At 37.1% G+C, this 72,089-nt stretch overlaps 2 protein-coding genes, 1 long non-coding RNA gene and 1 pseudogene across 3 annotated transcripts; all 4 read right to left on the bottom strand.

Annotated features, from left to right (window-relative positions):
* Positions 1 to 26,693: 26,693 nt before the first annotated feature.
* On the bottom strand, positions 26,694 to 33,413 carry LOC132058510 (aladin-like; annotated as a pseudogene).
* Positions 33,414 to 48,817: 15,404 nt separating this feature from the next.
* LOC132058522 (uncharacterized) lies at positions 48,818 to 50,559 on the bottom strand. The gene is made up of 3 exons (XR_009415328.1): positions 50,224 to 50,559; positions 49,872 to 49,958; positions 48,818 to 48,931 (listed from the first exon to the last, which is right to left on the bottom strand). It is a non-coding gene; the product is annotated as an uncharacterized LOC132058522 (long non-coding RNA).
* A 15,453-nt stretch (positions 50,560 to 66,012) lies between these two features.
* On the bottom strand, positions 66,013 to 67,652 carry LOC132067023 (uncharacterized). Its single transcript, XM_059460189.1, has 4 exons — positions 67,228 to 67,652; positions 66,585 to 67,148; positions 66,354 to 66,506; positions 66,013 to 66,249 (listed from the first exon to the last, which is right to left on the bottom strand). Exons 1-4 carry the CDS (start codon positions 67,378 to 67,380, stop codon positions 66,013 to 66,015), a joined length of 1,107 nt encoding a protein of 368 aa, XP_059316172.1. The 5' UTR covers positions 67,381 to 67,652.
* On the bottom strand, positions 67,563 to 68,519 carry LOC132067012 (protein MAIN-LIKE 2-like). Its single transcript, XM_059460184.1, has 3 exons — positions 67,995 to 68,519; positions 67,734 to 67,885; positions 67,563 to 67,656 (listed from the first exon to the last, which is right to left on the bottom strand). Exons 1-3 carry the CDS (start codon positions 68,517 to 68,519, stop codon positions 67,563 to 67,565), a joined length of 771 nt encoding a protein of 256 aa, XP_059316167.1.
* Positions 68,520 to 72,089: the final 3,570 nt, after the last annotated feature.

Below are 72,089 nucleotides of genomic sequence, written 5' to 3'. Positions count from 1 at the left end.
GTAAAAGGATGAACTTTTAAGGTTCGTTGAAAGTGTAGGCACTACCAACTTGTGAGTCCTATTTAGAAGGAAAAATTACTGAGAGACCTTTTCTCTTAAAAGGAATTAAAGTCAATGATAAGTTAAGCTAATCCATTCTGATTATGTAGTATAATGAACTTCAAGGTCAAAGGTAATTTTGAGTATTTTGTGACATTCATAGAAGACTACTCATGTATTTAGAGCCGTCAAAATGGGCTTAGCCCTTGAGGGCAGCCTAGCCCAGCCCTCTATAAGGGTATGATTGGGCTAAGATTATTTAAGCCCATTTAAACTGAGGCTTATAAGCCCAGCCCAAGTTAGCTCGCGGCCCCTGAGGCCTGACCGAGGCTAGGCCTTGGCCGGCCCGTGGCCAAATATCTTTTTAGATTAAATTAAAAATTTAACAGAATATTGTGAAAAAAGAAGCAAAAAAAAGGAAAAGTAATTACCAAATAAGTTTTAATATTTACACCATACTTTACTCAATTGCGTTAAATCCTAATCACCACGCATAGAATTTGTATTCATGATTGCAAATTTAATTTTAACTTAAAAATTTAAAAGAAAATCGAAAAAGAAGTAAAAAGTAGGAATAGTGATTATCGAACTAGTCTTAGTATCGTGCAATACTTTTCTCAGATAGCGTTAAATCCCTATTACTAAATTCTTAATCACCAAATGTACTCTAATACTAAAATTTCTAATCACCGCGTATAAAAATTGCATCCATCATGAACTTGTCAAATTTGTTACTCAAATTAGTAGCTGAGCTTTACCAAATTCAAAGTGGTAATATTATTAAGCAAATTTGAAATACTACTTGTTGACACCTAATTTTACCTCCCATAATTTATTTTAAGTGCCCGGAATCCTTGGACAATAAATAAAATCAGCTGCGCACCCTAAAGGGTGTAGGTAGTTTTTCATGAAATTATTCAGGATAATATACTTCACATTTTTCAAAAAAAAAAAAAAAAATCACCAGGATATTTTTTAAATTTTGTGGAAATTAATTAGGATTTTCATGACATTCAAAGAATATTTTTATTGAGATTAATCAAAGCCAAAACACCTTTTGGATAATTATTTGCTTAATTAATTAAATCAAGCAAAATTAGATTAATGAGTAATTTTATTCCATTTTATTGTCCAAGTCACTTTGAGTAATTAAAAGAATTGACCATTTTATCCCTTAAACCTTGATTCTCTATGTGTTTGTGTAGTTGCGTAATTTTTTTCTTATCCGGTTAATTAATTTAGAACCAATGTCTGCAAAATGATATTTTTATGAGTCATGTTTTAAATTAATTAGGTCCTAATAGCTTGATAATTTTTTTTTATTTGGGATATTTATCCCCGACCCTCCACACACACATTATATATATATATATATATATATATATATATATATATATATATATATATATATGAAAGGGCCCAATCATTTAAATTAAAAAAAAAAAAAAAAGGACCAGGCCCAGTCCAACTCGGACCAGACCCGGTACATTAGCAATTAAAGGGAAGGGGTGGGAGATAATAATACTCCTCCCCTTCGTTCAATTAACAGACCCTAGGGTGTAGCAAAAAGAAAATAGGGGGAGGCAGCTAGGGGTAAAACCCTAGCGCCGCCCCACAGTTCCTCCAACGACCCGCCTGTTTTTATGGTTGTGTCCCATCATAGTGGGTGTATAGCGTGAGGGGACAGGACGAAGCATTAATGACTTCATCCTTCTCTCCACAAAACCCAGCCAAACAGGCCCTTGAAGGTACAACCCTCCCCTTTTTATATTTTTTTTCGTCATTATTGTTAGTATTGAAGCTTTTGAGCCATTGATTTTGTTTTTACCTTGAATCTGAACTGTGTGTTGGATTTGTGAGTGATACTTGTATAAATCTATAAGTCCCACATCGGTAGTGTGAGATCTAAGATGTATTCTGGGGTTCCTGTAAATAGTAACCCCCATTTGTTTGAGAAAAGGGGTTGGAAACCAAAAAGAGGCTGAAAAATTACGATTTTTAAGTCTAAAGAGTTCCATCAGTCAAAATTTTAGATTTAACCTAAGGGTTTCAGTTTTCTAGTTCTAAATATTTTTGTTTTTGTTTAATTGTGGTGTTGGTGGCTTTGAGTTTGGCATTGGAACCATAAGACCCTTCAAGTCCATCGTTTGCCCTAATTGCACTCACAAAAGATAAAGACCTTTTAGTTTACTGCTTTATTTATATTCTCTTTATATTATGCTTAGTTAATGTGATTGTGTGTGATTTAGGATAAAGTTTAAGTTAATATGCTAGTTTATTGCCTTCTCTTTTAGATTCTGTCTATATTATGCTTAGTTAATGGGATTATGTGTGGTTTAGGAAAAAGTTTAACCTGATGTTCTTGCTATGATTTTTTAGATTATGTCTGTATTATGCTTATTTAAGACGCTTCATGTGTGCCTAGAATGTAGTTTCAAGCTGGTAGTTTGGTTTGATTCAGTCTTTTCATTTAGAATTTCTGTTCATATCTTGTTTGCTTAATATGACTAGGTGTTTTTACATATAGTTTAGACTATAGCTTAAGCTGATGAGTTTGCTTGACTTGGATTTCCATTTAGTTTTCATGTTTGTACCATTGCTTGTTTAATTATGATTAAGGGTATTAAGTGCGGCCTAGACTACAATTTAGGCTAATGATGTTTGTTAGGTTTGGATTTTAATTTAGGTTGTTATCTTACCATGCTTGTTCAAATATATTCAAGTTTCTTTATGTGGGGTCCAGAATGAGTTTAAGTTAACATGTTTGCCTGGTGTGTGGTACAATTCTTATTTTTTGAATTGGAGTCAAAGGGTTTGTCAAGTGTCATGATGTCACGACCCAATTCACGAGTCGTGGTGGCACCTACACTATCCCTTCGAGTAGGCGAACCACATTACTAATAACAAGTTAAATAAGCGGAAAATTTATTTAAGAATAAGTTATCAAGTTTTAAATACTTATTATAACAAGAAATGTCACGACAATCCCAAAAATCGGTCAAAGGGTACAAGAGCGCTAACATAGGACGGAATAGAAGTACGAAAATACCCGAAGGCTACATATTGTCCGTCGAATACAAAAAAAAGAAATAGATAGAGGAGGTTCTTCGGGGGCCACGGATGACAGGTAGCTCACCCTGAATAACTAAAGATGTCACCCTCACGTATCAGCCACGGGGTTTAGAACTGGAGCCTGGATCGTACTCTGCACTCAACAAAAGTGCAGCAAGAGTAGTATCAGTACAACACTTGTACCGGTAGGCATCATAGGCCGACAATGATTAGATAACGCATGAAGAAGTCAAAACCAACAAGTAGCACATAGAGCAAACGGTATGGTCACATATCAATACAAGTAAGGTGTAAAGGAATCATGAAATCCACCAAGACAGATATAATTCACCAAATGATCAGTCAAATATATAAGTGGATGAATGCAATGCAATGCAATGCAATGCAATAGTCACCTCTCACACTCCACTCCCGTACACACATGCTATGGCAATGCCTCATAGTCATGACCCATGGGGGACCCGCGAAGTCCATGTACCACTCGCTCCGAATATAACCTCGGATCACGAGCACACTCTCACGATCCGGCAAAGACCTCGGGCATCGGACACTCCATTGTTCCGGCAAGAAACCTCGGGCAACAAACACTCACAATCTCGGCTAAGAAACCTCGGAGTCTCTCTGTCACTCTCAATCTCCGGCAGAAACCTCGGAGTCTCTCTGTCACTCTCAATCTCCGGCAAAGACCTCGGAGTCTCTCGATCACTCACCTCACCAATCATCATAACAATAATAATAAAGACATGTCATGCATGATATCAGTCTCAACAATATCATCAATATATAGTCAACCAATACAAGTCATATTATTGTTACCATTTCTTTACACACGGTGAGTGAGCTAGTATGTGTAGAGGTACGAACGAGTGATATCATAGAAAATAACACATATGGCGACAAGCCCACATAGCAACTAACAAGCCAATCTAGCGGAAATCACCTCTACTTCATGCCCGAAGGCCTATATGTTGTCCCCGTCACTTTCGACAACTACATACGATTCTCTAATCAGAGTCTAACTAAAGTAGACCGTAACCTACCTCAATGCCGAGCGGATGCCACGAACAATCAAGCTAATGTCTTCCCTTTGCGTAGAGCCTCGAACGATCAAAATCTATAAAATATGCGATCTACGTTAGAATACAACTCTAAGGACACCCATATCGCTATATTTATATTCTAAATGCCCACATTCATGACATGCAATCATGATTCACATACGGCTACGACATTCTCAAGTTACTTCTAATAGTTTGTAGCTTTAACGTTTGTGTGTCACAACTTATAACATTCCATCCAACATACAATATGGTGTATACTCTTAACTTATAATTATTCTTTCCAACTTAATGAAAGTATAAGTCCAAAACAGTCCACTACCACAACATGTCCAAACAGTCCCTAACCGACAACATAACGATGTTCGGAATTCTTGCAAATGTTTACGAACATACTAAGCCAACCACATGTGATTTTTATACATCATTTCATGTCTTCTTTTCATATAATTTCAGTAAGTTACGACCAGCTATCCACACGATAAGTATAACATCAATTCATACGCAACTACACTATATCGTCATTTTTATAATCCTTATAACAACTCACAAATGACTTTAGTTTCAACTCCAACCATTAAACACCTTCATTTCCATCATAAATTTCATGATAATGACAATCAAAATATCAAGTAAAAACAGTTCACTAACTTCTTCCCAAAACAGTCCACACACGGCTACACCATGCTTCAACATCACTCACATAAAATCATAGATTCAACCATTTTCATACTAACATAACTTCACCTTTAACCTTCTAATTCTTTTCATTCTTTTTACCATGAGATCTATGATAGTAACAACTATATTTATTAAAGAAAATCAGTCCATTAAATTCACCAAAAACAGTCCCTACGACTAACTACCATTCCAACACCGACTTTCATGATTTGATGCATGCGATTCATGTTCGTCAAGTTACAATCATACTTCAACATCAACCCATATAACTCCATAACTATTACCATGTTCCAACATCAACACACCTTATTTCATGCATACAACTTATATTCACACATCTACATCACCCTTAATACATGAAAAGAAAGTTAGATCTTACCTTGACCACTTGAATTCTTTACTTGGCTAGAGTTGGTGACTTGAGATGAAAATGGTTCTTGTTGCTCCAAAGACTATCTTCACGTTTTAGGGACCTTCTAAAGGGTTGAAACACCTTGGAAAATAATTTTTGGATCAAGACTCAAAGAGCTCAAAATCAGCCAATGTGGCCGAGAGCTTTCTCTCTCTAGAATTAGGTTTCTTTCTTTGTGTTGTGTAGTTGAAATGAATTGTGATGGCTGATATCTTAGTCATTATTTTGTTAAATTATGATGCCTACAAGTTGGATACAACACATGCTCCACTCATGACATTGAGCACTCAATTAACTTTACACAAACTTTCAATATTTGCCTCACCACTTTCGGCTATAAGCCTCATTTGGCTGACCCCTTGTTCCTCTTTTCTTCTTTCTTTTCAATTGTTTACAAGACAATCTTATGTGTGTTGAATGATTCATGCACCACCCTTTGTCTATTGTAATCATGCCAAGATGGATGAGCAATATTAAATGTGAAATGATCCCTCCACCATGTTATGTCCTCCTAAAACAATGTATACTTTCATAAAGTAGTGGATGCTCAAATATTCAATTGTATGCTTCAACTTTTTCTCCTCCAAAATTTTCAGCCCTAGCCGAATGTATCATGTAAGTTTTCTTCCAAATTTAATTGTCCACAATATGTTGAAAATGTAGTGGATGAATCAACATTTAATTTCACACTTGTATGTCTTCCATTTGCCTTATTTTAGATGACTTGAGTCATCCTTTTTACCTTGGATGTTGAGGCTCTTGTTGGCTTATTATTGTCACCAATTTTTACTTAACACCACACTTAAGTAATTCCTAATCTCCAATAATATTTTTATATTAAGTAAATCGAGGTTTCTATCTCACGTTGATTCTTTCGCGAATCACTCGACGTATAAAATACGGGGTCTAAAATTCTTGTCAATTAAATAACCGAATCACCGGTTATCGCAAGCTATAGATACCAAAATTAGACCACAAAAAGGGTGTTTTAGAGATGTTAGGCATAAAAGTGCTAAATGACCAAACGGGTCGTTACAGTCAAGAGGTATGTTTGAACTAAGTTGTCTGATCTGGTGCCGAATAATCTATCTTAATCATGTGTTAGTTGGAAGTTTTGAAGTCTTGTTATGAAGGAACCTAGTCTGGTTATTGTTTTGTCACGACCCGCTTAGTGGGCCATGACGGGCACCCGGAGCTAACTACCCAGCACCACGCATCATACTACTATCGTCTTAACTTGCACGCATATAAACTCTATAAAACATGTACACACACACATATATATATACATAAGCCCTCGCGGCGGCAAAAGAATAATATACAGAATGTACAATGAGGGTTACACAACATCCACTACCCACACATGAGTATCTACGAGCCTCTAGCTAAGACACTGAAGTCATGAGGACGGGACAGGACCCCGCCATATCCAAGTATGTATACAAAAGAATATATTAGAACTGCACCTCCGGAATATAGAAGTGCTCCTGCGCAAGCTGGTATGTCTCCTAGAAAGCTGGGTCATCTCCCTGTCTACCTGTGGGCATGAACACATCGTCCAGAGAAAAAGGGACGTAAGTACGAGCAATGTACTGAGTATGTAAGGCATGCATCATAAAATAGCAAAGAAACAGAAAGATAAAATAAAGGTAAGAAAATAACCGGTAACTGCTTGCCTCTTAAGGCGAAGTCATGCATGCATGCTCGTAAAAATATCACCATATCATATATTGCTGCGGAACGTTCAGCCCGATCCATAAATAATCTGTTATAGCCCGTATTTTGTACGTTTGGAAATTTCAAAGTCGACGTGGAAAGTTAAGGGCGAGACCATTTTCAAAAATTATTTTGATGTACGAGTTGTTAGGAATATTATTTATGAACATTGGTAGTATAGAAATACCGGGAAAAGTGGGTAAAAAGAGAAATTTGCAAAATGGTTCATGGAAATATTTAAAAGGCTAGGGGCAAAATGGTCATTTCATGAGAATTCAAGAAAGTTTCAAAAAGGGGCCATATTGCCCATGTGAAGAAAAAGGATGAAAAAGGATGACTAAAATAAGTCATCTTTAAAAAGGGTGAAAATTCTAGAAAAAAAGAAAAAGGAAAGAAAATTCTAGAAAATAAAAAAAAAAGGGGGGGGGGGGGGGGGGGTGGGGGGAAGAAAGAAAATCTAGAGAGGGGGCATGTGCCCCTCACATGCATGCAATATGAATATATATATATATATATATATATATATATATATATATGAGAGGGGTGTTCATATTTTAAGAAGGAGAGAAAGAAAGCAAGAAAGAAACAAAGAAAAAAAAAAGGAAGAAGAAGAAGAAGGCCTAGTTTCAGCCAAGGGAGGAGGAAGAGAAGACCAAGAAATCTTGTTCAAAAAAATTGGTTCTTCATGTATTTCTACTAATTCAAGGATGCTCTTTAACATGGCATAGTTGTTGAAGCAAGAACCTCCCTCTTTGATGCAAGTTGACAACTTTAGTTAAGTGAAGAAGTTGAAGAGAAGAGGTAAGATTTAATCCCTTTTTATGATGTTATGAAGGCTTGTTTATATTGTAGTGTGAAGGAATGGATAGAATTCATGAAAATATGGGAGGTTTGCATGGTATAGCCGTGTGTGTGCATGTGTTGTGGGGGTGAGATTAATTAATTTTTATGTAGCATTCTAGTTGTTGTTGTTATGGATTTCATATTGGAAATGGAAGTTTGATGATTTGGTTGATGTTGTGAATGTTTGGTGTTGGCCGTGTGTATGGCATACTTGGCCGTGTAGGTGTGTTGTGTTGTGTGGAGATAATGAATTAAATATATGTAGTAAGTTAGTTGTTGTCGAAATGTATAGAAATGGATGATAATGCATGAAAATTCATGGAAATGTGTGTGTTGTGTTATGGCCGAGAATGATGATGTTGCGGCAAGTTATGGTGAGTTGGTTTCATTTAATATTTTAGCTGATGTCGTTGCGGAATCCATGATGAAAAATGAAAGTTTAATGGTTAAAAATGAAATGAAAGTTGGTTGTGGGTTATTGGTGAAGTTGATGCAATGTTGGAATGTTTTCTTATTATTGCATAAATGATGTTGTTAATGCATGGTTGTTGATAATGTGGCCGAGTTCTATTCTCGGGTTTGTTGTTGTTGATATTTGGAGCCGAGTTAAATCTCGGGGATGGCGCATTTATAGGGGAAACGCTGCCGAAATTTCGGTAGGCAAATGATTACTTCAAATTTCAATTTCTAGATGCTCAAATTGACAATTGGTAAATGTGACCAAATTGTAGATTTTGGCGAATTTGGAACTGGAATGTGGAGTAGCGTAAGAGGCGGAAGAGGTATGTAAGGCTTTACCTTTCCTTTTTGGCATGCCCTAGACATAATAGGTTTGGACACGAGCCTCGGGGACTACTCTATCTCTAGAAACCTAAGTTTGAATTTGACCACTATTCATTCAATAGAATTGAATTGGATTTTTCCATGTTTCATTGGAAAGGTAGCTTAAATATATGCAACTTTCTTAAATGGGTCCGGAATGTCCCAAAATTTTTGTAGGTAACCCTATCAAGTCTAGAATTCAAAAGTATAATTTTCTTTCCTAATAATTCGCGAATGTTTTTCCATAAAGTTCTTACCCTCAAAAGTTAAAGTCTCACGATTTCAAAAGTTTTCCTACGACGTGAAAATGAGAATATTTTTAAAGAACAGAACGAATGAAATGTTTTCCACTATGTCCCTTGTCCTCAAAAGTTATAGTTTGATGATAATACACCGTGCCTATTAGGCCGGGCAGTCACCGCAGAGGCGGGCAGTGTAGAAGTATGAAAAAGATGAAGTGTTTTCTAAGAAGCGCACGATAAGATGATTTTGATCTCAGAAGTTCTAAGACTTATGATTTTAATGTCACGACGAGATTATCGAGTCTATTTTTATAATTTCATTGAATGGCTCGTTGTTGTTAGTCTCATCTCATGAATTGTTCCTTCGAGGTGAGATCTACCGATGATGATTATTTCATAATACGAATCGGAGGTTTCCAACCTTACGTCACTCCGATAGAGTTATAGCCTTTCTTTGGGCTCTCATGCATGCTTTATAATTATTTATATTTTTAGATATGACACCGTGCCTACATGGCCGGGTAGCATCACACCGTGCCGTCCAATGGGCGGCCGGGCAGACACACCACTGCAGTGGGCAGATTATACCCCGGACGCGGGAGGCCTGGACGCGGGTTTACACACCGTTCCTATATGGACGGGCAGTTACACATCGATCCTACGTGGTCGGGCAGCATTACACCGTACCTATATAGTCGGGCAGTTTACTTATATGTTTTTCAAAAGAAATGTTTTTAAAGAAATATTTTTTTAAAAAAAAGAAAGCTAAGCATGCATGGCATCCGCCTATGAGGCACTCAGACGTACAGGTTACTCTCTTATCCCGTGATATGCTCTATATTATTATTCTGTTATTATTCATATTTACATTCTTGATTATGTTATCATTCACCTTACATACTCGGTACATTGCTCGTATCGACCCCTCTCCTTCGGGGGGGCGTTTCATGCCGCGCGGTACATCCGGACGGATAGAAGCCGGGATAGAGAATGTTCCGGCGAAGTTGGCAAACTCCATTTGTTCCGGAGTATCGCCGAGTCGCCGTGCTATGCCATGATGTCTTGTTCGAAGTTAGAGACTTTGCGAACAGTCGTGGGTTCGGGAGTCGGTTTGTATTATGACAAAATTTTTATACAGTTACGTATCTTATTTGACTTAAAAGCAACAGAGGAATATTTCAGTGATCCTATTATGTATGTTTGCTTTAAAGGCTCGAAAAAAAAAATTAGGTACGTATTAAGGGTCAGCGGGTTCGCTCGGCTCCGGTTACGGGATCGAGTGCCCATCACACCCTAGTAAGATCGGGGTGTGATAAAGTGGTATCAGAGCCAGGTCGGTCTAAGGGATATCTGCAAAGTCGTGTCCAGTAGAGTCCTGTTTATGATGTGAAGCCGGCCACATTTATAAACAGGAGGTTGCGGGGCATCTAGGAATTGTTGACCTTTTTTCTGTCCTAGATCGTGCGATAGAGCCAAGCTATAGGAAATGAAATTTCTTATGTAGGCCTTACATACGACGGAAAAGGTAAGTGGCGACGTGTGAAGTCGCAGGGGTAAGTACTGACGTAATTGTTCTGTTATCTGAAGTCGGAAGTTCCGGGTAGCCGGGATATGTTACATATATGCTCTGCAAGGCATTAGTGATATCTGTTGTGTACCAGGGGGGTGGTATGAAAGGAACGAGGTCTGATGGAGAATCACAAATTTGACAATTAATTTTGCTGCAAGTTATTAGGTGAAAGTGGTGAGTAGGACTTCGAACGAACCGATATCCAGACAATTATAAGGTGATGGCGACGAAGGTATATCTGTTACCATCAAGAATCTGGGAACCTAAGATGAAAGGTAGTTACACACGAAAGTGAAAAGTGAACATTGAGGGATGAAAAGGGTAAAATGGTAATTGTAGAAGAAAAGACATGTTACGAGGGTGTCCCGGAATCTGTAAGGCCTCGACTAACCCCAACTCATGCAGTAAAGGTCATACGAAAAAGTGGACGCGATTATAGAAGCATTAAGGCCCTAAATTCCACCAAAGTTTCGGGGTTAAGCGTGCTCAGGTGGGAGCAATTTCAGGATGGGTGACCCCTTGGGAAGTAAGCAAGAAATTCCAAAGATTTAGCTGTAAAAGACAAATGAAAAACCAGAATAGCCTAGGTGAAATTAGAATATACGAGATGGTTGGACACCATAAAAGGCCACATAGCATGCGGCAGGCCAGACTAGACAAGAGACAGAAAGTACGTCACGGCTCTGGAATTTGGATAGGCTTGAATAGTGTATGGAAGCATTTTATGGGCTAGTTGATACTAATTATATGTGTATATGTATATGAACATGTCTGGTATCTCATATGTGAGGGTATCAGTGGACACGTGTGTCCCAACAACTTATGCTACAGTGAAGAAGGTCCCAATCGGGTAAAGGATACTGAAACCTGAACGGTAGTAAGAAAACAAATGGTGCAAGTGCTATAAGATAAGCCGCTATCTTCACTACAGGTTAAGGATAGAAAATTTTTAATACTATAATATTAGAAGAGAAAGGGAGTGAGTAGGTGAGAAATAAAAAGATCAAATATCCGAAAGAAGTGAAAGATAAGGAGCACGAGTGAGCAAGACTTCCAGAGAAGGAAACGATTAGTAAAACACAAGATTAGTTGGGATAAAATTTCAAGCGTGGGTGCATGGAAGGAATAAAGTATGGCAATATGAAACAAAGGAAAGGTGTGTAAGGATTGAAAACCGACTTAGATAAGTGGAGCCAAAAGAATAGCGGCCACGACAAGGAACGTGAAGTAAGGGAAAAGAACGATCAGGTCTTGTGACGATCTTTGGAAGATCCTGACTTTTGGAAGGCATATAAGGGAATAAACGGGAAGTTACACTAGTATGGTTGCCATAGGCATGAAAGAGCTGTTCTAGGAGGATGATCTAAGAATAAGACGAGGTCTATGTGTTAGAAAGGAACAGTATACAATCTTTAGAAACCATATGGAGAAATAATAAAAGAAAGAAGGTACTCGAAGGCGGTTACCATATAAGGATCCCCTTAAAGGGGGGGGAGACCTTATTATATTAGACCTAAAAAGGAGCTGCAACATTCTCGAGTGTTAGAGAAGGAAATCTATTAGCTTGGAATCAGAGCACGAAAATATATCGGTGTGTCGCAAGAATACTTGGGAGAAAAGTAGAAACGAAATAACAAGGGGTATACTAGGAGATAGACCTGAGGATAAAGGAATAGCCTACGACCGCATTGGATTGTGAAGTAAAGATTACGTACCCAAACATGGGTTCCGTTAAGATGTGGTGATGAACAGTAACAGAAAAGAAATGATCTGAGAAAGACAAGGGCAATACGTTGGTCCAATAAATTAGGAAACCCATGACACTGAACACGGACTCATGAAAAGGTTAAGGAGTTTGATTATAAGGAAAAACGAGGTAAAGGATAAGAAACGGGGATAAAGGAAAGAGCAGTTATAAAAGGAATCCTCCCGGAGTACTATGACGCCCATAAGGTCAGTTGAACATTCGAGGACGAATGTTCTAAAGGGGGGGGAGGATGTTATAGCCCGTATTTTGTACGTTTGGAAATTTCAAAGTCGACGTGAAAAGTTAAGGGCGAGACCATTTTCAAAAATTATTTTGATGTACGAGTTGTTAGGAATATTATTTATGAACATTGGTAGTATAGAAATACTGGGAAAGGCCGTGGGTAAAAAGAGAAATTTGCAAAATGGTTCATGGAAATATTTAAAAGGCTAGGGGCAAAATGGTCATTTCATGAGAATTCAAGAAAGTTTCAAAAAGGGGCCATATTGGCCATGTGAAGAAAAAGGATGAAAAAGGATGACTAAAATAAGTCATCTTTAAAAAGGGTGAAAATTCTAGAAAAAAATAAAAAGGAAAGAAAATTCTAGAAAAAAAAAAAGGGGGGGGGGGGGGGGAAGAAAGAAAAATCTAGAGAGGGGGCATGTGCCCCTCACATGCATGCAATATGAATATATATATATATGAGAGGGGTGTTCATATTTTAAGAAGGAGAGAAAGAAAGCAAGAAAGAAACAAAGAAAAAAAAAAGGAAGAAGAAGAAGAAGGCCTAGTTTCGGCCAAGGAGGAGGAAGAGAAGACCAAGAAATCTTGTTCAAAAAAATTGGTTCTTCATGTATTTCTACTAATTCAAGGATGCTCTTTAACATGGCATAGTTGTTGAAGCAAGAACCTCCTCTTTGATGCAAGTTGATAACTTTAGTTAAGTGAAGAAGTTGAAGAGAAGAGGTAAGATTTAATCCTTTTTATGATGTTATGAAGGCTTGTTTATATTGTAGTGTGAAGGAATGGATAGAATTCATGAAAATATGGGAGGTTTGCATGGTATAGCCGTGTGTGTGCATGTGTTGTGGGGTGAGATTAGTTAATTTTTATGTAGCATTCTAGTTGTTGTTGTTATGGATTTCATATTGGAAATGGAAGTTTGATGATTTGGTTGATGTTGTGAATGTTTGGTGTTGGCCGTGTGTATGGCATACTTGGCCGTGTAGGTGTGTTGTGTTGTGTGGAGATAATGAATTAAATATATGTAGTAAGTTAGTTGTTGTCAAAATGTATAGAAATGGATGATAATGCATGAAAATTCATGGAAATGTGTGTGTTGTGTTATGGCCGAGAATGATGATGTTGCGGCAAGTTATGGTGAGTTGGTTTCATTTAATATTTTAGTTGATGTCGTTGCGGAATCCATGATGAAAAATGAAAGTTTAATGGTTAAAAATGAAATGAAAGTTGGTTGTGGGTTATTGGTGAAGTTGATGCAATGTTGGAATGTTTTCTTATTATTGCATAAATGATGTTGTTAATGCACGGTTGTTGATAATGTGGCCGAGTTCTATTCTCAGGTTTGTTGTTGTTGATATTTGGAGCCGAGTTAAATCTCGGGGATGGCGCATTTATAGGGGAAACGCTGCCGAAATTTCGGTAGGCAAATGATTACTTCAAATTTCAACTTCTAGATGCTCAAATTGACAATTGGTAAATGTGACCAAATTGTAGATTTTGGCGAATTTGAAACTGGAATGTGGAGTAGCGTAAGAGGCGGAAGAGGTATGTAAGGCTTTACCTTTCCTTTTTGGCATGCCCTAGACATAATAGGTTTGGACACGAGCCTCGGGGACTACTCTATCTCTAGAAACCTAAGTTTGAATTTGACCACTATTCATTCAATAGAATTGAATTGGATTTTTCCATGTTTCATTGGAAAGGTAGCTTAAATATATGCAACTTTCTTAAATGGGTCCGGAATGTCCCAAAATTTTTGTAGGTAGCCCTATCAAGTCTAGAATTCAAAAGTATAATTTTCTTTCCTAATAATTCGCGAATGTTTTTCCATAAAGTTCTTACCCTCAAAAGTTAAAGTCTCACGATTTCAAAAGTTTTCCTACGACGTGAAAATGAGAATATTTTTAAAGAAACGAACGAATGAAATGTTTTCCACTATGTCCCTTGTCCTCAAAAGTTATAGTTTGATGATAATACACCGTGCCTATTAGGCCGGGCAAATCCGCAGGCGGGCAGTGTAGAAGTATGAAAAAGATGAAGTGTTTTCTAAGAAGCGCATGATAAGATGATTTTGATCTCAGAAGTTCTAAGACTTATGATTTTAATGTCACGACGAGATTATCGAGTCTATTTTTATAATTTCATTGAATGGCTCGTTGTTGTTAGTCTCATCTCATGAATTGTTCCTTCGAGGTGAGATCTACCGATGATGATTATTTCATAATACGAATCGGAGGTTTCCGACCTTACGTCACTCCGATAGAGTTATAGCCTTTCTTTGGGCTCTCATGCATGCTTTATAATTATTTATATTTTTAGATATGACACCGTGCCTACATGGCCGGGCAGCATCACACCGTGCCGTCCAATGGGCGGCCGGGCAGACACCTTGTTGCGGTGGGCGATTATACCCCGGACGCGGGAGGCCTGGACGCGGGCTTACACACCGTTCCAATATGGACGGGCAGTTACACACCGATCCTACGTGGTCGGGCAGCAGTACACCGTACCTATATGGTCGGGCAGTTTACTTATATGTTTTTCGAAAGAAATGTTTTTAAAGAAATGTTTTTTTTTTTAAAAAGAAAGCTAAGCATGCATGGCATCCGCCTATGAGGCACTCAGACGTACAGGTTACTCTCTTATCCCGTGATATGCTCTATATTATTATTCTGTTATTATTCATATTTACATTCTTGATTATGTTATCATTCCTGCCTTACATATTTAGTACATTGCTCGTACTGACCCCTCTCCTTCGGGGGCTGCGTTTCATGCCGCGCAGGTACATCCAGACGGATAGAAGCCAGGATAGAGAATGTTCCAGCGAAGTTGGCAAACTCCATTTATTCTGGAGTATCGCCGAGTCAGCGTGCTATGCCATGATGTCTTGTTCGAAGTTAGAGACTTTGCAAACAGAGTCGTGGGTTCGGGAGTCAGTTTGTATTATGACAAAATTTTTATACAGTTACGTATCTTATTTGACTTAAAAGCAACAGAGGAATATTTCAGTGATCCTATTATGTATGTTTGCTTTAAAGGCTCGAAAAAAAAAATTTAGGTACGTATTAAGGGTCAGCGGGTTCGCTCGGCTCCGGTTACGGGGTCGAGTGCCCATCACACCCTAGTAAGATCGGGGTGTGACATAATCATATATCAATATATTGCCGCGGAACGTACGGCCCTATCCATTACCCATATATCCGGCGTCCGAGATGATATCATAAGATACCAGCTGATCAGGTGGCTATGCGTCTATAGCGCCTCACCTTTCCCCATGTCCCCTATATACATATACATATCATATACACATATAATATGCGTAGCATGCATGAGAGCCTAAACAAAAGTGCACTTTATCGGAGTGACGTAAGGTCGTGAGCCTCCGATTACATTATGGTGTCGTCCTTACCGTAAGTCTCACCTTGAAAGAACTAATATTTTGAGGCGAGGCAACAAGGACAAATAGTATCAATGAAATCATAAGCATAGAAACATCTGCATCATGAAGTCATCATTGTCGTCTTTATCGTTATGGAACATAACTCGTAAAAAGTTCTCAAAGTTCCTCAAACTTCATCTTTAGGGATGTAAGAAGGTCATGGAAGTATAGGGAGGAAATTATGAAACAAGAGTCATGCCTTTGAAGGAAAGGGAATAGCCTTACATACCTTTTTCGTTTAGCTAATCTATCGCGTGCTTGTTTTCCTTTGATGCTCACGTTTCTACCTTCAAGAGAAGTCGTATGAACATTAGCCACTCGATTATTTAAACGTGCTTGCTAAAGCTAAAGAAAATTGGGCAGCATTTCCTTTGTTTATACCACTTTTCCCATGTTCTATATCAGCTCCCAAACGTTCATATCAACATTCACAATATTGCAACCAACAATCATCATTTATCTACATTTGCCACAATTCACCATTTCCTTTTAATTTCTCCACAATTATGTTATAGATCATTATCGCATTTTCTCATATACAATACTCATTCCATGTTCTATAGGTCATTCATAACATGCTTACAATCTCAACATACCAATATTCGTAATTCAATTCAACTATTGTTCAACAATGACACTATTCACTCCTTTATGACCCATTTTCTATACTCTTCTACAATCCAAGTGTTTCAACTTATCAATACTTCAAACATCATGAAAATACCATGAAACTTACCTTATATAGCGTAGAAACAAGCCTTGAATGGAAATTCTCTTCTAGCACCAAAACCTTACTTCACTTCCTTTGGGTTTTCTTGAGATAGATGAATTTTTACTAAGTTTCACACACTTGTTTTCATGGATTTGAAGTGGTTGATCTTGGATCTCCTTTTATTTTTCTTGTGGATGAAGGGTGGAGAGAATATTCTAGAAGTTTCTTGACCAAAAATAGTGAAAATATGAGTTTTGGGTCGAGTTTGGTCTATTTAAAGTGGTCCAGAAAATTCTGGACCGACACAACATGCGGCACATTTTGCTAGACGCAAAGCATGCATTGCTAAACGCATGTTGTGTCGCAAACCTTGCAGAATCACAAAATTTCACTAGCATACTTTGCTATGTAACTGCGTGGCCGCAGGTATTGTTTGCTGGTAGCATGTTGTGCCGCAAAGTGCGCCAGAATGTGATATTTTGCCAAACTCTCTCCGAAACTTAACTCCAATTATCAGACGAGTCTTAAACCTTCCCGAAGCTTACTAAACATGGTTTTTCTCCATTATATAACCAAGATGAACATATCTATTCCCATGACCTCAAAAAATTTATCCTACTTCCCAAGGCTAGGACAATTAGCATTCGGCGAAACTCAACGTATGAAAATGAGAGGTGTAACATGTTGGTTCCTTAATTATGTGTTAGTTGGAAGGTTTTTGAAGTCTTGTCATGAAAGGACCTAGTCTGGTTATTGTTTGTCCTACTTGATCACATGTTTGTTTGAGAAGTTGGAAGTCCTAGACCTAGTCTGACCATTACTTGTTCTACTTAATCATGTTGCTTGTTTGGGAAGTTGGAGTTTGGATAGACATTAGACCTAGTCTGATCATATCTGTCCTATCTAGTGATGTTTTGATTCTCAAAGATGTGAAGGTTTACTGTGTGTTTTTGTGGGATTTCTGTTGTTCTACTTGGTAACATGCTTGGTCCTAAGGGTGCTGTTGGTTTGAAGGGAATTAAATGCCTATGTTTGGTCTGATCTATGTTTACTTCCTCTAAGTCATACTTACTTGATTGAACAGTTGGCACTTTGGGTCACATTAATGTATGTTGAAATAAAGGTCTTAAAAGAAAATTCTGGGAGAGGGGGTGGGATTTAAACTTAATCAAAGTATTCCATTTGTCTTGCCTTTGTCTGATTGCCCTGCTTATGGTAAGTGTGGGAATTTGCTGAGCCTATCTCTGAGTAGGACCTGTGGAGTGTGTAGTTGGGATGTGTTGAGTCTCAAAGGTCTCTAAGGTTGCTATAATAAGCTGGGTTCAGGGCAGTTCTAAGATGGTCTATGTTTTAGTAAAAAAAAAAAAGCGGGGGGGGGGGGGGGAGGGAGGGGGGACGGGGACAATCACTTAGTTTTAATAGGCTTGTCAAGTAGTAATTGTCATGTTTTGCCTTAACCTAACAATGAGATTTATCTATTCTGATAAAATGGCATAAAAAGAAGGGTTTAAATATTGGTAGTTTGACAAGGAGTGTGTGTACATATGTGAGTCTTTTCGGTCCATCATGTGTAAAAACTGTCCATAAATCATGTTTGTGTGAAGAAAAGCTTTATTTTGAGGACTGATCACCTAGTTATGCTAATTGTAAAGATAAAGGATAAAAGGAGGAAGGGTAATGGGAACCTTGGCATAAGTTTTTGCTCATCCTGTCTTTGTGTGGCTTCCCTGGATTCTTCCTGTATTTTCCTCTTGATGTTATGAACTAAGTTTCTTTTAAGAGTAATGATAAGGCCAGAATAAGGGATTGAAGTCTGTTGTTGTTTCTTTCTGTGTGATTTGATCCTGATGGGAAAGGAAATATTTGTTTCTTTGAAATACAGTGTGGTCAAGAGCAAAGATCTTTTTCATGATTATAATTTTGGCTTAAAGCTGCTCAGAAACACCAGCTTGTTGTTGGTTGCTATATGTTTAGGGTGGGCCTGTCCTTAGTACATCACATTTGGACTTGGTAATAAAGGTTTTTTTTTTTTTGTGAGAATCTGGACATAGTTTTAATGAGTCAACTAGTTTGCTATTGTTTGCTACATGTTTATGGTGGGTCTCTTCCTAGTGTGCCATGTTTGGAACTTAACAGTAAAAGTCTTAAAAGTTGGCATAGTTTCATGAGTCCATTGTGGACGTTGTGACAGAGTTAGGCTATTTGCACCTGCCTAGGACCTCTAGTGTTGTCACTAGAAAATGAAAATGAGGCCATCGAATGTGACGAGGAGTTTTAGGAGAGGAAAGGGCGAACCTGGGCATGAGCTGGAAGTAGTGACCAGTGGAGCCCAGGATCCGCTTTTGCTGAAAGGAGACTCAGGAAAAGGAGATGGAGAGGTGATGACCCCACCCTATCCTGTTTCCCTTTCAGGGGCCTGAGACTTTTCTTTCATCTCTTTGACCTTCTCCTCGTGATCTTAGGACTCACGAAGGTCTCAGGTAGGGAAGAGCAGTCTAGCCATGCCTATAAAGAGGGGAAGATATATCTAGAATCAAATGAATTGCTGTTAAATGTTGAAAAGTCTAAGTATGTGGGATTTTCTACAATTTCTCTTGAAAGTGTGTCTCTCTTTATCCCGGGGGTTTGCTTGTTTCTTTTTGAGTTCTACTACTTAAACTGTTTTTGTACGAAAGAGTGTGACTGATGAGTATATTATATTGGCATAAGTCCACCCCATGAGATATTAAGTGTCAATTGTGCTATTTTCCATTTGCTTTTGTTGTTGGCCATGTGTCTTTGTCCACCTTTGCCTAGCTTGTTTATCCATGAGTGATGTCTGAGACTTGCCATTTTGTTCTATTGACTGAAACTTGCTCCTTATGTGATGGTTGAATCCTTTGTTTATCAAGCTATAATCGCGCCATGAACCTGTCTCTTGCTTCTTTTTTCCTTTCTTTTTGTTCTTTGAAAAGAGCTTCTGATTAGTCCAAATATGTTCAAGGACCATCTCTAGGAATCAAAAGTGTTCTTTTTGGACTATTATGAATAAGTGCCCGTATGACTTATCCATTAGGATCTATCTTTCTTTAACAAAGGTTTTCAAAGCTCATTTTTTTAATTAACTGGTAGCCTTGATTAGTGCATCAGTTTGTTGTGTGCTTGAGTTAATAAAGAGGGGTGAGTTTTAGAAGCTGCCAGTTTTAAATGTGTGCTTAAAAATCCTAAATCTTTGTCAAACTTCTTTTTACCTAGGACAAGTGACATTGCCATGTGCCTTGATTGTCTGTGAGGCCTACCCTAGGTCCCTTTCTGTGGGAATGCTATGCTTGTTTTGATATTGGCCTGGTTATGTGTATTTTGGTGTTAGCTGGGATGGGACTTATGCCATGACTTGAAACTATGGAGAATGCGGACCTACCTAGAATAAGGCTAGGAAGCCAAGGGACCCTGAGTAGTCTGTATTGATCAAATTTGATCTTGCCATCATGTGAATTAGTTTAACCATGCATTGTCCTCCTCTGGGAAATGGCTTGTACCTTAATAAGTGCATGAGTTTTGTCTTTTGAATATGTGCATTTTTCACCCTTTTGTAACAAGTCCTAGGCTAGGCAAGTCTCGATAGAAACAAATCTGCATATGACCACAGAGAAACCTAGAAATAGACCAAGGCCACATGACTTGGGAAAGACCTTTTCAAAGGACCCTTAGGGAAAGAAGAAGGGTAAAGCCAGGCTCAGCCTGGTTTACAGTAGTTTTCTTCAAATAAGGGGTCCCATGGAATTTCTTGGGTTTGTGAAGGCTGAGGTTTATTGCCAAGAATCCTAGAAAAACCACCTAGATTCTGCCCTCTAAGCCTAGTAAAACTCCCCTCTCCAGTTTAGAGTAGGCACTTGAACTAGTATGGCTAATTTTGATTTTGACCTGAACAAAAAATTATTGTGCATATGAGTTCAAAAAAATAAGGAGTAAAGGTGGGAGATTAGGCAGAGTGCATATTTGCCTACTCATTTTCCCTTTGTTTCTGGTTTTGTTTACCTATCCTCGAGAGTACCATGGTTGTCCCCCTCCCCCTTGCCATGGCCATGTCCTTATGTGGTTTTGTTGCTCTTTTCATTTGTAAGGGGGCAAAAATGCTCTAGTTACTACATGGTGGTGTGCTTGGTACTATCATGTGTCTTCCATTCATCTGTCCGAGTTCATTCCACATTTGATATGTTGGCTATGTCATCTTTCTCTCTATGACTGTGTTTTGTCCCATTTATAAGTTTATGGGCTGTAGTGTGTCACCTCATGACTATGGGCTTGGCCTTGTATTTCTTTGACTTCATTTAGCTTGTTTTGGGACCTTCCTCATAAGCGTGTGTATAGTTGTGTTTGGCTATTGCAAGTCTATGAATCTATTTGTTTTTGTGAAAGTATATTGTGGGTGAAGCTGGGCAGTTGTGCAGTGGTTCATTCTGGGTTCTGATTATGTTTGGTATGGCTTAATTGGCATGGGATAAGGCAATTTGGGGTGAGGCCTAGTCTTAGCCTTCACCGGTGACCAGCCATCCTTGGGGTTCGTGAAACCTCTTGGAACTTGTGCAGCATCGGGAATAGGGGGCGGCAACTTACCTTTCCTCCTTATTGTCAAAGACCAGCCAATAGGTCTGGTGGTGTTCACATATAATCTTGGCACAGCTGCCCATCTCGCCCTATAAAATCTATTGTGATATACCTATATATTCTTGATGTATATGGCCCTCCTTCTTAGTATAATTGTGATAGTTTAGGTCTGCCTTGACATACGTGGGTACGTTTGATGTATATTTTTTTTAGTGCAATAATGATAAGTTCAAAAATTATAACTAATCGGTTTCTCTCCCCCCCCCCCCCCCCCCCCCCAACCAACTCTCATGGCCTATCGGGTCCAGTCAAAGCCTACCTATTAGGCCAAAGGCCCAATAGGAAATTAATTCAAAATCGAGTCCGCGAAGGCGAAGTAAATAGCGAGGGGTGCAGAAGGCCCAGCCATGGTGAAAATGGCTAACTAGGGGCTTGGTACGCCCCTAGTCTAACTCTACTCATTATCATTCCATTTTATGTTACTTGTTTAAAGCTGTGATGTATTTGTAGTTTGAATCAAACTCATATTATAGTGGAAAATGTTATGGTTGGAATTAGCCGTCTTAGGAGTACGGTGCTTATACTGTTTAGATGACTTTAGGTCCCCAATGAATTTTCAAAATCCCGATCGAATTCAATGTCTTTTAAGGGTAAGTATAAAAAATGAGATTTTCTAAACTGTTTTTCGCAAATGTAACCGATATTTTAAGCTCCAAATGGTTTAAAGAAACTATTGATGACAAAAGCATATTTAGAAGCTTAAGGATTCCTGTTACAAACTCTTTTTAAACAAACTCGCTCGTTTTCCTTTAAGTTTTATAGAAAGAAATTTTTACAACGGTTTAAAACAATTTTAGGCCTCAGCCCGCGGATAATTTCCAGTCAACGAGAAAACTTTGTATCATTATAAATTTCAGAAAAGATGGACCAATTCCACACTTAAGCTTTAAAACTGGAAAGGATCAGATTTTGGTAAAAAATACAACTCACTTTCCTGAAAACAAAATCAAGCTTTTTTTTACCCATGCTTACAAATTTTGAGCCAAGGAAAAGGCCAAAAAGATGAGTATATATAGCCAAGATATACTCCTTTGGACATATAAAAAATGCCCTTTTTATAACATAAAAACCAAATAGTAATAAGACTGAATGTACCAAAATAGATCGGCCTCAGCCGACATATGAGTATGACATGAACTTAATTCTATAAAAACCAAAACCTCTCTTTGCCGTTCATTGATGAAATAAAATATACCCTTTTGTATATAATAGGAGACTATTCATACACGGATATTGTAAATCCAAAAACTACGATACCCTGTATATAAATTGAACATATTCAAATTCTTTCGAAAAATGATATGCAATTTACAAAATGACAGTTTCTTTTAAAAATGAGAATAAACACTAAATAGATAGTTCATGAAAATACTCATACTTTGGAATTCGAAGGTCAACCGTATAGTACGGATCCTTAATACTGGGTGTCTAACACCTTTCCTAGGGGATCATCAGAACCCTTACCTAGAACTCTGGATTACGAAGGGTTTTTCACGGTATTTGAATAAACCCTTCACCTCGATTTTTCTAATTTCCTAAAAATTAGGGGGCAACTCTTTTCAAAAGTAAGTTTGAAAGAGAACCAACGAGTTCGTAGTAGCTTGAAAGAGAACCAACGAGTTCGTAGTAGCCTTTTATGCCTTAACACAGCGTAAAAAGTGAACCATTACACTACTGATTAGTCTCTGAAATGTAGTTATTTGATCATGTTTAACTAATTAAATTTGCATATGGCTGTAGACGAAGAAGGAGATGTTAATTAAGGCGATTTTATCACAAACGGATTCAAATGTGCTTGACAATGTATAGGTGTTGAGTATGTTGTAAGTTGTCGTAGAATTATGTACTTCCATATAATCATTTATTAGAAATATTAACAAATTGGTATACTTAAATGTAAGAATTTAAATTGAAAAAAAAAAAACCTCTTATAAGAAATGTTCAAAAAAAATGAAGGGCTGGCCCGCCCCAACCGGCAGCCCTTATAGGGCTGGGTTGGGCTAGCCATTTTAAGGCCCACTCAAATGAAGGGCCGGTCCGCCCCAGCCCATCAAATTCCTTGGCCCGCGAGGCTTGGGCTGGGTTGGGCTGGGCTGGCCCATTCTGACAGCTTTCATGATATGAATATTATTTGATGCTCTATAGGTTCGAATGTTTTGAAAATTTCAAGGTATTTAAGGCGAAAATGAAAAGCGTATTAAGTCACTGCAATTTGATCGCAGTGGCAAGTACCTCTTTGCAGAGTTCATTAATTACTTATCAGATAAAGGAATTGCATTTCATTTTGGTGTGGAGCAAAGAAATATGACTTTTATGAAGATGGTAAGATTAATGATTGAATTATTCATATTTGCTTTTTCGTTTTGGGATATGTCTTAGAAACTGCAAGTTACATTCTCAACTAATTCCTTCTAAGTTAGTACCTTTGATACTCATAGAACAGTGGGTTGGATGTAAGCCAAATCTGCTAGCACATGTGTTCAAAGCGAAAACAGATAAGTGGGAATCAAGAACGGATGTACGCATGTTTATTATCTATCCAGATGGAATGAAAGGAGGTTTATTTACTATCCTAAAAGAAAATAAGGTAATTGTTAATACAAATGCCAGATTTTTAGAAAAAAGACTTTATAATAAACCAAATTTCTAGAAGTAAACTAGTTTATAGGAATTGGGCAAATAAATAGAAAATGAGTCATCTAAAAATTCAGAAGTTCAAGAACATCTAACCGACAAGTCAGGGTTGACGTTCCATTGCATTTAAGTAGTGGGAGAAACATTAATAGGCGTAAGAAAATTCACTACCTTTAAGTAGTGGGAGTGATGTTGAGCAAATAATACTATATGAAGTCATTAATAATTCAATACCAAAAGGCAAAGAAGATAATATTAAGACTCGGGAATATGATAGTGTGACTATAATAGTAGTAGTACTTAGTCGTAGTGGGAGAACAATAATCAATATCTGTTTAGTGTATACTCTTTGGATAGTTTCATGATAGGATCCTAAAAAGAAATATGCTTTTGGAAAAGTTTCATGATAGTATTCCTGAAGATCTTAGTACTGAACCGGTCAGTTACGACGAAACACTACTAGAGGAAGTTGCATCACAAAACAACTTTGATTTTTTTTATTTTTTTTTTTTGTGGCAAAGAACTTATTGACTAAGACTTTTGGTAGTTGTGCAAAAGGAAATACATGTCAAAGTTGTAAATTCGTGGTTAAAAGTCTAAATGGGAGATTATTGGGGTATATACCATTAACCATGGGTTTAGATATGGTATATTCTAACAATCTTCAAGGTTAAAAGTAAGTGAGAGATTGTTGGGATATATAATATTAACCATGTGTTTGGATATAGTATTTTTTATAGAACAATTATTTATTCAATTTTTTAATAAAGAGTTAAATAGATAATGTACTCATATGTTCGTCCTTTACTTATATAGTAGATGATTTAGTGTATAGAATTTAGCTTATACATGGAAGATTAAATCATCGGTTCTTATAAGTATAAAGTTTATATTCACAATCTAAGACGGAAATTGGACAAAGTCATCGATATGAATGTACCATAAGATTAAATATAATATATCTTCATTATTGGAATGGTATAGTTTATGGTCTAGTTTTATCTTCTTGTGCTAGTACATTTTGTATGTATTGAACGGACCAAGTAGAGATAAGTGTTTTTGTACTGAATATATAAAACAACCTCTCTAGCTCATTAATTGTACTTATACTCTTAGTCTTGATATGATTATTATGATCAATGTGATTTGTTCATTATTTTAATTTATTAAAAGCTACGACTCAATTGCGAGTCTATGTATTCCTGGCAAATTGAATAATAAAAAAATACGTCTGTGAAATAATATTTAGTTGGTAGAATTCATGTTTCGACCTTGAGATTGATGATACCCCTTTATGGATGCTTATAAGTCTCATGTAAAAACCCTGTAGGTGAATTTTGTATCTGTCACATGATATAAGTTAAGTGGAAATATAAAAGATTCAATTAGCCGATGAATTAAATTGTCAGTAATTTAATTTAATTAATTGATAGCTGTAATCTTAACATAGGGAGTTAAATAAGTTTTAATGTATGATTTCGAAATTGAACTGAGGAGCGCAATTACAAATTTTTAGTGGAATAATTCGCAATTTATTATGGTAGGATTAATTCAGATATTTCGAAGTCCATAACAGGAAGCCTCGTTAATTAAATTATGTGGTCCCTGCTTTGCCCAAAAAATAAAAAAATAAATGGAATTCGATTTCTTAGTTCCAAATTAAAAAAAAGACTCAGCAGGCTTGGAAAAAGGGTTTTAAACCCTAAAACCTGCAATTATAAAAAGAGTCTTCTTCCATAAGGAGGCAAGGGTTTTACAAGTTTCTACACTTTAATCATTAAAATTCGCCCACACGAATTTCGCAGATTCTGATATTATCTGGGTTACACAATAAAAGACCGTGGAACCGGAGGATGAATGCGTGGATAATTTCTGCTCGTGCTTGAAGGCTAGATTCGAGGTTCCATTCATGCTTCAAGAAATAAGTATCAATTTTATGCTTGATTATGTGTTATCTATATTACATGCAAGTTCAATTCTGGCTATTTGCTTCCGCTGTTTATGCCTGATTTCCATCAATTACAATGTGAAATATTCCTACCAAAGGTAGTTCGTAAAATGTCTGCCTAAACTGCTTGCTAGCATACATGGGAGGAACTACCAAAATTCTAAATTTATCAAAAACATTTCTTCCTTGCGCCTTGTGTTGACAGTAGATTATCAACCTGGTGTTGTTACTTAGCCTGAATGTGTGCCTAACTATTTTCTCTGAGGAATCCGATGCTATTTCATGCAAGTAAGACTGTGTTATAAAGCAATCTTTAATCCCTGCATGATATCAATTAGTTCGGTGAGAGTCTGTGACATTCGGAATACATTTCATGAAACCAATAATCCAGTCCATTACCATACACTAACCTATGTATGAAAAATTAAATTCTTCTCATAATGTCAACCATTTTCCCTAGGAAATTGCAAGGTGACAATGTCAACTATCTTCATCCATTTGCAAGCTAATGTGCAGGCAATTGGCATACACGTACTTAGCAACCTTAATTAATGCATAAAGTACGACTAATAAATAACTACATTAAGTCATTTGTATTACTGCTAATAATGTAAATAAATATTTGTGGAACTAGAAAGAGCATCGATTATTTGTTGGTTTACCAAAGATGAATAGGGCTATAGATTATTTGTTGGGATTCCGTATGATGATATGTACGAAATCATTTACCACTTGCCACTATCAAAAAAAATGAAAACAAAATGGGTACAGCGGACTTCAAGAGGATTAGCAGGTGTATGTATCTACAAAATTGAGAGGAGTAAACTATGGTGAAGTTTATTTTATTTGTTTGGTCACCTTGTTTTCCAACCAAATTTACTACCAAGAAGTTCTCAAATGCCTCATTTTACCTAATCTTCGTTTTCTACCTTTTCAACATGTTATAAAGGAAAACAGCAGCCCAGTGCATAAGGAGCTATTATATACAGCCTTACCTTACATTTCTGCAAAAGGCTGTTTTCATAACTCAAATCCGTGGCCTCCTAATCACATGGCAGGAATTTTACCACTTACAATAAGGCTTCCCTTCCAACATGTTATAAAGTGGTTGCCAAAAATTGACATGAGTTTATCACGATACTTCAAGATTTGAGGTTGATGATATTTCAATGAAAGAACTCCTTTTTAGTGGATCTAACTGTCCTTTTTGTTAGGCAGAAGAGAGTAAAACAAACAAAGCTCCTCAGTTGTCCCTTCAGTTCCACATATAGCTCCGGTGTATGACCAAAAGCATCAGAAATTGGAACGATATAAACATCTTGACAACTTCATCATCAGAGCTTTTTCTTTTTTAGTTCCAACTGTTATATTAAACCCTCCAAACATAGGCATATAAATGTAGTAACTCCATGAGAAACATAAAGAGTAAACTTAAAATCCAAACTTCTCTTTGGTTAAGATAAAGATTTGGTTGCCAAATGCACCGCCCTGCAATCTCCAGATGACAGAAAAGGAGTTGAAAATGATCCATCTTGAACTATGTAATCAGATTCTTCAATTTTAGATGAAATTGTTTTTCTCACGTCACAGTTGATTGCAAAAACTTCCGACAGACCTTGATTATGGAAGAACATGTGAGCGAAATATGAGAGGATAGGTGCAGCAAAATCCACCCACACAGAGAAAGCAACGGTCCCTGCTTAAACTTGTCGTGAAATGAAAAGGCTATTGGCTTGGCTGATCTCTAGGACCCCTAATGAAACCAACCAAAGATGCTGAAATGAAGGGACTTCTTCTACCATCATAAATTGCTATAAGACCCTTGTACAAGTCATCCCCATCTCGATAAGACAAGGCTAGACCCTCTCCCGAACCATCCCATGCTATATTATCTATTCCTCGGTACTGCCAGTCAAGGACTATCTCTGGCAACTCAACGGGTATAAGACGTGCATCTATAGACGGGGCTTTGTTGCAAAGTGAATGGAACCCAAGGTTGAAATTCAGAGAAAGCAATGAGTAATTTACTACCATCAGGATCCCAAGCTGCTGCCACAACCATTTGTTGACTACTATAGTCCTGATGTCCATGTATTAGTCTCCCAGAGATAGAATATCCCATCAAATTTCACAGAGAAGAAATAGTCTCCTGACAGGGACAATCTCAACAAGGATATGCCACCTAAGCCACGTCAAATAGGTGTTCCCACTCCTTGATCAACATCCCAAATCATGAATGAAGAGCTCTCAAATCAAGCCAATGCCAAATACTTCCCATTTGGGCTACACAAAAGTGCAGAAATTTGTTCATCTTCAAGACTTATTAGGACTTTTTAGGAAGTCAACAAGAGTCCATTTGGTTCCTGAGCCTCTAGAGAGAGCACCCAATGTAAAACCTGATCTTACTGAAGCTGTATTGCCTGCATATGAAACAGATCATATGCATATGCGACCCTTGCAAGCCACAGCAAGTGACCACCATTTGGCCACCATGATAGACTTCTAACATCTTATTGGGATTCACTTATCAAAATGCAAGGGCTCTCTCAAAAGCTTTTTTCCTAGCATTGAACCTTACTTCAAAGACCGGAAAGCTTACAATACAGGTAATAGAGCGAAGCCTTAGGCTGATAAACTGATTGAAGGCAGACCAAGAGCAACGAGGGGACATTGCCTTATTCCTACTCAATGTAGGTCACTCACTGCCTTCAGAATCTTCATAATCACGAATTGTCACCTGATGCGGCCTTGAATTAAACGCTGATATATGCTTGTGCTGATGCCAGTCAAGACATGGAAATCAACATCTTGCAACAATTTTACATCTATGGGACGAATAAAGGGCCTCAGCGAACCAGTAGAGACTGCATGCACTGCTGCGGAAAGTAGGCCACTCTTCCTCTGGTCCGCACCTTGTACAGAGCTCAGCGCACTCGACAAATTTTCTGATTGAAAAGCAACTAAACTGAATAACATTCCAAGAACCTTGCCGTAGGCTTCCTTAGCTCCATCATCAGAGAGTTCATCTGGAGTAATGAGGTCTCAATTGATTTTGTAGGCGGTAACTTCGCCTGGTCGAAGAAATGACGGCATCTTTTCTTTAAAGCAAGAGAGAGATAGAGTTTATGGCGCTTCACCTTTTCTAAACATGCCTTGCGGAAGGGAACACTGAAAAAAAAAAAATCATCAGAAAATTAAGCACAAAAAACAACATGCCGACTCAAAATTCAAAAGGCAGACCATAGAAACCCAAGAGAATAGGATTAAGGAACTACAGTAAAAGCTTAAGAAAGAAATGGAAGAAAACAATCCAAGATTTTGTATGGCCAAAATATACCTTGCTAGGTATGTTGTGACCAAGAGTGGGAATTATTTTGATGAAGAAAACTAGAGTGGTGGCTTGATATGAGTTTAAATGGAGAAACATGGTCAGTTAGGAAATAATGCCTCACACCAACGCAACAGCTACAGAAAGCAGTTAACGTAAAAACCAGGTTTACTGGTCACACCAGCAGAAAATATGTGGCATTAAGCAGGGAACGGGGCCCTGGTTAACAGAGAGAAATCTAGTGTGCAGAACCCTTCAGAGTATCAACAAAATATATAACAGAAATCAGAGGAACTGACACCGGAAGCTTTTTATGCAATGGAACTTCTGAAAGAGACTAACTCTCAACATAACTCAAAGATGAAGCGAAAAGAAATTATACTAGCAGAGCAAAATCAGAGGCAATCTACCAAAGTGAAGCCTCGACCTGATCCAACTATAGCAAGCGAGATTCAGTGCAACAACTATTTCCTATGTGAGTGACGGAAATTCGCATTACATATTAGTGTTCAACTTTTAGCTCATTATCGAACATCTTCGACTACTTTCTATGAGAGAATTATTTGGAGGAACTGCTCACGACAAGGTCTGATAATATACAGTACATAGATATAGAGAACATACACTAGTTCCAAATGACTTCGCTGCTCAGTATGCACTAGATAGTTAGCTCGTAAGTTCAGTTCCTTCCCAAAGCAAATAATTGTCGTGAATTTATATGTGCTAAACCTTGAATTCTATAGAAAATTATGGTAACAACAGTCAATGACAAGTTTCAAACTCTCAATTAGTGTAAGAAGCAGAGGATAGCAGCGATCATGAGAAATTCATCCCATTAAACATTAGGGGATGTACGTAGGTAATTCATGTACTGAGATGCGTTGCAATTCAAAGGACAGGTTCACAATCTATTAACAGCAGATAAAATGGGTTCCATTTCACACATCAATACCTACATATTACCCCTTCAAGAAATTCTTGAGCTATTAATCTATGACGCTCACGTGAGGGCGAGCAGCGAGCATTGACGCAACAGTATAACTTCTCCTTTGACGACCAGTCGTTCAAGGTCTGGAAATAACCTATTACTTGAAGTAGAAGGGAAGGCTATGTACGGTAAGTATACATTAAGGGTGTGTTTGGTATGGAAGAAACATTTTCCATAAAACAATTTCCACTTTTTTACCCCCTCCCCCAGGAGCTCCCCCCTTTTGCTCCCTCGGTGACTCGAACCCACAACCATCGGGTTGGAGGCGGAGGGTGCTTACCATCTGAGCAACCCCCTCTTGTCATGTTTTCCAATTTTCCCATGTTTGGTTGGTTAAAATTTTTGGAAAACATTTTCTTTAGGAAAAGTAAGTTCCTTAAAAATGAGGAAAATGACTTCCCTAATAAAAGTACGGAAAACAAGTTCCAAAAGTGGCATTTCATATTGATTGTCTCCTTTCCACCCTCCAACACACCCCATCCCTACCACCCGACACCCCTAGGACCTACCCCCACCCCCACTTCCCATAGTATTTGCTCTAGATTATAGAAATGCTTTTGGGATAATATTTTCTGCTCACGTACCAAACACAAGAAAATAAGTAAGAAATCTACTTATTTTCAATGAAAAAACATTTTCCTTCATATCAAACACACCCTAGGTCTCCCTCTACCCAACATTAATTGTGGAGCACTTTCAGTACCGGGTAAGCCCTAATCTACGATACCCAAATAAGACTACAAGGTGTTCCTTCATATTCAGACGTCAAAGCGGTAGTATTAGTACAACACAATTCCAACAAAACAGACACCTATAAGCTTTGGCCAACTGATTAAACCCACAATGCAAGTGCTACTATGGGGTCTAGCTAGTATTCAATGAGCATTAATGCTAAACCTACTTGTAGTACCGATTTCAAGAGATTTAATCCAAAATACAAAGCAGAGTAAGCGTCAACATTTCTGGTAATTCAAAAGATTTAGAAGACACTAATAACGTAAACATCACATATACCTAAACACGAGGGGAAAAAAAGGAATCACAAATGATGATCAGGATAAAAGGAACATTAAAAAAAAAAAAAAAAAAAAAAAAGGTAAAACCGTAATTAGATCAGGAACAGTTTGTTGCACCTACTTGAACTTTGTTCTTATTCAGTATTTTTAACTCACCAACTATTAAGTTGCATAGGATTTACAGAGAACTAGTCGATAAACATCAAACAACGACTCAATAATGAAGATAATGCTTAATCAGAAACTTAAGATAATTGAAGCATATTCCGTTATTGTAGAGACTGATCAAGATAAAAAGGTAGCATTAGCCAGAGTTAATTTATGCATATGGAAAACAATCATATGGTCAGTAACAACAAAATCAGTCCACAAAAAAAACTCAATCCCCAAACTAGTTGCGGCTGGCTCCGACCAGCACCTACTGCATCATTCTGCTCTATTCAGGTATTTAGTAATTAGAGAATTCATAATACAATCAATCATTTTCCACACAGCCACAACCTAATACAACCCTCCCCTTTATGATTCGAAACTCACATTGGCCGAGTTCATATAAAGAAAAAATCTTGAAATAGGGTACAAGGTAGAGTTAAAAGGGCAGCCCGGTGTACTAAGCTCCCGCTACGCGCGGGGTCCGGGGAAGGGAATTATAAAAAAGAAAGGTAGGGTGAATGGTAAAATAAGATTACTAAATACTAAGCAAGGCGAAGATGAGAAAAAAAAAATAAGATAATTACACCAACACACCAAATTGGTGGTTACATAAAATGGAACTTTCCATCATTACATAACCACGGATTTAACAATACGATATAATATAATTTAAGTAACATCAAGATAAACACTATATCTAAAGTAACAATACCATACGATACAATAGGTAACGACCATCCAAACAAGCTGTTAATCACAAAACTGACTCTTAAAACTAGCAAGTAGCAACAATTCAAAGCTGCAGAAACAAAAAAACAAGCCAGAACCTGTTGCTTTGTTTGATTTCTGCTGAGCAGCAGCAGATACTAATCTTTATCATTTTCAATTAAACAGATAAAGAGAGTTCGAACCTTTAATCATAAAAACTGGCTCTTAAACCAGCAACTGTAGCCCAGATGAAGTGCAATCAACATACCCGCATAGAAAAGAGTGAGCAAATGCTATATTAGAATTGATAGCAAAAAAATGTGGAGACTGGTTACTGCTGCAGCTACAACAAGACTAAACATCTGTTTACAGCTAGGGTTAACATCGAGCTCGAAACCCTAAGCTCTAATAGTTTTACAACTAAAAGCTACAAACAACAAGTGCATCCGGTATAGTGAATTTTTGACCAAAATGGTATCCTTTTAGGGACGAATCCAATAAATGGGTTTGTCAGAATTTCTACGACCAAAATGGTGAAAACGCACGAGTCGCAGAGCACCTTCAGTGTACTATTTTCAAGTCTAAAAACAGACAGTCCGTTAAATATATTTACACTGAAGGCGCTTTGTGACCCATGAGACTTCAGTTGATATTTCAAACTTTGGAAAAAGGCTCACCCATCGTAGAGAACTTTCCGTGTACATTTTAAAAATTAGAGAATTAAAAAATAAAATTTTCTGCACCGATGTGACAAGTGAGACAACCTTTCGGACCGTTCAAGGCACCTTCAATGATGATATATCTCTTTTCCCCACCCCTTTTTTGAGGTCCCCACTTTACCCATTGCTCTCAACAAAGCTTATCCATAAACAAAAAAACAAAAAAAAAACTTCCAAAACAATATTTGAAACTTGAAGATCAATTCTATTCGAAAATTTGTGATTAATCAACCATTCAAATCAGAAAGCGCATCTTCAAGAGGTAACTTTTTGCTTTTATTTTACTTTTTTGTACTTTATTACTTTCCTAATTGTTGTATTAATTTTTTTACCAAATTTAGTTATTCATTGTTGTGTTTATTTGTATTATATTGCTCATTCCGTCTTATAGAATTTTAATATTACTAGGCGTTATCATGGGATAGTAAAAAGTAGTACCAATTATAGCTCTGAATAGTAATCTAAGGTGCTGTAATATTTAGTAAAAAGTTTAACGTATTACCAAATATGCATAAGATTTAGTTGTCTAATTGAAAAAAAATCAGTTATCGAATGAATATGTAACCATATAACTGTATCAATGAAATTTGAGTTGATAGATAAATTTAGTCTCTTTATAATTTATTTAAACTGCTTACCAAGAGCAATTAAGGAATATTTACACTGGTGAATCAAACTGATCAGGAATGTACATAGGAAAATATTACTTTCTTATCATTATATAAATTCACTTTAATAATGTCACTCTTTTTATTCACTCATGCTCAAGGAAACAAAAAAGAAAAAAATGAAAACACACTAAGCTGAGAATGATTCTTCAATGTTTATTAACAATAACAACTACTGTATATTGCAATTAAAAAATAATTAGGGATTCCTGTATGTATCAATTGTATCAACTTCGATCCATTTGTCCTCGTTTCATTTCCCTACTTAATAATTTATCTTTTAGAACAGAAAATAGAATTAATTTTTTAAAACTAAGGGTAAAGTGTATACTTTTTTAAAACTAGGGGTAAAGTTTGCGTACATCCGATTCTCCCAATGAAATTGCAAGTTCTTAAAATCATATATTTCGCTATGTAATTTAGGCATGCATCATCCTTTCTAATACTATCAATAATCATGTTGTAACCTATATGCATAGGTGCATTCGAAAGTTTTCGTGTGACATGATCAAATCATCTTAGGCCACCTTTTTCATCTTTTTCCCTGTATATCTACTACATGCATCGTTTGTATCATTTCTTATATGATCCTAGGAAGCTCATGGAGGATTATGAAGGCTAAAACCCGTGTTAGAGTTTTGGATGTGCAACTCCATGCCAGACACCCTTGGAAGAGTAAAACACAATGCCTGCCTGAGCACCCAATAACGTCAGACCCACTTTTACGCCATTACTTTGGTTCACAGACTCCCTTTTTGGGTCATTTAAATTGCGGACTCCAATAATTTAGCATTTAGTAGAAATTCATTAAATACATACCCTCTATTAATGTTTCATCTATATACGCAAACTTTACCCCTACGACAGCAGGGGATTTACCTTCTGGGTCGAGCTCGTCGCACGGGGCTGCCTAGTGCGGGTTACCTCTCCAGTGTGATTTGCGAGCTATTGCACAGGCGCTGGGTTTACCCTATGCGCACCCAAAGGGTAGTGGCTGCGGGTTCCCATGTCATCAAAAACCAAAAAAAAAAAAAAATCATCCTGTAATTTGTAGAGTTTTGCACGGTAAAAGTTGAAAAGCCTCTGGAATATCATTTAATAAGGCACCCCCTTTTAATATTCATTTGTATCTACAAAAACTCAGCCTAGAAGTTGTATTTTTACTACGAGAAACTTGTAATAATATTATTTTAAATAAGGGTATTTAGGTATTTAACTTTTTAAGGGTATTTCTGTAAACTAACTATCAACAATGGGAGCTTTTCACTTTTAGTATACTATGATTAACCATTATACCCATTTGTTACCCCTCATCTTATAGAATTCCAACTTGCACCATTTCATCTCTTCGACATTGATTTCCACCTTTCTTTCCCACCTAGTTGCCTCATAAATCAATTCGAACTCATCGGCATTTTCTTCGTCTTTTTCTGTTAGTTTTTCAACTTTACAAGTCTCAAAACATGTAGAATAATGGAAGGCTATTACATATCTTAATTTTTGTAAACTACTAAAAGTTGAATCTTAATTTTAAAAAATAAAAATAACCCAAAAAACCCGATGTAAACCGAAGCGATAAAAGACCGATTTAATTGGTTTGGTTTTGTTTAACGATTTGAATAACTTAATTAAATTGTTTGGTTTGGTTTAACGATTTGAATAACCAACTTAAATTACTTAATTGGTGTTGGATAGTGTTGCTTCAATAATGAACAGAAAGGATGATTGGATTTCAGAAATGTGTTGCCACAATGATTAACTAAATGCATTTCTTAAAGAATTCCACTGCCCCAATATAAAGCATAATGCAACAACACGACATTCATTTGACATTTTTAAACTTACAAAAACACATCCGTTATCAGTTAAATATTTACACAATGGAAAGAGCAATTAACAATGAAAAAAATCACTAACCTTTTTTCCCCAAATTCAGATTGCTGAGCATTCAAAATTGTGAACTAAATGACGTACATGACAATGTATACTGCTCCAGATACAGAGGAATGAGAAAATAATGTTGAAGGCTCTCTAAGCGAAGGCTCCCTCGGATGTATGAGCCTTTAAGTATGAAAGGTTGTCTCACTTGTCACATTGGAGCAGAAAACTTTGCTTTTTAAGATTTTCTGATTTTTAAAATTTACTCTGAATGTTCTCTACGATTGATGAGCCTTTTCCCAAAGTTTGAAATATCAACTGAAGGCTCATGGATCGCAAAGCACCTTTGGTGTAAATATATTTAACGGACCATCTGTTTTTAGACGTGAAAATAATGCACTGAAGATGCTCTACGACTCGTACGTTTTCACCATTTTGGTTACAGAAATTCTGACAAACCCATTTATTGGATTTGTCCCTAAAATGACACCATTTTGGTCAAAAATTCTGGCATAGTTGATCATAGTACCCTCCCACGGTACTAACCGTATTCGATTCCCAGGATGCGCACTTACCTAGTAGTTTTCTTTTTGTTTCGGTATATGTATTATGAAAAAGAATTAAAGATACAGGTGTGTAAATTAAGTTATTATGGTATATTAATTTGATATCATGATGGTATGAGAGTGTCAAATCAATATAGTTTGATGTTGTATCTTTTATGGATATACAACAACATATCCAGTGAAATTCCACAAAGTGAGGTCTGGGAAGGGTGAGTGTACGCAAACCTTACCCCTATCATAGGAGGTAGAGAGGTTGTTTCAATAGACCTTTGGCATATAGACAAGCAATTCAAAGCAGTATGAAAAAGGAAATAACGAAAGCGAATAAGCCATGATATGAAATGGGAAAAAAAAAATGACGAATAGCTCCCGCAGATAAATAAGATAATCGAAGTACAGAATACAACAGACAGTAGAAACCAAAGGACAAGAAACTATAAGAGCAATACTACGACTACTAGTATGAAAGGATAAGCGAGACACGCTCAACTACTTACTAACCTTCTACCCTAATCTGTCTCCTCCATAACCTCACATCTAAGGTCATGTCCTCGGTAAACTGGAACTACACTATGTCCTGTCTAATCACCTCGGTATCTTTTATCGATATATTATTACCAATTTAGTGGTACTATCTTTGTTAAATATGAGGTAGCACCAGCTGGGAAAATTAAAGTGTTGCATTCCATACTGTGTAAATTATTGAATCATTGAAATATATATGAGACAAAGACTGTAAGGTCATCCCGAGCGACAACCTTACAACCCGACATAAGCTTTTGGTGATGGATTTAGGGATCAAGATGACGAGAAAGAAGAGGGTCATGGGTGATCGGCCTAGGATCAGATGGGGGAGTTTGACCATGACTAGTGCCCTGGAGATGGGAGAGAAATTGCGGACGTGGGGGGGCGTGGGATAGTAGTGGGGATGCGACCAGTATGTGGGGTAGAACGGCTAGTTGCATTAGGGTAATAGCTAGGGAAGTGCTGGGGGTCTCGACAGGTAGTCGTGGTGGGCATCGAGGGGATTGGTGGTGGAATGGAGAAGTGCAAAGGAAGGTGGAAGCAAAGAAGGTGGCGTATGCGAAGTTTATAGAAAGCGAGGATGAGGTGGAGAAGTGGACGAATAGAGAACTTTATAAGATGGCGAGGAAGGAGGCGAAGTTGGCGGTTTCGATGGCAAAAACGGCAGCTTTTGACGCCTTTATGCGGAACTAGAGGAAAAAGGCGGGGATAAGAAATTGTTCGGGCTAGCCAAGGCAAGGGAGAGGAGGGCACGTGATTTGGATCAAGTGAAGTGCATCAAGGACGAGCATGGCAAAGTATTGGTAGAAGAGGCTCGCATTAGACGGAGATGGCGGTCATATTTCCACACTCTTGAATGAAGAAGGGGACGGGGACATTGTGTTGGGAGATTTAGAACTTACGGGGAGGCGTCGCGATTTTGGGTGCTGGGAGTATTAAGGTTGAGGAGGTTAAGGGTGTTGTTCGTAGGATGCGCGAGGGAAGCGACGGGACTCGACGAGATTCTGGAGAATTTTGGAAGTATGCGGGCTCGGCGAGGGTTTGGAGTGGGCGACTAGGTTGTTTAATGTCATCTTTAAGACGGCAATGATGCCGAAGAATGGAGGTCGAGTGTAATGATCCCCATACAAGAACAAGGGCGATATCCGAGTTGCAACAACTATAGAGGTATCAGGTGCTAAGCCATACTATGAAAGTGTGTGGGAAAGGGTGGTGGAGATGAGGGTGAGGAGAGGTGTATCTATTTCGAGAGAACGATTTGGATTCATGCGGGACGCTCGGCTACGAGAGGCCATCCATCTTGTAAGGAGGCGGGTGGAGCGGTATAGGGAGAGAAAGAGAGACTTACATATGGTATTCATCGACACTAGAAAAGGCTTACGACAAAGTTCGAGGAGATCTGTGAAGGTGCTTGGAGGCTAAAGGTGTACGTGGCGTACATTAGGGTGATCGAGGACATGTATGGGGAGCCAAGACCGGGGTAAGGACGATAGGAGGAGACTCGGAGCACTTCCCGGTTGTGATGGGGTTGCGTCGAGGATCGCTCTTAGTCCATTTTATTTGCCTTGGCGATGGATGAATTGACGCGGCATATTCAAGGTGAGGTGCCATGGTGTATGCTTTTCGCGGATGACATAGTCTTGATCGACGAGACTCGTAGCGGAGTCAACGCTAATCTGGAGGGTTGGCGTCAAACTTTGGAGTTTAAAGGATTCAAGCTGAGTAGGACGAAGACGAGTACTTGGAGTGCAAGTTCGGTGAAGCACCTCGAAGGGCCGGCGTGGAAGTGAGGCTTGGTACCCGAGTCATTCGGAAGACAAGTAGTTTCAAGTATCTTGGGTCTATTATACAAGGCGGTGGGGAGATTGACGATGATGTCACACATCGTATTAGGGCGGGGTGGATGAAATGGAGGCTCGGCTTCCGGAGTGCTATGTGATAAGAAAGTGCCACCACAACTTAAAGGCAAGTTCTACAAAGTGGTGGTTAGGCAGGCCATGTTGTATGGGGCGGAGTGTTGGCCGATTAAGATCTCTCACGTTCGAAAAGATGAAAGTTGCCGAGATGAGAATGTTGAGATGGATGTGTGGGCACACCAAGAGTGACGAGGATTAGGAATGAGGCTATTCGGGACAAGGTGGGAGTGGCCTCGGTGGAAGACAAGATGCGGGAAACGGGCGAGATGGTTTGGACATGTGAAGAGGAGAGTCACGGATGCCCCGGTGCGGAGGTGTGAGAGGTTGGCCATGGATGGTTTCGGAGAAGAGGTAGGGGTAGGCGAAGAAGTATTGGGGAGAGGTGATTAGACGGGATATAGCGCGATTCTGACTTCACAGGGACATGACCTTAGATAGAAAGGTATGGAGGACTCAGATTAGGGTAGAAGGCTAGTAGATAGTAACGTTTATCCTTTCATATTAGTAGTCACATTTGTGCTTTGATTTCTGCTACTATTTGTTATCCTGTACTTTGATTATCTTATCTTATACGTGATAGCTCTTTCCTTTACAAAGCTGCTCCATCATGGCTTAGTCGCTTTAGTTATTTGCATTTCCATATCGCTTTGAATCTCTTGGCCTTATCGACCTATTGTTATGCTTTTATGCTTTTATGCTTTCTATGAGCCGAGGGTCTTTCGAAAATGGCCGTCCTACCTTGGTAGGAGTCGAGGTCTGCGTACACTCTACCCTCCCCGGACCTCGCGTTGTGGGATTTCACTGGGTTGTTGTTGTTGTTGTTGTTGTTGAAATATATATGAGACATTAGACCGATGTGGGACTCCCTAAGACCTACGTTGCTCGGACTCTTCACTTTCGGTGCTGCCCCCATGTTGATACAACATGGGTGTGGGATCTGTACCCGATCTGGTCAACCAAAATTGGGTACTTTGACCAAAGTCGAGGGAGAAATTCCAGACAGATTCAATGATTTATGAAATTAAAACAAAAGATGTGGTGAAATTGAAGCAAATGGAATAACTTATAGAAATTTCTATGTCAACTCTTTTTCCTTTTATCTCCTTCCGAGATTCTCCTCTTGATCAATATTTTCTCCTTAAATTATCCACCTAATATCTCATACTTTAGGTTTTATAACTCTATCTTTAGAATTTTGAATTATGTTTTGTCAAATCCCCGCACCCGTATCCATACCTGGATCCGTACTCATGAATCTTAAATTTTAGATCATGACGAATTTGACCTCTAGATCCGTACCCGTATCCGACACCCACACCCGAGTCCGAGCAACATAGCCTAAGACTAGAAAACACATTTATCTTTTTCCTCACGTTTTTGCATTTTTATCTTAGTTTTTCCTTCATTTTATTTTGAGAAATTAGTGCAAAGGTCATAACGGTCATAAACTTGACCCCCTATCACTCGGTCTGGTCTAATTCTAAAAAGGGAAAAGGGTCCAAAATATCCCTCTATTTTGGAAAAAAGTCTAAAAATATCCTCATTTTGGGTCAATACCCCTCCCGTTATTAAACTTTTCAAACATGTCCCTCTTTTAACAGAAATATCCAAACCCCCCAAATACCCATTTTTTTCACCCGACCCAACTTTAACCCGACCCATCAAAATATTAACCCCTAATCAACCAAACAATACCAAACACTATTTGCTGAAATATTTTTCTTATATAAAGGAAATTGTCTGGGTTTCTTTGTCTGGTAGCTCCCACTTAGGCATTGCTTTAATTTTACTAGTTCTGCAATAGAACACTACAAACAGTGAAATTAATGCGATGACTAGCTTATAACTGTACCTCCTCAGAAAAACATTGGTCATACTCTTAGTCCAAATACTGAATCAACACGTACCAAAAAAAAAAAAAAACACGAATCAACATGTACACAATGAAGCTTTGCACCTTTGTGCAGAATAGTAGGAGCTGAATCAAATACTAGTTATTCTCTGCAAATACTTGTATTCTTAGGCTGCAATTAAGATTTGACCCCGCAGGCTGAAGGTACAACTATGCAAGCCACTCACAATTTCTCTTTCAGCTTCAATTATTCTCAGTTGTTATCAATTATATTATATTTGGGAGATGATGTTACCAGAAAGAACCCTCTCTCTCTCTCTCTCTCTCTCTCTCTCTCTCTCTCTCTAATGTCGATGAAGGGGTGTTTAATGTTTGGGTATTGTTTGGTTGATTAGGGGTTAATATTTTATTGGGTCGGGTTAAAGTTGAGTTGGGTCAAAAAAATGGGTATTTGGGGGGTTTGGATATTTCTGTTAAAAAAGGGCTATGTTGAAAATTTTAATAACGGGAGGGGTATTTTTGACCCAAACTAAGTTCGGAAGATATTTTTAGCCCTTTTTCCAAAGTAGAGAGATATTTTTTCCTAAAATGACTCCTTCAATACAATCTTACAAGTAAAAGTAATACCGCTATCTACAGTAAGCATGTCATAGGCAACAAATATCTTATTAATTAAGGTTTTTCTCTCTCTAGCCATAAGCTCTCGGCGCATGTAACGCTAACGTGCTCCGACAGGAGGACGACCATGGTTAAGCGAGGGCTACCTAAAAAACAACAGATTGTAAGGGTGGGTAGCTCAGTAAGTGCGGAGTATTAGCAGAAATACACTCGAACAAGGGAATGAACAGAGTGGTGACCCCAGTCAGATCACAATTTCAGATGAGTTCGATGAGCATGGGATCCCAGATCTCGACAACTGGTGGTGTGGTGAAGAAATTGATATTGAGCCCTAATTTGCAACGCGAACATGCAAGTGCTCCTAATCAGGCAAGCGCCTCTGCTCATGCAAGCGCTTCAACTCATGAGGGGAAATTGAATGAAACAGTAGCACCGGCCATAGTCACAGAGCAACAGAATGTAAATCTGCCGGCGCCAGAGAAGGGGAAAGCAGCTGATATCCCATGGACAAACTTGTTTGCGGGCAATCGCGCTGCTGAAAATGATATGGCACTATCCTATATCACTCCAGAAATTGTTGATGTTAACTTAGTAGCTAAGCTAGATACATTTGATGTGGCACTTGAAGCAGCAAAGTGGAGATGTGGTCTTAATAGTCTGTTATTGGTGAGGTGCCGGATTTATATGCAATAATACGTGGCCCAAAAATGGAATAACATAGCTGAACCAGAGTTGTTTTTACACGATGAGGGGTACTATATTGTTAGATTCCAAAGTACTATGGATATGTAGAGAATATTTCATGGAGGTCCACATATAATTAACAGTAGACCGATGATATTGAAGCAGCGGACACTGGATTTCAATTTTAATGCAGAATTCATTACTGAAATTCCTCTATGGGTGATAATCCCAAAATTGTCGATGACGTGTTGGGGATGTGGTTCTCTAAGTAGACTGGCAAGCACTATAGGCAATCCATTATTTGCGGATAAATGCACAGCTAAGCATACAAGGATGCTTATTGAAGTAAATGCGTCCAAGAGTCTGCCGATAGAAATAACAGTTAAGGATCCACTGGGCAGGCAATTTATACAATCAGTGGAATATGAATGGAGGCCTAAGTTCTGTACTAAACGTATGAAATTGGGGATGACTCCAACAAAGTAAATAGGGGTGAAAGGGCGGAGCAGCCCAAACGAAGGCAGCAGCAAAGAAAATAGTCCTGTAACAGTAGGTATGGAGAATAAAACTAATATCTTATTCCATTATGTAAGATGTATATATAAAAATACAATGAGCTCTAATTAAGGAAACTAAATAAGGAAAGAGTCGAAAATATTATATCGTATCCCTACAGATTTGCTAATCTATGTATACTACATCTAAAGGTGTCTACATACATTCTGTAACACTCCCCCTCAAGCTGGAGCATAGATATTAATCATGCCTAGCTTGTTACAAAGGTAATTAACTCGAGTTTCATTCCACGCTCTTGTGAACAAATCAGCTACTTGCTCTCCTGTCTTCACGTGGCCAGAGGAAATCAAGTTTTCCTAAATCTTCTCAGGAATAAAATGACAGTCAAACTCAATATGTTTAGTTCTTTCGTGATACACCGGATTAGAGGCAATATGAAGAGCAGCTTGATGATCACACCATAGTTGTGTTCATGTATGACGTTTCAACCCAATTTCAGTTAAAAAATGATGTATCCACATAATATCACAAGCAGACTGTGAGTTTATGACATAGCTCTGTACTCAGATTCTGCACTGGATCGAGATACAACACTTTACTTCTTACTCCTCCATCAGACTAGGTTCCCTCCAACAAAGACATAATAGCATATAGTAGATCTTCTATTAATTTTGGATTCAACATAGTCAGCATCTGCTATACAATGGGCAAGTCCAGGAGCTCCTTTCAAGTAACATAGAATCTGTTCCAAAGCATCCCAATGTTTGACCGTAGGTGTGAACATGAACTGGCTAACAACACTAACTGCAAAAGCAATATCTCGACGAGTCACAGTAAGGTAGCTTAACTTCCCAACTAACCCTCTATATCTCTCTGGATTATCAAAAGGATCGTCATCATCTTTCATAAGATGCACACTGAAAGCCATTGGAGTACTACATGGTTTGGCTGCTAACTTTCCAGTATCTGCAAGAAGGTCAAGAATATACTTTCTTTGAGACAAAAAAATTCCCTTCTTGCTTCTATTTACTTCTACTCCCAAAAAGTATTTCAATTGGCCCAAGTCTTTCGTATGAAACCTAGTATATAGGAAAGACTTGAGGGAAGAGGTCCCCGCATAATCACTTCCTGTGATGACAATCTCATCAACATATACAACAAGGAGTATAGTGCCAGCAGTTGATTGCCGGTAGAAGACTGAGTGATCACATTTGCTCATTTTCAGCCCAAAAACCTGAACTACCTCACAGAACTTTCCAAACCAAGCCCGGGACTTTGCTTCAAGCCATACAAAGACTTCTTCAAATGACATACCTTCCCATACCAACCCCCCCCCCCCCCCCTCTCAGCAACAAAATCGGGTGGTTGCTCCATATATACTCCCTCTTGAAGATCACCATGAAGAAATGCACTCTTGATATCCAATTGATGTAAAGGCCAATTATCAGAAGCAGCTATAGAAATGAACAAGCGAACAGTAGCGAGTTTGGCAACCGGAGAAAATGTGTCTGAATAATCCACCCCATAAATCTGAGCATATCCTTTGGCCACAAGCCTGGCCTTAAGTCTTGCCACGGAACCATCGAGATTAACTTTAACTGTGAACACTTACATCCCACTGGTTTCTTTCCGTTGGGTAAATCCACCAAATCACACGTATAATTTTCCTCTAAGGCATGTATTTCCTCGAGCATTGCATCAGATCATCCAAGATGACTCAAAGCCTCCTTTACTGTTTTGGGTACAGAGATGGTGTCTAGAGAAGCAATCAAAGATCTATATGTAGAGGATAAGCGATCATAGGAAACAAAATTAGCAATGGAATATGTGGACTTGCAAGTCCGTGTACCTTTGTGAAGAGCAATAGGGAGGTCAACATTTTCTGAAGGATCAGGTGAAGGAAGATTTGATGACGAAGGAACTGGTGCAAGGCGTGCATCATTGGTCTCTTGCCTCCTCGAGCAATGAGTAATCGGCAATCTTGCTAACGCAGATGGACAAGGTGTTGAACGCACAATAGACGATTGATGCTCAATAGAAGGACTAAAAGATAGAGGAACAGTATTATCTGATTGTTCTTTCAAAAGTACGAGTAACCTCATAAACTAGCCACTCATCTTCCTCCTCATGACTTGAAGAAATGGGAGGTACATAGAAAAATGGTGTAGTCTCTGAAAATCCCATATCAGTCGACACCACATATTTTCCAAGTATAGTAGAATAACATCGATACCCCTTCTGGAGGAGATAATAACCCAGAAAAACACACTTCAATACCTTGGGATCCAACTTGGTAACAAATGGACGTACATCTCAAACATAACGTGTGCTTCCAAACACCTTAAGTTCCAGCGGAAATAGTGACTTGTTTGGGAAAAGAACACTACAAGGCACATTATCAGCAAGCACAATAGACGGCATGCGATTACTTAGAAAACAAGTCGTAGAGACCGCACCTGCCCAAAACTGTTTAGGAACCATCATTTCGAATAGAAGTGCTTGAGCTGTCTCAAGTAGATGCCTATTCTTCCTCTCGGCAACTACATTTTGAGATGGTGTATCAACACATGAAGACTGATGGAGAATACCGTGTTGTCTCAAATACGACTGGAATAATTCTGACATCTATTCTATAGCGTTGTCACTCCTTAGAATACGTGCTGAAGCATTGAATTGAGTTTTGATCAACACAAAAGGTACAAAAGTGAGTAAACACTTCAGAAGGATTCTTCATAAAATAAATCCAAGTCACCTGAGAGAAATAATCCACAAAAGTGACAAAATACTTATGCCCAGTTTTGGAGACGACAGGACATGGTCCCCAAACATCAAAATGAACTAACTCAAAAGCCGACTCAGCCCGCTTATTGAACCTTGGACTTAATGAGCTACAATGATGTTTTGCATATCGACATGACTCACATTCCAATGAAGAAATATTCTGGAACTGAGGACAAAGCTTCTTTAACAGAGGTAAAGAAGGATGTCCCAATCGACCATGTGGTTCAAATGGAGACATAACACTAGAGCAGGAAACAAATCGAGGCTCCCATTCATCAAGGATGTAGAGATCGTCAGGTACATGTCCTTCACCAATAACCTGATTCGTCATAAGATCACGAAATAGCCAATGATCGGGAAAGAACGAGATATAACGATTAAAGTCCCTAGTAACTTTGCTAACATAAATCAAACTAAAGGCTAATTTTGATAGACTTAATACAGATGACAGGGTAATAGAGGAGGTTGGTTTCACAGTCCCAGATCCAACGATGTTACAAGCTGATCCATCAGCTACAGTAACGGGAGAGGGTGTTTTGTGTGAGCGGAAGCTAGTAAAAATATTAGGATTGCCTGTCATGTGATTTATGGCACCTAAATCAATCACCCATTTTTTTGAAGAGGTGATAAGACATGTTTTATCTTGACTCAACAAAGGCATTAACTGAAGTGGACTCCTTTAGCTATTTTTGATATTGAGAGAATTTAGCAAACTCCTCCGCCGAAATCAAAATCATTTTGTCAAATAGTGAAACAGGAGTAGCAAGAACTTTAGACCCTTGAGTTCTCGGATTACAGCAGTCATTTTCCTAACTAAATACTCACTGTATCAAAATAAATTGATGGAGAACTAACAAGTCCCAAACAGACTATATCCAGAAAATCAGACAATACCCAAAAACAAACAGTACCCTATTGGTCAGTAACAAAATAGTAGTTCCTCCTAACACCCATTCCACACAAATAAAGCTGTTCACCCAATTAGAGACCCAAAAGAAAAAACTACCGATAAATCAAGAAATCATCAAATAAAGGCCAAATAAAAGTTTCGACAGAAGAGCAAAACCTGGTAAGAACTGAAAGACACAAGACAGACCTGGAACACCAGATACTAGTAGCAATTGCTGGCAAAAAAGTAGTCAGGATAACCATCGGATTTTGCCCAAAATAGATAGACCACCAGATTATTGGTTAGAAACAGGTAACTCTTTGAAATCGTGGTCTGCTGAACAAACAACCGCCAGGTCTATGCCGGAAATGTCAAGGCGACGCTAGATCTCAAAATCCTGGCTGATTCTGACGACACGCGCTTACACGCGCCGTCTCTGCAAGAGTTATCGGAAATTGTCGTCAGTGCGTGAGACTCACGCGCAGCTCTGCTGATCGTCGGTTTATGGGGTTCTGCAGACCGCTGGAAGACGGTCCTTCCTAGGTCAGCTGTGATGATGAAATCCCAGGTTCAAATACCTTGCTCGTAAGAGATTTGGTCGGAAGTATGGCTTACGGCAATTTCTTTTAGCCCAACTCCGGTGAATCAGAAAACTGTGCTCTGATACCATGTAACAGTAGGTATGGAGAATAAAACTAATATCTTATTCCATTATGTAAGATGTATATGCAAATACAATGAACTCTAATTAAGGAAAGAATCAAAAATATTCTATTGTATCCCTACAGATTTGCTAATCTATGTATACTACATCTAAAGGCGTCTACATTCATTCTGTAACAAGTCCCAACCAAGATTGCTATAGGACCAATTCAGCAACAGGAAACAAGAGCTGTACCAGTTAGCAGAACCAACAGAACACAGATATCATCAAGGACTTTAGAAGCACCAAGCACAGTGGTATGACATGAGTAACGGAGGAGTGATAAACCACTGTTGATTATGCAGGGAAAAGGGCCACACAGAAACAATAGCACACTTTCACACATGGGTAGCCACACAGAATCAGGTACAAGGGCAGCAAGTGAGTGCAGACAAAGCTGTTGTTCAAAGCAGTGCATAGGATTATTCAGTGCCTATTAGAAATGGCTTCCGAGCTTTGCATATAGGGGAACATGTGGTGAACAACCCAAGACCTCCTGATCAAGGAGGAAGTCCAACTACTAATTAATGACTTGGTTAGTATGGATTATAAGGGGCATAGATAAAAGGTATAAGCAGAAGGAGCTTAGACAATACATCAACGAAAATATCATAAAACTAACAGGCCTGCTGGAGACAAAAGTCAAGGAAAACAGGGCTCAAGAATGGCTGCAACACTTGTGAACAAAGAAGAATAGTATGGAGTCTACCGCAAGATACGGCTCAAACAGTCAGCACACCTTGGCCCATTACTGGAGATTTCAATGCAATGTTATACCCTCAAGATAGAATGTCTAATGCAACTGTAACACTGGACTTTCTTGATTGCTATCATACTTTGATGCTGAATGAAATTCCTTGGAGGAGGGAGTATTACACTTGGAGCAACAAGCAACAGGGGGATGACAGAGTAACTAGTAGACTTGACAGAACATTGGGCAATGATAAATGTATAATGAAGTATGGTCACTTGATCACAACCTATGGCGAACCATTCTTTTCTGACCATGCCCCAATGCTGATACCCGTGACTGTGAGACACCCCACAGGCAGCATCAAAGTACCATCCAGGTTCTTTAAGGTTCATTGCTTGGGTAATGACTTGTTCAAAACTGTGAATTACACAATCCTGATAAATGGTGAAACAGAAGAGCTGCTAAAGGACTAAGACAAGGAGATCCAATGTCTCCTTTCTTATTTGCCATAGCCATGGGAATACCTAAGCATAATCCTCAATAATTTGAAGCATGATAGATGGTTCAACTTTCACTCAAGATGTGGGGAGTTGTGAATCACTCACTTAAGCTTTGCAGGTGATTCGTTCTTATTTGCAAGAATCGATCTCATCTCAGCTCAGATTCACCAAAGATTTCATATATTCTCTTTTGCTTCTGGCGTACAAGACAATCTATCTAAAAGTGTTGCTTACTTTGAAGGTGTAGACAGCAGTGTAACGACTGACATTTTACAGCTACTTGACTATGGGCAAGGGGAGTTACCCTTTAAATAGCTAGGGGTACCCTTCGATACTAAGAACTTAACTATGATGCAGTGCCAACCTCTGGTTGAAAAGATAATAGTAAGGATTGCTTCCTGGACTACAAAGAAATTGTCATATGCTAGTGCCTTGTAAGCTCCAATTTGTACAGACAGTTCTGTTTGGCATCTAGTCTTACTGGGCACAGATTTTCGTCCTTCCTATTAAGGTCATAAAACTGATTGAAGGGTACTGGAAGAGCTAATTATGGTCAGGTGAAAGTGATCACTAAAAAGGCATTGCTAGCATGGATAAACTTTGCCTGCCCAAATCAGTGGGAGGGCTCAATATCACTAACTAGCAAGTGTGGAACAACACAACAATTACACATACATACTGGGATCTTGCTCACAAACAGGATAAAATGGATTCACATATTATATTATAGGCCAGAGAATGGAAGCATTCTATTCCTCAGAATGCAGGTTGGATGGTGAGAAAGATCATGGGATCAAGAGACCAATTTCACAACTGCGGAGACCTTTAAAGGAGCTGAAAACCTTAACCAGACAGAGATACTTACAGTTGTTAGAAAACTATCCAAAGACGAATGGAGAACCTTAATGTTTCAGAATGAAGAAAGGCCAAAACCCCTATTTACATTATGGCTGCAACAACATAAAAAAAGGACAGTCCGGTGCACCAAGCTCCCGCTATGCGCAGGGTCCGGGAAAGGGCCGGACCAAAAGGGTCTGTCACTCTAATTGTACGTAGGATTACCCTGCATTTCTGCAAGAGGCTATTTCCACGGCTTGAGCCTGTGACCTCATGGTCACATGACAACAACTTTACCTGTTACGCCAAGGCTCCCTTATAGCTGCAACAACACACCTAGTATAATCCTACAAGTGGGGTCTGGGGAGGGTAGGATATACGCAGACCTTACCCTACCTTTATGGGTAGAGCTGCAAATGCCACAGAAAGGTGCTCGTTGTAGATAGACTCATCAAAGGAGGAATGAATGTCAATGTTGATTGTGTCATGTGCCAAATTGGAAGAGAGCTCAGGGATCATCTATTTTGGTAATGCCAATACGCCCAAATGGTATGGACCAGACTGCTACAATGGACAATAATACCATGCAGATCACTCCTTAGATGGATTATACAACTTTCTATATGAAGAACAAGGCTGGCCAGGCTGCTGAGAACGATACATGATGAATATGTTCATGCGGTATGGAGAGAAAGAAATTATAGTGTTTGAAAAGAAAGCAAGGGACTATGAAAGCATTGCCCGAGAGATTGTGTGTATATGCAATTTTAGAGCCACTGGAGAAGATCTCAAGGGTCTGATGCAGAAGCTAAAATTCTAATATGATGCACTCCTGCTAGTTTTTATGTGTATAAGTTAGATAATTTGTTTTCTTTTTAGTGTTTCAGTGATACAATCTGATGAAGTAGCTAGCCGAGAATACCTGTGCTACGCTTTGTAATTTGCACTTGGTGATTAATGAAAACTTTGAATCACCAAAAATGTAAGCATGTCATATCCAAAGTTCTACTTGGTGATATAAGATACTTCCTCTTGATTCAATTTACGTAACTCCTTATTTTTTCATTAGAGCATGCTCAAAATGTTTCAATTATTCCACTAATAGTATTTTTCTATACAACTTTCACAATCCACAAGTTTCAAGAATTTGAATCATTTAACTACGAATAGTTTAAACTTTCATATGATATTTCCGCTAACCTACTAACTTTTCATCATTACTTTAATATTTTCTTCCACTAACACTAAATAATATATAAGTCAATAACATCTTAAACTCCTTGGAAATGGAGACATTCCTAGTGATTCTCTCGTAATGGGCCCTATCCAGTATCCGGCGTGAATTTGAATTAGTCGGGCCAATGAATTTCGAATTTTAGATGGTTTAAAAAAATACTATGAACAAGACAATGCCATCTCACTACTGTAACATCTGCTTGCATCCATTATATGGAAGACTCTAACAGGGACACGTTTCAGGAAAAGAAAGCAAAGTACTATGTACCTTATTTCACATCTCAAAGTTTAAAGGACCTATCCCACGTCTTGTGTCAGCATCATCCAGTACATCATCATGAAGTAGGCTGGCAACCTATGATAGAGTGAAAAAAGAAACTTGACTTGAAGAAAATTGTAAGGAAATGGCATTTTAAGACCAATTAATAATAAGGTACGGTATGTGTTCTCTCTCGGTGCAAGTTGAAATACTTGATGACAACTTATTACAAGAAACATAAACCATAAGATCCACCAGTGAGGAAGCTTACATAAGGAGAATGTCCTTGAATATGATATTAGCAAAAAGACAGCACATAACATGATTACTGTAGATTTGTGAAATAAAATGCTACACAAACCTCTGCTACAGCAGTGCTTTGATGATGAATTTGTTGCACAATACCACTAAGAGAATTAGAAACCCATGAATGAATTACTCTGCAACCCAAAACCTAATAATCACAAAAAACAATGACAATAAAGCATGAAAAGTCACAAATTAGCAATAACAGCAACAAATACAGCAATTAAACTATCCAATCCTAACTAATTAGGGATTGACGCGTCGTTGATTGATTGACAAGAAACCGGAAACTCCAACACGGTATCTCCTTCAACATTTTACATTTAACCCCAATAAAAACTTCATGAGAAACTATCAATTCTCTGGGCAGTTAAAAAGAAAGATCAAGGCCTTAAACTAATGACAATACTCCATTTCCAGTTACATACCGTTCAAAACAAAAAAAAATACTAGCAGTAACTAATGAAATAGATATCAGGGGCAAGAAAAAAACACTCTTTGTTTACCTTAATTAATGTTTGGACAGTATATTTTTGTTTGGGGCTGTTCTTTAAATTTTGCCCCTCATATTTGTGGCCTTTTAAATTATTTTCTCAGCTTTAATTTTTGATTGATAAGTTCGAGTTTGAACCATTTAATTTTCAAGTAAAAATTAAAAAAAAAATAATAAGATTTGATTAATTAAAGTCTTGGACGATACTTTTGTTAAGGAACCATTTGGGGCGGAAAGTATCGGGTCGGATAACTTTGATAATTCCTTTATGCTGGGGGCATACTTTTAATGATTTGATAATTCTTCCAAACTTTTCAAGATTTTTAATGGGCAAACGGACCCGACCGGCATAACTTTGTGAAGGAATTATCAAAATCTTATGCCAAATGCCCTTTAAAGATCCCTTGGTCCGGCATAACTTTTAATTCCTTCACAAAGTTATCCGATGGGGGCATACTTTTAATGGGCAAACTTTATCCGGACCAAATAACTTTTGTGAAGGAATTATCAAAGTTATGTCGGACCTTGACATTTCGCTAATACTAATTTTGGTCCATAACTTTACAGTAATTCCTTAACAAAAGTATGCGGGGAGGAAATTTAAACCACATGCGTAATTTTTTTTTTCGAACTGGAACTATGGGTGCAAAAAAGGGCAAATTTTAAAGATTTCAAATATGAGGGGCAAAATTTAAAGATCACCCCAAAAGAAGGGCAATTCTGCGAATTGCCCTATATTTTTTCCCGGAACAAGGACACAAAGGGCCGCTCGGCCATAAATAATTCACGCGTTGGCCCATCTATTCTCAAACACAAAAATTAGCCCATAAATTATTTCAGCGAGTCTTTTGTGGCGACTTTTAGTCACCACACAAAAGATTTAAAAAGTCGCCACTAAAAGTCCAAAAATAACTTTTGTGGCGACTCAAGAGCTGGTACAGAAGAATCAAGCTTTTTAGTGGCAACTAAAAAAGTCACCACTAAAGGTTAAACATCCCAAAATATGTATAATATGTGTATATTTAGTAAGAAATATTTTTAAAAACTCTGAGGCGATTTTTGTACATAATATGTATCATTTGTATATAAAAATATATATCAGTACCTATCTATAATATATAAAAATTGTATAAAATATGAATCACTAAGGTATATATCATTTTTGTATAATATATATATCATTTGTGTATATAATGTGTATTATAGAATAGAAAATTGTATCATTTTTGTATATAATATGTATCATTTTTGTATAGAAAGTATATATATAATTCCAATATGTGTATATAAATTGTATCAGTCTTGTATAGAAAGTGTATCATAAGTATAAAAAATGTATCATAAAAATCGTATCATTATGGTATATAATATGTATCACTATTGTATATGTAAAAAAAAAAAATATATCATATCATTATTGTATGATATGTATATAATAAATGTATAATTAACGTATAATTTATGTATAATAAATATATAATTAATTCCAGCATATGTATATAAACTGTATCATTCTTGTATATAAAGTGTATATGTGTATAAATTGTATCATTCTTGTATATAAAGTGTATATATAATTTTAGCATATGTATATAAATTGTATCATTCTTGTATATACTACTAAATATACACATATTATATATATTTTGGGATATTTCTTATTCAATATACACATATTATATTTGTTTTGGAATATTTAATCTTTAGTAGTGACTTTTTTAATTGCCACTATAAAGCCTGATTTTTCTATAATAAGCCTTTAGTGGCGACTCTTTTGTGGTGACTTTTAGTAGCCACAAAAAGTCTGATTTTTTTTTTAAAAGCGCTTGGGCGTTTTTTACAAATAGATAAATATTACATTATTTTGGGCGGATTCGGCTATTTTGAATGCATTATTTTGGACCGAGTGGACTCTTGGGGCTATTAGGCCCAAATATTGGCCAAATGTGACATTACTTTGGGCTATTTGACACACAGTTTTCTTTTCCCTTTTTTCTTTTACCATAATTTTACAAATACCTTCTAAATATTTTGAATGTGACTTATACTGTACTTTTTAAAATTTTATTTCGAAAATATTGAAGATTGTATGTCCGAATTTGCATTGAATATTAGTTAGCTCTCATTTGGCCATAGATTTTGGGAGCATATTTTGAAGATTTATTTTCTAATCTTCATTTGGTCATAAAATTTTTGACATATTTTGAAAACAATTCTTCAAATCCCAAATTCTGGCCCAAATCCATTTTTGGGTAAAGATCTATGTTTTGGCCTTTTTAAAACTGTTAAAACTACCCCAAACTTTTGTATTTTATTAAAAAAAATTAAAAAAAAAAAAATCATCTATTTATGACCCAACTAATTGTATCTACTATTCCTCCATTAAAGTCATATCTACCGCGTTTTCATAATTTCGTAGATAAATATTACATTGTTGATGCTGGCTTCGGAACACAAAAGGATTCTAGCTCCATACAAAGGAATGCGATATCATTTGCAGGACTACAGAGGGAGTGAAACAAAGCCTAAGAACGGGAATGAACTATTTGACTATACACATGCCTCTCTACGCAATGTAACTGAAAGAACTTTTGGTGCATGGAAACGTATATTCAGAATGCTACGACAAGGCATGAACACTATGAAATTGACATGCAGGTGAAAATAGTAGCTGCTTGTCCGTATTACATGATTTTTTGCGTGAACACTAAAGCGGTGATGGAATATTCATACGAATGTGAACATAATAATATAGCTATTCATGAAACTGATGAATAATCGACTCAGAGTAACAATGTAACTTCATCTTCTCGGTTATTTAATCTGGAAATGTATGCTCGTCGTGAAAAGATTATTCGTACAATGTGAGAAGAATATATTAAAGAATAACTAGTTCGAAATATCTTATTTTCGTTGAACAATTAAAAAAATTCAATATGCTGGTCACGCTAATGGTGAAAGCTACCTAGTATAGGATTATATTTTGACCTTTTTAATTATATTGGGACCATTTCAATTGCTCATGAATATGTTGTAATTATTTCATTTACTACTAATTTATACTATTTGTCCACTTTGCATAAGACATAACTGTTGAAATATCAAAAGATAGGCTAAAAAGAAATAAGGCACTAGTATCCCTCAATTTTGACAAAAATTGCTACGACACACGTTATTTCTTCCGGGACCTATTACCTCCTAAACTATTTTAAAGTGTCATAAATACACCCTTCGGTGCTAAGGTGGCACAGAAAGTGCGCTCACTGTCTTGGAGGCACACGAGAGGAGAAAATAGGCTAAATTTCTAATTAATGTGGACACATGTCCTTTTTTAATTGGACACTTTATAATTAATTAGTACACATAATTAATTAACATTAAAATTTAAGTTGACATCTCTTGAATTAATTTATTTTCTTTCTTTGTGAAATAGAGTCAAATTTTATTATTTTTTAAAAAAAAATTGGAAATACAATTAGTTTTCTGGGGGAGGGGCCAAATAATTCGAACTCAATCGTCAAACCGGATTTTGGTGTTCTATTTAGGCTTGGTTCGAAGATCAAAATTGGTTATTGGGAAAAAAAAAAGTGGTTAATTGCAAAATGGTAGCAGATTTTGATCATTTCAAAAATGCGGCAATTTGTGCAAATCTGTAATCAACTTCACTAAGGGGGTTCAATAATATAAAAGATGAAGCTATAATGTGGCAATTGATTAATTGCTACAACTTCATCTTTTATATTTTTGAACCCCCTAAACTCTTAGGATATTTTTACTCTTTTATATTTTTGAACCCCCTTAATGAAAATTCTGGCTCCGCCACTGAATAGGACTCCGGAAAAGGTAAAGTGTGTCTGTAGCAACTTTAGTCAAAGTTGAGGGGGGTATTAGTGCTTTATCCCAGCTAAAAATAATAATGCTGGCATGGTATATCTCTCTAAAGGAAAATTGTCTTCGGTAAGATTAAAGTAGTAGGATCTGGAATAAAATCACAATACTAAATGAATTTAATTAAGCACATTTTTGTCATAATTTTGTGCATATAATTTGACCTAAGCATGATAAATAGAAGCTAATGAACATTGAATTAATGAGAAACCAATAAATAAGAACACTATAATTGAAAAAAATAGTTTAGAGAAACGAACTAAATAATAAGTACAGTCTAAATTATCAACATGTTGGTTTTTTGTTGCCTTCTAATTGAGTTCGTCGTTTTCCCTTATTTATTAGGGGGATTTTGTCTCTCTCGAATGACTAGTACAGGAAATACTTATTCAAGAGAGAAACAAAGTCCCCCAAATAAACAAGGGAAATACTAGTAGTTTTAAGCACTTAGTTTTAAAATTATTTTTCGTCCAATTTTCACCATAATGGCATTTTCTAAAGAAAATTATGAACGTTAAGTTATTTTATGACTAAAAAAATAATTTAATAACTTTCTTTGCAATAATATTACAAGTTCGGTAATCTTTTGTGACATTAACTCGTATAATTCAAACGGAGAAGTGATTGTACAAAATTACTTGGATTTATAGTAATTTGTTATTACGATGTGTTTAGTAAAATAGTGCAAATCTATATCTATATTCTATATATAATATAAAGCTAAAGTAATGATAGAAAGATGATGTGACATGTCTCTTTGGCCAAAGATCATATTCATCCCTTTTCTCCTTTTTTTGGGCCCTTTTCTACATTAAAAATGTTAAAATGTAAATATCCCATAAATTTTCAATTACAAATTCTTGATTATAAGCTTTAAATAACACTAGAATCTACACAATAATGTCTTGAGTTTCTTAAGTTCCTATCTTTATTATAATCTTTAAACCTTAATTAAATCCTCATAGAGTTAATATAGAAAGGGAATGAAATATTAAAGACACTAGTTTAGAATGAAATATTAAAGACACCAGTTTTCAAAACCTTCAATTCACATTTATTTGGGCAAAGAGGGACATCATAAGTCAGAGAAACATGTTTCGACTATCCCTAAAATAACGTTTCGACCCTTTGTCTCCGTTTGAGGTTATGTCGGCTTCTCTCTACACTTTCTTCAAAAATCAAAAGGTACCATCTACACTTTCTTCAAAAATCAAAAGGTACCATCCACTCATGATCAACATTTTTCTTTTTCTTTTATGTTACTTTGAGTTTGTAGTATTATAGTTCCTTTGATTTATGGGTTTTCTGATTTCTGTCTTCTTTTCTTCATGATTGCTAAGTTTTACATAACTTGAATTTTCTTTGCTTGTAATTTTACTTCTATTGGTTGAAAAGAGAGAAAAAATTGGATATAAAATTCATCAGTGAATATGTGGATTATGAAGCGGTAAGCCGATGATGAAGCGGGATTATAAGTGCTTCGAGACTCAATATAATAGGGTGCATCCTTCTCCCAATTTGTCCTCTATGATAGTTAACAAAGAAAGTAGTATATTACTATCATTTCAAAGTATTTTCTCCATCTTTTGAATATAAGAGTTTGATCTCTTAGTCTCTTTTAATTTATGTTTTCCTCCTCTCAAGCATGATTCGGAGTCACAAGTAATTTGAAGTTGTGACAAAAATATCCTAAGTTCATCATTTCTTGCACTAATAAAATGACTTTTTTCCCATCCAAATTTATGCTACACACTCGAAGGATGGGTAAAAATTAGTGGACAGTTCGGAGAATTGGCCGTAGGAAACCAAATGACGGAATCTGATGACGCTGGTCCTATGCTGGATGCGGATTTGCCTCTGGACAACGTGCATTGAAAAGTCTCCAACATAAGGGACTTATTATGGATTTCTGCCATATGATGTCTACATGCGATTGTGGCGGCTATTACAGGGAAGGAAAAATACAAATATATATTTTTATATTTGTTATCATTCGATCTTTTCTGATAATTATTTACTTGGATTCAAAATTAATAATTTTATCTGATGGGACTGACTTGTATATTCTTTATTACTAATATATTAGCTTCTCCCCATAACATAGTGTTGTTTATGCACTTCGGGAAGTAGGAGGGACATTTTTCACTTGTCAGTACGTTAGTTAAGCAGGATGCCACGATTTTAAGTGCTACTATTGTTATTACTCTTTCAAATGTTGATGGAAGGATCAACAATCCGTAGTTATTTGCATTATATCTGTTTTTATAGGTGTCATTCATGTATTAGCTATCAACAAAGTTGAAGCTTATGTTAAGGGCATTATATTTGGCGAGAGAAAAAAATAGAAGACGAAAGTGAAAGGAAAGAGAACGGCAATGAGAAAAAAACAATGAAAAGATCTATGAACCACATCAATATCTTTTTTATTTTGTTTTTAATTTCTTTTATTTTTCACCTAATAATTAAAGCCCCTTTCATGAATTTAAGATTTTCTTTAAGATTTCAGAGGATAGAATATTGAGGAAATGAAAAACAAATATTTACCATTCAAATTGAAAATGAACATAAAATAACATTTGGTTGTGGATTACACGGAGTGATGTGAACCGAATGCATTTTAACTCACGTATTATTAATTATTTTGTGGAGTTTCTCTTGCCGAAAATTTCTTTTTAGCTGATCCTAAATGATGATATATTATATAATTTATAAAGTTTAGTTTGGGTTGAATCGGTCATTTTGAAAATTATTTTTCAATAAAATTCATTTCTTTCTTTGACAATTTTATGAATCTTTGTCTTAAGCTTTCTCCATCGTATATATGCAACAAGAAGTTTAAAAAGCAAAGTTTGCTAATCACCTTAGTTTTTCCTCATCTTATGTGATTTTTGTCTTATTATGATGTGTCCTGGCCCTCCATTAAATTTATGTTCGGATTTTTATTATATGGTTCCCTTATTGTATCACATATGCCGATTTGATTTGATTTTTCCTATTTAAACTAAAATGCTTCTCGACAAAATTTTGCCGTCAATACTTTTATACACAATATAATAATATTAATGTCATTCATATTTTGGTTTATTTTCTTATGACCGCGTGAAGCACGGACAAGTACACTAGTTATGAATATAAGCATAAAGAACAAACAACAGCAAATACAAAGCATAAAATTTCTATTAACATACAAACATTAATGATACAACAAATAGAAGAGCTTTAATTGAATCGAATCGAATCACCAAATAGTATTAATTGCATCACTTTTCCTCTTGAGAATTTTGTTGCGTTAGGTTTAATTATTCTACTTCAATATATTAAATTGCATTATGTTTTGAACTATTCTGTTATCAACTTTCCAATTGCATTCAGATGAACGAGATTAAGTGAACTTAGTTTGGATACACATTGAATTGAATTAAATATTCATCTTGTAAGAATTTATTTTTAATTAGTGAGAATTTAGATGAAAAAATATGTAATAAAGCTTGAAGATTGGATAATTTAATAGCACATAACTATCGAAATATGGTATCCCTTCAACTTATATAATTTGTTTGATAACCTCAATATCCATATATATACTCGTCACCTTATGTATACAGTACCCCTTATATGTATTATGTAAAATAGTATCAATTGGGCAAAGTCTTAACTTACCTCGATCCGAGTCAAGCTTTAACCTTCAAAATAGCTTTATCACATCTAGAATCCATCAACCAACTCAAGTTTATTCAAAACGATATCAAATGTACAAGCTATTGAAGTGAATTTCATAATTTAATAGATGGTCTCGGTCAAAGTCAACAACGAGCCCACATGATCAAACTTGACCAAATTACATGTTCGGATTATCCATGATCCGACGAGACCGATATTATAATTAGATTTTCGACTAGATCTCATTTAGCTAGTTCAAATCAATAATTTACCAATTATAGGGCTTAGTTCAAAAAAATTGAAATTCCACCTTAAAATTCCATATTTTTATTATATATATCAATGGATAATCATGGTATAATCTCACAATAGTGTTTAGGACATTTACACTATGTTTGTAGATTAAAATCTCGTTAAAATTCTCTTAAAGCGAGCTCACCAAGTCCAAAAATGATGCAAAACCCTTATATATCGAATATGTAACAATTTATACCCGATGAATCATAAAAATGTGACACCCTCATCACATTTGTGATCCCGCAAATGCGGTCAAGTTCTCTGCACAAGCGAAAGATACCAGTTCCCGCACCATCACAAAAGCGACATAGGCCTTCGCAAAAGCGAATGACAATCCTTGACTGACTCCGTAATTGCAACACAACCTCCCCAAAAGTGGACATTCATTAATCCCTAAAATTCGCAGTTGCAACATGGTGATCGCATTTGCGATGCACTAGGTTCATATATGCACCATCAATGTTTTAAGCTAAAAAATATGTTGAAATACTCGAGCCCCTCAGGTCTAATTAAAACCATAGCAACAAGTCCCAAAACATAAATGGGAAGCAAGTATTCAAAACGAAGGGTGAGTTGTATAATAAAAAGCAGCCTGGTGCACTAAGCTCCCGCTATGCGCGGGGTCTAGGGAAGGGAGGACCACAAAGGTCTATTGTACGCAGCCTTACCCTGCATTTCTGCAAGAGACTGCTTCCACAGTTTGAATCCGTGACCTCCTGGTCACATGGCAGCAACTTTACCAGTTATGCCAAGGTGAGTTGTACAGTATTCTTATTATTATGCTTGAACTAAAGTATTTCTTCGTCTTGCCTTGTTGCATGCCCTTTTTTTTTGTCCCACAAACTGATATTGCATGAATCAAACACTATTCAGTTGTACAAAGCAGTAGGAAGTCTTATTGACAATCCAAACTGGAAAGTTATCACGCCAAGAGACTTCATGAAATAGTGATAAAGCTAACTTAGCTAATCTAAGGTTACAAGTATTAACACGCCTACTTATATATATAAAGGCTACATCATCTGGGTAATGATTAAGATGCCAAATATCTTCACAAAGAGTAATCACATCCCAAGTAGGAGCTGTTCTTCTGTTGAGCATTTGAGTTATTATTGATAAGTCTGACAATATTCGTATGCTCTTTCATCCTTGCTCCATCGCAATTTGGATTGTTTTCCGAATTGTTAACGCTTCAGCTATAACGGCTTTTCCAACAAAATGAATTGGACTACCATAGGCATGAAGCACATTACCATCAGCCTCCAAAGTTACCGTTGCTATACTTGCTTTTCGAGTATTTGGATTCACACCTGCATCAACGTACAGTAACACACTTTCTAAAGGAAAGGTTAGTGAAGTTGGGTTAGTAACATGTCGCTCCTGTTGCATAGAGCTTGCACTTGTTGTTTCACCTATAAACTCATGAAAGTCAGATAACGCTTTTCATAGGATTTCACCATCACACCATAACGAGGAACTAAACACGTAATAATTTCTAGCTTTCCAACGCATCCATAAAATAGATACTGATAATTGCAACAAAATATTAGTATCCGGGAACTTTTTAGTATCTAAATATAGTTTATACCACCATGCTGAAAAATCCGAAATAAGGTGCAAGTCAGGCTAAAGGATAGGACTGCTTTTCCATGCCTTAACATATCTTGAACATTAAAAAAAATGTGTGCTCTAAAGTTTCAGGTTCGATACCAAAAATAGGAAACGTGGAATCTATGGTGTGCATTCTCTTTGCAATAATGTTTCCAACCGGTAAAGTATTTAAGATACATTTTCGTAAAAAGTGTTTCAACTTGTTTTTTTATCTTCAAGGACCAAAGATGATCCTAGAATGACTTAGCAAAATATAGAGAACTACTTGCGTGTGTCGACTAGCCAAATTTCTATCATTTGATAAGACTAGTTTTGCAAGATGATAACCGGACTTCATGTCGTGGTTAACAGAGTTTGTAAAATTCCAAATAAGCCTATCATTGCTAACAAATAATGGAATAAATAGAATAGTTTTGACATTAACCTCACTAAATAACATATTCAAGAGTTGGATGTTCTAAGAATTAGTATCATCATCTATCAAATCTGAAACTTTTAAGTTCTATGAAACACCACTAATCATACTAAATGGAAAACATGAGCTTTCTCTTGGCAACCATGGATCCTTCCACACTCTCACTGATGCACCATTGGAGATGTTTCATTGGACACCTTTGAATAATAGATCACGTCCGCACAAGATGCTTTTCTAAACCCAGGAGCTAGACCTCTGAGACTGTACATGTAACAGAGACTCATTTGGAAAATACTTACTCTTTAGCACTCGAGAAGCTAGCAAGTCAAGCTCCATCAAAATTCTCCAAGCTAGTTTGGCTAGAAGAGCCATATTAAAAGCTTTTAAATCTCGAAATCCTAAACCACCTCTAAATTTTGGTTCACATTATTTTTCCCATCTTTCAAAATGCATTTTCCATTTCTCATCATTTTGACCCCACCAAAACTAGGAAAAGATACTAGTGATTTCTTTGCATAGTCCATCAGGCATTTGGAAACAGGATAATGCATAAGAAGAGATAGTGGCTAAAATAGATTTTAATAGGACCTCCTTCCCAGCCTGACTCAAGAACTTTCCTTTCTAACTTTTTATTTTAGACAAGGTTCTCTCTTTTATGAAAGACAACATTTCCTTTTTTGATATTCCTACTACAGCAGGCAATCCTAAATATGTCCCCCTTGTACACAATTTAATATTACCAAGTGAGGAAAATATTCTTGATTTTCCTCCTCTATAGTAGTTTTTTGCTAAAAAAGCTTGCAGACTTCTTAAAATTAATCGCTTTACCCGAACACTTTGCATATGTATCTAAGATAGACTTAATTTTATAAATACTACTTATATCAACTTTACCAAAAATAAATGAATCGTTTGCGAAAAACAAATGTGAAACTGAAGGTCCATTTCTCCCTAACTTCAAGCCTTTTAAAGTCCTCGTTGCTTTGCGAAGTGTAGTGATATAGTCCTTCCACACAATAAGAAAAAAATAAGGTGATAGAGGGTCCCTTTTGTCATATTTTTTTCTTTCCCTTTCCTTTTATTCTTTAATAACCCCATAAATTCTTGAGCCAACACAACATTATCAATTATTTGTCATTTTCCTACAAAGGCTGCTTGATTTGAAAATATTATCAAGGGCATTAATGGCTTCATTCGCCGCACTATAATTTTAGTTATTAACGTATATAGAGTGGAGCACAAACTAATCGATTTAAACTATTGGACAGTGGTAGATGTCTTGATTTTAGGCATTAGAGTAATTAATGTTTTGTTCCAAATAGGCAGAAGGTGACCTGTCTAAAAAAACACACTGAACCGCTTGACAGATATCATTAGAGATTAATGGCCAAAATTGCTGAAAAAATAAAGGGTCATTCTGCCCACATCAGGAGCCTTAGTAGGGTTCATTGTAAAAACAACATCTTTTATTTCATCATTAGAAACTACAGCAAGCTGGTCTTGATTCATGTGATCCGTAATAGAAGGAATGGAGGTAGAAAATAGTTATCTCTAAAAGCTCTCAATTTCCTTCACTATACCAGGTTTATCAATAAATCCACTGTCCATTGTCATTTTCCAACCCTTTAATAAGGTTCCTATGCCTTCTTTGGACAGTAGACATATGAAAAAAGAGGTATTTTTATCGCCCTCATTTAACTATTGAATTTTTGATTTTTGCTTCCCATAAGTCTCTTCTTCCTTATAAGCTACACTCGGTTCTTTTCTTAACTTCAGAATAAGAGAATGATCGGGACCAATTGGATCATTTTAAACCACATTAAGCTGATTTTTTAAGGACTTAATCTTTATTTTGGGTTCGACTCACCTCTTTTGCTCCAATCAAGCAAGACACTTCTACATTTTCTGATCTTTGAACTAACCTGAAATTGGCTATCCCCATTAAATTGAGTTCCCCAAGATTGCTCAATTAGCTCATGAGCATCAGAGTTTTCTACCCATCTCTTATCAAAATAAAATCTTTTTCTCCACCTATCGTGAAAACCATCAGTTGAAACAAGCATTATTACATGATCTGATTCATCATTTTGTATATGCATAACAACAGCCTGATCATATTTCAGTCTCCACTCAGGGGAGACCAAGACTCTATCCAACCTGTAACGACCCTTCCTATTATTATGAAAAATGTAGGGTCACCACGCCAAATAGAACCTTCCCAAAGGTAAAACGAGCTAGTAAGAACTCGATTTTGCAAGCTTAAGAGCTGAAATTTGACTTGCTTGTGATTGTTGTTTAATTTTAATTGAGTTCGTTGGCGGGTGACGTAGGAAATTAGAACTCCGTTGGAAATTCCGAGGCCATGGGTGGATTTGAATAATGTTTTTTATGTCTAGGTGCATGTTTTGTTTGTGTTTGTGAGGCCTCGGATTAAATGTGGAGTGAAAGGGGGGAAAACTAGACAAAGTCGAGCTTACTGCAATGGCGTACCGCTGCGGCGGTGGGCTGATTGCTCCTAGCAGCCAGCCATTTCTCTTGTGGCCGCTGTGGCGGGCGATTGCTCGCTACGGCGATACCGCTATAGCGGTGAGCGAATTTTTGTTGGGTCCGCTATAGCGGTCACTTGGCCGCTATAGCGGGACCGCTGCAACTGTGAAACGGTCGATGGGGGGACAGAATCCGTGTTTTAAAGACTTAGTCTCATATTCTTTATTCCCCAACACAATTCCCCACAAGCATCTAAGGTGAAATTTCAAGTTAGGGCAAGAAAACTCTTGAGATGTAAGTTTCATTTATTCCTTCCAACCATTCCGTATCATCTTTATGATTATCATCACTCTTATGGGTCTTCAATGGTGGAATTGTAATAGAAACCCTAGAAATTGTTAAACCTTCTAAACTTGATGGGTTATAGTTATTATCACTTATTTATCATCACTTATTTATCATCTAGAGTCTTGGATTAATTTCTCTTAATCATGAATTGAATCCTTAGAGCCATAAACTAAGTGAATTGAGACCTAGGGTTCTATAAAAATGGTATCTTGATCATGAAAACTGCTTGTAGTAGGAATATTGATATAATATTTTTATAATTTGATGATTAGTGATTACTAGGGCACCTTGATAAGTTGCATTACACCTAGAAAATCATCCACCCATTGGAATAGGGTAAAGGGAAGGGTATGCTTGCATTGGTACTTGGGATCTTAGATATTGTGACTCATTGAGCCTTCTAATTTTAGACTTTGAGTGTTCTGAGGCTTTAAGGAAAGGAAAAACTGTAGTGGAGTGACTTGCGTTGTTGCAGCTCTACGTTTGAGGTTGGTTACGGTCTACTTAAGTTAGACTTTGGTTAGTTGATTGTATATTTTATGAATTCTTTAGGAGAAAGCATGTCTAGTTTTCATGCATGATAGTGTGTGGTTGAATTCCTATGTGAATGCGATTGAGTGATTGTGTAGGCTTCGTGCCACTATTCCTGTGTGTTAAATCTGTAGTGGATGTGTTTGTGATGAGAAGCTAATATAATCTTCTCGGTGATATTGTGATATGAAATGGTGACTTAAGCATTGATAATGAGAAGGTAAGAAACACTGTCCTGTTAAGAGGTATGGGAAGGCACAAATGTGGCCTAGGTTATGGGCTCGTGGTTCGAGGTTAGTTCCAGAAACAAGAGGTGTATTGATATGGCCTATGTCTAAGGTTCGTTCCGGAGCAGAGGTTTATGCTCGGGTCCGAGGAGTGGATCCGAAACGAGTAGTACATGGACACCATGGGTCCCCTGCAGGTCATGACTACTGAGCAATGACATCAATTAGCATGTATGTACAGTGAGTATGGTTAGTGTGATAAACTTATTTCCGTTGTGGCTTCCGTTGATTGTGATTCTTGATATCTTGGTGACTTGATTGTGATTATCCTTGGTTGACTTGTTGTGGTTTATTGATATTCGTGTCTGTTGGCTGGCTTGTTTATTCTATTGATTTTATGAGATATGCATGATACTAATCTTAGTCGGCCTATGATATCTACCGGTACATAGTGTTTGTACTGATACTACCTTGCTGCATTCTTTTGAGTGTAGATTGTGATACAGAGACTGCTACCAGCCCTCACATCTAGCGTTGAGGACGTTTGCTGACAGATTTAGGGTGAGCTTGTATCCATGCCAGGCCGCCCGAAGATCTTCCTCTTATAATGTCTTTTCCTATTCTGGACATTATGGATATTTATTGGACAGATTTCATTCCTTAGACATTTTTTAGATTAGAGTCCTGGAACGATGACTTTCGAATTTTGGGGATTTTGTAATAGTTAGAACTTCCGCACTTATTTCAGTATTTTATGGCAGGACTTATTTTGTTTACTTGATGTTTGAATGAGTAATAACGGACTAACTTGATTAATATAAAATCGGACTTGAATGAATAGATAATTGTGTGTTGGTTTGCCCGCTAGGAGTTGGTGTGGATGCTAGTCATGGCGGGTTGGATTGTGACACAACCTTTCCTGGATTACACCTCCATTTATTTTATAACATGACCACGCCCAAGGTTTCCCTCGATACCCAAGGTCTACTACACCTAGCTCATAGATAAAGTCTCTGAAGTCCCTAAAGGTTGACAAAGGCTTACTAGTTCCCCCTGATTTTTCTGTCATGTCAATAATGTCATTGCAATCTCCTAAAATTATCCAATTATTTGCCCAATCCATAGACCTAGCAGTCAACTCAAACCATTGCTTTTTCCTAATATCTCTATTTGTGCTAGCATAGACAAATACACAGAAAAAAAATCAATTTTCTTTTCAGCATCATGAATCAAGTATTCAATAGAATAAGATGAAGAGAAGATGTTGCGTACCTCAAGTTCTTCATTCCAAGAGCCCCGCACTTTTCTAACCCAAAAATAAATTTTTGGAACCAAACTAACCCATTAAAAAAAAAAAAAAAAAAAAAAAAGAACCTAAATAGGCTTTACGCACAGATTATGTGTGTAAAAGGACCAAAGTGTACATTTACACTTCAGTCCTTTCACGCACGGTGCATTCCGTTGAAGTGGCTTCCCCCCCCCCCCCCCCCCCCAACCTTCATTCTTTGGAAATCAAACTCAATTAAGCTTTTTTTCATACTTTGACCGAAAATTAGTGATGTTTCAAAACACCGGAATATAAATATTTTATATAGAACTTAATATTTTTTTTGTGTACAATAATATCGACTCATTACATCAAGTATACATATACATTTAGATCGTCGTTTTAGAGGTTGTAAAGTGCTCCGAAGTAAGTTTGAAAACTCGTTATACATATACATTTAGATTGTCGTTATAGGGCTCTAATTAATTATGGACGTCGCACGAGTTATTATTAATCGACAATAAATACTAAAATAACTAATTATCATTAAAAAAATAATACCCAAAAATATATATCATATTAACATAAAATGTACATTTTATTTACAAATATACAATCTCCTAAGGCCTAAGGATCCTCCTAACCCCACCACCCTCACTATCATCAAGATCCTCTCTCCTCCTCTTAATGACAGGATGATTTATGGCATGATCATCCTTTCTTCCCTTATTCAGGCCATGGGTGAAAATATGCTTCCTGTGAGAGACGGCGGCGGTCTCCACCTGAGTAGCCTCAATAGATGCCTCAGGACATAACTTAATCGGAGGAGACTGGACCACATGAGCAGAAGAATGAACCTGAAATAACATATAAACAATTTAATTTAGATTTATCATAAACTAAACATGAAATAACATATAAACAATTATTTAATAAATTATTTTTTTGTAAAAAAACAAACCTGTGTGTCGACGGCCTCCTGAGATGGCTGGTCAGAGGGCTCCTTAGCTGGCTCCTCAACGGTCTCCTGAGCGCTACCCGGAGTTGTAGCTGGAGATGGAGACGGGTCAATCTGAACGGGCGGAGACGGGTCCACAGGCGCAGAAGAATGAGCCTATAATACATGTAAATAATTTAGTTTAGATTAATAAAATAATTAATTAATACATTATTTTATTATAAAAAAACATACCTGTGTGTCGACGGGCTCCTGACATGGCATGTGAGAGGGCTCTTGAGCGGCCCGCGGAGCCGGAGATGCAGATGGTAACGTAGGACCGGCTGTAGAACGAAGAAAGTAGTCATCGAAAATAATATCCAAGTCCTCATCTCCGTCTCCCATATGTAGATCACCAACTGGCACCTGTGGAAATGATGACCAAGGATCATAAGGTGGGACCATCTCTAGCGTATATCCAGGTCTCTGTGAAGTCGACGGCCTGGAAGAAGAAGTCGACGGGATATCTGTAGCCGACGGAGCCTGACGACCTATATCGTCAAGCTCATCTACTAGACCTCTGCCAGCCCGATCACCTCTGCCAGCCCGACCACCTCTATCAGCCCGCCCACCTCTATCAGCCCTACCACCCTTAGGAACACCCTCTGGTACATCCTCATCGACACGATGCCACTCCTGTGCCTGTGTCATACCAGTGTCGATAAGATAAACTATCCGTGCTGCATATGCCGCTATCTCGGGGTCGGTGGACTCCGTAAGGGGAATACTCTCATGGCGTATCATCAGAGTCATCCGTAGCTGCATATATTTGCAAATTTTAAGAATTGAATAAATTCGTAAAGTAATACATAATAAGACGATGATTGAAAAAACTTACTAGCGCCTCATACGCTCCTGAGAGTGATGCATATCCTCGGCCATCAGGACGCGACGTCGAGGGGTTGGCAATCAAGGAGCGAGTGATATGCATGTACCACGTCATGTACTCATGGACCAGAGTGTCATGTCCGACCGCCGCTAGAGTCGTCATCCTCGCGTTCTATGCATCGACTTCCTGGTGCATACGCACCCGCCATGCCGCACTGTCGATCGAACGCTCGTCCCCGGTGTAGTGGGTGTGCTCCCAATGTGTAGCCGCGGGTATGTTCTGCACATGCCCAAACTTCCGTAATACGCGATCGGGTGCATGATGCTCAACGATGTCCATATGGATCAATGGACACCGTGCAGTCCACATGTGCTCACCAGCCCTACAAAACGCCGGCAGCTGACCCAAAATCTAATCATACGGCGTCCATATGAAAGCCTATAAAAGGAATTCAACTAGTTAACAATAAAAGACTAACAAAAATAACAAACTAATGTTAAATCAAAAAAACTTACCTCCGGCGCTTTAACTGATCCCTAAACGGGAGAATGACATGGTCCGTCTCCACACCTCTGGTACGGCCTCGCGACCATCTCCGCGCGTATGGCATATCCTCAGCAACATAGTTATAGGAGGGTGAGCAACTATGGGCCGAAAAGGTCTCAACCTAGTCCACACCCATATCTCGTCATAGTTATCAAAAAAATTATTTATCGGTCGTCGTATTTCGAAAAAATATATTTAGTGTTTTATCTACACACACTTAAATATATTACACGAAGAAGAGGGCTAAATGCAGCGACCTTAACCCTCTCGCCCATAGAGGCTCGATCAAATCCTCTGTACATGTAAGCCAGGACAGCGACGCTCCAACTATAACATCCGAGCTGGTCTAAGTCCTCAATAAAGAGCAAATACCTAATGCTCATATCCGCACCCGACGTGTTCGAGAACATGATGCCCCCGAATATGATGAGAAGATATAAGCGAGCACGTCGGTCAACATCAACCTGAGGCGTCGCCTCGCCGATCGGATGCTGCAGATCTACGAGGCGCAAGTGAGCATGGAGGGAGGACCGCAACAACCGACTCCGTCCACGCATATCCCTCTGCAGAGGCTCGAAACCAGTGAGCCTAGCCAACTCCTGGCGATACGGCAACATCTCCGGAGGCTCCACTCTATACAATGCCTGTCCATCAATCTGTAGACCATAAATCACCTCGACATCCTGCACGGTGATGGTAGCCTCGCCAGTGCGGAGATGAAATGTATGGGTCTCCGATCGCCAGCACTCAATCATGGCCGTCACTAGAGCCCTATCGTGCACAAGCCGACCAACCTCGATGCACCGGTAGATACCGCCCCGACGTAGTATAGCTATGACACGGGGATATGGGGGAATAGCCTCTAGAATATCCCCGCCGACTCCCCCCGCACGGGTACGGACCACTCTACTAGAGGATACCGGTGCATCCCATACATACTGGGACCTATGCTCATGCTGTAGATAAAGTACCTCTCTGTTGTCGAAGGGTCCCGGCTCCATGGTGGTGTCCTATCTATTTTAGGCATTTTAAATTAATCATTAATACATGAAGTAAGGATTAAAGTGGTATATTTTTTACGCATTTTAAATTAATCATTATTTTTTTAATTAATCTCTAATACGTAGTATTAGTTATGTAATCTTTTACCAAGAAATTATACAAAGGATTGAATCCTAAACTAACGATTTTCAATTTCTAATTAGCAAATAAATAAATTAACAATTAAAGATATAAAGATTAATAATTAACAAATCAAAAAATTAACAATTAGCTAGCAAACAATTAGCATATAATTCATAAATAAACAATTAACTAACTAATCAAATAATAAAAATTTAATTAGCATATAATTGTTAAATAAACAATTAACTAACTAATCAAATAATTAACAAATTATTAACAAATAAACAATTGGCTTAACAAAAACTAAATAAATAATTAGCTAGTCTAACAATTGAAATAACTAATCTAACAATTACCAAATACTAAATAAACAACTAATAAACAATTAACAAATTAACAACAACTAAACAAAAATTAAAAATCGGGCTGAAAACAGCCCTTTTGCGCGCACAAAAAAAGTGCGTAATTTTTTTTTTTTGTCCATATCCACACAATAGTAATGCTTAGGTTAATAAATAAACAATTAACAAATTAACAAATGAACAAAAAAAAAAAAAGGAAAAACGGGCTGAAAAACAGCCCTTTCGCGCACAAAAAAAGTGCGTAAAAGTTTTTTGTTGTCCATATTCCCACAATAGTAATGCTTAGGTTAATAATGTAATAGAAAAATCATAGTCAAATACATAGATTGAAGCTTTGATTTTGAGTTTTTGAATTGAATTATACGCTGCTTTATTGCGAAAAAACTTATTCCTAGACTTCAATATACCATTTTTGGGTTGGAAATCAACAAGAAAACGATGTTTTTGATCGCGTGGGACCTCGGAAAGGGACTTTTAATGGCAGATTTTCATTTTTTTTTCAAATTCGGGGGGACCATTGGGGAAGAAGAATGACTCGATATATTTGCCTCTTTTACGCACAGATTCTGTGCGTAAAAGAACTTTAGTGTAAAACTACACTTTGATCTTTTTAAGCACAAAATCTGTGCGTAAAGCCTATTTACGTTCTTTTTTTTTAATGGGTTATTTTGATTTCAAAAATTTATTTTTGAATTATAAAAGTCTTGGGCCCTCATTCCACAAATAAAGTAAGTCCACCATAGAATCCCACCAGATCAACAATACAAGAGTTCAGCATCCTAGTTTTACATTGGAGCCACTGAAGTTTTTGTTGTTGGTTGTTGGTCTCAAATAAAATAATACATTTAGTTGAACCCATGATATTGCTAGGATATTCACCATATTTATAGCCAGTTTGGATAAGGTTATTTTTCCTCAAAAATATTTATTTTTTTCAATAAGAGCTTATTTTAAAAAAAGTAAGGTGTTTGACCAAGCTTTTAGGAGAAAATAAGTGCTTTTGAGGAGTAACAGAAATAGTTTTTTCAGAAGCTAAAAAAAAAAAAAGCTTTTATCCAAAAGCTCTTTTGAGAAAAATACACTTAGAAACACTTTTTAAAATCTTGGTCAAACACTAACTGCCGTTCAAAAGTGCTTTTTAAATTAATTGGCCAATCACAAATTGCTTTTCGCCAAAAGTACTTTTTTGAAAAACACTTTTTAAAATAGGCTGATTTGAGAAACTTGGCCAAACAAGCTATCAGTACTCCTTCTATTTCAATTTAAGTGTCTTACCTTTTTTTTTTTTTTTTTTTTATATATATATATATATATTTAGTAAGTTGAGAATTCAAACATCCTACATAACAAGTTTATAACCACAAGATTGCAGGACATTTTAGTACTACATTATAAACATTTTTAATTTATGACCACAAGATTTAAAAGACTTTTTTAAACTCTGTGCCTAATCCAGGGGTGGAGCCACCCTATGCCAAAGGTGTTTATCCAATCACCCTTGGCCGGAAAATTATATCGGGTACATAGGTGAAACTTGGTAGATTTAGGTTATATATCATACACTGAACACCCTTGCAACAATTGTGCGCTGCAGCTAAGTGGTTTAGGTGGATCAACAAGAGTCACTCGCCATGGGTTCGACCCCCTGCTTTGGCAAATATTTAGGTTTTTTTTAAATTGAAAACAAAGCTTGTTTGACAAGCAACTCAAAGGCTAAATTTATGCTGGCACTAGGTCCAATCCCACCTTGTTTTAATTATTCCATTTAAATGTTTGTCTTAATTAAATTAGAAAGATTGAACTACCTGTTTAATTTTTTTCTTATGAGAAAATTTGATAATGAAATTATAGTTTCAATATAAACTTTAAATTAAATTTTAAAAAATTCTTTGTGATACCTGAAAGAATTCGATTAGAATTGCCAATATTTAAACTTATTGGTGTTTTTCACATCGCGTGAAGCCAAACAAGGTTTCTTGTTATTTAAAAATAAAGTACGTTTGAGTTGATTTTTTATTACTCAAGAACTATGTTTAAAATTTATGCCGCTAAAGGTCCAATTCACCTTGTTTGAATTCTTTTGTTTATTATCTTTTTTTACCTTCAACCTTGTGTTTTAACCACACAGGGATTTTTTTCTTATGAGAAAATTTGAGTGAATGAAATAAAATTTTCAATATGAAAATTCAAAAAACATTTCAAATTTTAATTATTAGATAATGCTATAAGGACAAATTACAAAGGAAATGGCCGATTAGAAGGCCAATATTTAAACTTATGGCCTTGGTGCCCAAAATTTTTTTTCATTTTTTATCAAATGTTTTATTGCTAATTTGTTTAAAACATTATTGTGACTTATAATATTTTTATATATAGTCTCTAAATATATAAATTGTATTTTAAAAATCTTAAAGATTGTATGTCCGAATTCAGGATAAAAATAATAAAATTTGACTCTCGAAATTCAAATTGTGTCACAAAACTTGAGATAGAGGGAGTAAACAATTTTTTAAAAAAAAAAAAAAAAAAAAGAGAAGTTTTTTTTTTAATCTTTTTTTACCTTATTGTCACTTGAATATTTTTTTAATAAATTGATTTGAAAAAATTGTTAATAACTTTGCATTATTCTTTGCGATTATAAAATATTAATTAATGACTTCATTCAACTAAAAATAGACTTTAAATAAACATATACTATATCACAATTTTTTCTTGAAAAAAAAAATAGGGTCTCTTTTAATTATTAGATAATGCTATAAGGACAAATTACAAAGGAAATGGCAAAGCTAAATATTATTTATTTTTAATTTAAAATTTTGATGCACCCACTCATTGAAA

The sequence above is a fragment of the Lycium ferocissimum genome, chromosome 1 (genome assembly GCF_029784015.1).
Source record: "Lycium ferocissimum isolate CSIRO_LF1 chromosome 1, AGI_CSIRO_Lferr_CH_V1, whole genome shotgun sequence".
Taxonomy (NCBI): Eukaryota; Viridiplantae; Streptophyta; class Magnoliopsida; order Solanales; family Solanaceae; genus Lycium; species Lycium ferocissimum.
This window is presented reverse-complemented; position numbering and strand designations above follow the sequence as displayed.

Coding starts and splice junctions, on each gene's coding strand:
- LOC132067012 (XM_059460184.1), bottom strand. CDS start 68,519: ATGATTGAGTGCTGGCGATCGGAGACCCATACATTTCATCTCCGCACT. Junction 67,886..67,994: donor CATTTAGCCCTCTTCTTCGT/GTAATATATTTA, acceptor GGTGTGGACTAG/GTTGAGACCTTTTCGGCCCA. Junction 67,657..67,733: donor GATCAGTTAAAGCGCCGGAG/GTAAGTTTTTTT, acceptor TTCCTTTTATAG/GCTTTCATATGGACGCCGTA.
- LOC132067023 (XM_059460189.1), bottom strand. CDS start 67,380: ATGACGACTCTAGCGGCGGTCGGACATGACACTCTGGTCCATGAGTAC. Junction 67,149..67,227: donor CAGGAGCGTATGAGGCGCTA/GTAAGTTTTTTC, acceptor AAATATATGCAG/CTACGGATGACTCTGATGAT. Junction 66,507..66,584: donor AGGAGCCCGTCGACACACAG/GTATGTTTTTTT, acceptor CATGTATTATAG/GCTCATTCTTCTGCGCCTGT.